Source organism: Akebia trifoliata, chromosome 10, assembly GCF_017979445.1.
Source record: "Akebia trifoliata isolate Shusen 1 chromosome 10, ASM1797944v1, whole genome shotgun sequence".
NCBI lineage: Eukaryota > Viridiplantae > Streptophyta > Magnoliopsida > Ranunculales > Lardizabalaceae > Akebia > Akebia trifoliata.
Genome location: NC_141384.1, coordinates 10,261,271 through 10,333,359, shown reverse-complemented (window position 1 = coordinate 10,333,359; position 72,089 = coordinate 10,261,271). Strand labels below are relative to the sequence as shown.

Genomic DNA, 72,089 nt, shown 5'->3' with positions numbered 1-72,089 from the left:
ACCCCTCCATTTGGGGGTCCAAAGAATTAAAGAAATAATGGAAGGGGGTTCTCCAAAAATTAAAAGTAAATCAAGCAAGACTGAAGTCAAGGTAGTAAAGTCAATTAAGTGAGACTGAAGTCAAAATTAAAGTCAATTAAGCAAGACTGAAGTCAAGATATTAAAGTCAATCAATTAAGACTAAAGTCAAAACATTAAAAGTCAATCAAATAAGACCAAAAGTCATAATAGAATTCTAATTAAATAATAACTCTATCTAATAGAGTTCTAACTTAAAAACAATTCTACCTAAAACAATTCTAATTAAAACACAATTCTACCTAAAACAATTTTAACTAAAACACAACTCTAATTAAAAGATCTCTAATTAAACACAACTCTATCCAAATCAACCTTAAACACTAATTCTATCCAATCAACCTAAAAAATTCTATAAATAGAGGTGCTCACACCCTATTTTCGTATCAAATCATAAACCCTAGAAGAAGTAGGTCTAGAAGCTGCCCTAGCCCCCTATAAACCCTAGTTTTGGAGCCCCAACTCCTTACCTAACATCCCTCCTTCAATTTTAGTCTAGAAAACACCTAAAATCTCTCCAAAAACACCCCCAAATCTGTAACAAACTTGAAGAGTTCAGATTCAAAAACAAGGAGATACCTTGATCTAGGAGATCCGAAGTCAAATCCGGAGACAGAACGAAACAAGGGAGTACAATACAAGGAGTTCTTTTTGTCAGATCTGAGGGATCAAAATCCTTGCTATCGGAAAGTATCAGTTTTTTTTTTTATTATTTTTATTTCTATCTAGGTTTTTTAGCAATGTGATTTACTTGGAAAGTTAGTAGAGACCGGCTTTGGCCGGGTGGGGTTGGTGCCTAATACCTTCCAACCCGTAACGTGATCCCCGGACTCTTTTTCTCTTTCGTAGATTAGTTTTGCCTTTTTTAGAGTCAGTTTGGTTCCTAGACCTTAACAACTAGGTGGCGACTCCCAAACCTCAAGGGTCAAAGCGGATCCGCGCACCCCGCGGATCGAGGGCGCTTTCAGTGGCGACACTGGGGACTATTGAGGATCAAACTTGAAAAACCCCAAGTATGGGAGCATTGCCAAGATGACCTATTTTTTTTTTTTATTTAGTTGGATTTATTTTATTTATTTTTTCTCTTTATTTATTTTTTTATCTTGATTGTAGATGATTTTTTGGTATTGCATTTTTTTTTCCAATTAATGATCACTTTTTGATGACTCCTAAATAATGAAAGATTCAAATTAACCTATGAAAATGGATGGAATGATGGAGGTTGGACAGAAATATTAAAACGTTTTTAGAGAATATTCTAGCGAGAATTAAGTCTAGGAGCCTCTTAATAAAATATAGATCTCGTTAAGTAGATTAATTTAGAATCTGAGTTCACTCAATTTCGTTATCGGAAGCCTTAGATATCATCGATGCAAGTTCAATGTGTAAATCTGAAATTATTTCTGAATGAAAGTTGGGACAGCAACGTTAAAACTTTTTTTACAGAATATTCTAGTGAGAACTAAGTCTGGGAACCTCTTAATAAAACGTAGATCTCGTCGAGTAGATTAATTTAGAATCTGAGTTCACTCAATTTCGTTATCGGAAGCCTTAGATATCATCGATGCAAGTTCAATCTGCAAATCTGGAATTATTTCTGAATGAAAGTTGGGACAGCAACGTTAAAACTTTTTTACAGAATATTCTAGTGAGAATTAAGTCTGGGAACCTTTAATAAAATGTAGATCTCGTCGAGTAGATTTATTTAGAATCTGACTTCACTCAATTTCGTTATCAGAAGCCTTAGATATCATCGATGCAAGTTCAATCTGTAAATCTGGAATTATTTCTGAATGAAAGTTGGGACAGCAACGTTAAAACTTTTTTACAGAACATTCTGGTGAGAATTAAGTCTAGGCACCTATTAATAAAATGTAGATCTCATCGAGTAGATTAATTTAGAACTTGAGTTCACTCGATTTCATTATCGGGAGCCTTAGATATCATCGATGCAAGTTCAGATTGTATTTTCCTAATTTACAGAAAATCTGAATTTATCTAATGTTGGCACAATTAATGTTCTTGAGAGTGAGCTCATCTCAACCATTGTCATTCTATCATCAATGTAACACCTATTGGAATCTCGATTTATTTTGGATCACCCAAAAGTGATCATTGATTGGACCTTAAAAGTTATAAAAATTATGCCTATTGCAATGTTTGTTTGATCATTATCATATGCCATATTTATTGATTAATTTACCATGATCTTGTTGAAATACATGATTGATGTTGATCGTAATGTTAATGTGCTTATGTGATGGGAATAATGTGATCTTAATTGAATATTCATATGATTTGAATGATTTTGGTTTTGATTAAATGTATGATTGGTTTGATTGGATCCATGGGCCCATTTGTTTGAAAAAGGTCCCGGGCACACCCCCCCTGTTTTGCACACACCACATGCACGTTTACTGTTTTACTCACTTACACGTCCCATTTAGCCAACGTGGCACTAGTGCGTGGCCGGTCTCTTCGGAGATGCGACGTCATTCATGAAATCTACAACTCCAGTCACGTACCTTAGGGTATATCAAACTGGGGGCATCAAAACCATCTGATCAGGTGATTCTGAGAAGTATGTTGATGCACCCAGGCTGGAGCGACCTGAGCCTTTGACCTATTGTAAGCCACACAGTCACATGTCCCGATTGCCAACGTAGTACTAGTACGTGGTCGGTCCCCTCGTGGGATGCCAAACCATTTATGAAAGCTACAACTCTTGACTCGTACCCGTAGGTATAAAAGATAGTCTAAGTATATCAATTGTACTTCTTGATTAAAACCGGTGCCTAAGCAAGATCTTGCCCCGCTGTACCCTACTGTACGAGGGGGATAGACTACGTCTATTCTAGACGAGAGGTATTTAAGTGGGCCCTTGCTCAGCATTGTGCGCCACCTCTCAACTAGAGATCGAACTGGCTGTTTTTGGCTTCAGAGAAGTGAATTGATGTTTAGATTATCACCTATACGGTGGCTTCAGAGAAGTGAATTGATGTTTAGATTATCACCTATACGGTATATCAAACCAAGTCACCACGTATCGAAAGGTATATAGGTATGCTTGGGCAAGGGTGGCTAGATAAAAATGCATTGCACGTAGTAAACCTAGAGTCTAGAAGCCTTCCTATAGGTCACGATCCGAATTGACTATGGGTGTTCCTGGGTTGCTTTATTCAATCCAACCAACAGGTAGGTGGGCAGAGACCGATCCAGAATAATCAAACAAAACCCGCAATATCGGTCCTACCCAATCGGTAATAATGTACTGATTAATTTGAACCACTTAAACCAGTTGACCCAATGGACAAATGGATCAAACTGATCAATACCAAATCAGTTGGACTAATTGGTTTCACTTTTAAAGATCCAGACCATTTTAACTAGAAAGATTCGATCTTAAGATCAAATTAATTTATCTGATCAAAGGTTCAATCCCAATCAGGGGTAGACCCACATCTAACCTTTCTCACTTTCTTGGTTACTATAAACTTATGGTGCATTTGGATTTGATATTTTCCACCGGACTTGGGCTATTCTATATCGAAACTTTAATCATGTGAATAATAGTCAAACCTTCAGAATCGATGGTTAATCTTAGGTGTCCCTAAACGTTCTAAACCCTCATCTGTGTCATTTTGGGTCATTCAAAAGAATCGTCTAGTCTAAGTACCAATGTCAAGTCTAAGTAGTCCATCCACCCAGAAGGACCTTCTCTCTTTGTAGATAATTGTCCCTGAGTTTTCTTTGAGTTTCAATCCAGTTTTTGTCAGTCTTTAGATCCAATTAGTTATCTCAGTTACGTTAGCCTTTCTTCAACTTTCAAATTTTAGTCGAGTTTGTCAGTCTATGTTTTTTCAATTCCAATAAAATATAGAAGCTTATGATTATCATGCGTGTAATAATGATTTGAACATACAATCTAACATGAGAAATGACTTAAAGCTCACTAATCAAATTTGATAAATATTGGAATTAAAGAGTACACTCAAGAAGTGCAAATTGTTGATACATTATCCTCAGGAGAACATGAGAGAGTAATAAACTTACTTGAGAAATTCAACAATGTTTCTTGCATGATCTCATAAGGATATATGGATGGATTGTATAAAAATATAGATCAAGACATAAAGTCGAGTGATTTCAAAGTCAAAGATTATTGGTCAAAAATGATATAGTTGAAAGCATCGACAAAGACACTAAGACTTACAAGTGGATCTACCAGGTTTCTCACTCAAAAGAGGAGAATTTTCATTCATAAGAGAATAAAAGATTTTCTCGAAGTTTTAGAGTTAGAAAACTCAATCATACTCGATTTCACAAAAGAAGACTGAAGAATATTCATTCTCAAAAGAAGACCTTGCTCGACAGAGCAATTCAGATATCGAATTCCTGAAACTTTGACCAAGTCAAGCAGCATTCACCAAGGAGGCCTTCTCTGGTCGAACCATTTTCCTGTCTTACCAAGAAAAAGAAAACCTTCTTTAGCCCCTTGCAGCCTCTAAAAAAATCAAATAGCCTGTTTTCTTTCTAAACCACACCAACCAACCTTGGGAGGGAATCTTATTATGAACTACGTTTTGACCTGATCCCAAAAGGAAAAAAGAAATATTTGGGGTACGTAGGCAACCTGAGAAGTTACTTCAGGCCCGGTCATTAAAAGAAAAATGTATTCTCTTAAGGAAAGTGTCATCCAAAAGAAAAATCTACTATTGAAATGTTCAAAAGAAAAGAATGCCAAACTAAGGGCATTAGAAAAAAGAATCAAAAGAATTGATAAAAAGAAAAGAATGCCAAACTAGGGGCATTTAGAAAAAAAAATCAAAATAATTGATAGGAAAGAGAGAATATCAAACTAGGGGCATTTTGGGAAGTTGAGCCTTATATCTTTTCTTTCTAAACCATATCCTAAGCCCACCTATTAAGTCCTCCTGAAGGCTAATTGACTTGGTTAAGGTGCAGGGAACTGAGAAATTGTCGAATTGGTTATACAAGATCATCAAGAAATAAAAAGAGAAGCCCGCTAAGTCGAAAACCTGAAAAGGCGGCTTAGGCAAAATTTAGGGCATAACCATAAAAAAGAAAGCCTGCTAGGTTGAAAACCTGAAAAGGCGACCTAGGAAAAAATCAAGGCATCATCAGAAAAAGAAAAACAAAGCCCGCTAGATTGAAAACCTAAAGAGGCGATCTAGGCAAAAATTAGGGCATCATCAAATGGGAGGAAAGGTCCCGTCAAGAAGAAAAATTCAGAAGGAAGCTTGTGCAGAAACTGCAGAACCATTCAAGTCACGATATTTGTCTTTTAGCCAAGCTCACATCCGACAAAGACAATATTGAAGTCGAAAAAATCAGAAGTCATCTTGAACATTGTAGGATCTTCAAAAGTATGTTTACTTGTTCAAGTGTTCGCTAATGGAAGATGTAGAATCATCAACCACTTTGAAGAGGAAGATTCTTTTATTCTAATATTTATCAAGATTTTTTAAGTCCAGCTCAAGCATTTTTCAAAAGAAATTCGAAAGAAAATGATCAATTCTTTATTGCACATATAATAATCTTAAGAGTCTTAAATTTAAGAGAATGTCAGTTCTTCTATCTATCATACATCAGAGTCCATATTTTTCAAGCGTAATCCATTCCATCAGTCTCGTAGTCAAGTCCCAGTTAAAGTCAACCTTGAAACTAGGGGCATTTTTGAAGGTCATTTAATTCCAAAGTTTTTGTTCTTAATCACATGATAAAAAAAAATCATACAAAAGCTTAAAAGTTCGGCGAAACCCAATGATAATTACGAATCCAGATGCATGATAAGCCAATAAAGGCCTGATCTTTCAAACTTTGAGCTCGATTTTGAATCATATAATCAATTAATAGGATTGTTTAAGTTCCTATAAATCTAAGCTCGAGAAACGTGGCTTAGTAAATTCGAGTCTGAGAAGCGAGATTCCAACTTTTTGAATCATAGAATGAATAGGCTTTTTGAAGTGCCTACAAATCTAAGTTCGAGTCCGAGAAACGAGACTCCAACTTGTTGAATCATAGAATGAATAGGCTTTTTGAAGTGCCTACAAACCTAATTCGAGTCCGAGAAACGAGACTCCAATTTTTTGAATCATAGAATGAATAGGCTTTTTGAAGTGCCTACAAACCTAAGTTCGAGTCCGAGAAACGAGACTCCAATTTTTGAATCATAGAATGAATAGGCTTTTTGAAGTGCCTACAAACCTATGTTCGAGTCCGAGAAACGAGACTCCAACTTTTTGAATAATATATAAGCTTTTAGAAGTGCCTATAAACCTAAGTTCGAGTCCGAGAAACGAGACTCCAACGTTTTGAATCATAGGCTTTTTGAAGTGCCTATTAACCTTAGTTCGAGTCCGAGAAACGAGACTCCAATTTTAATAGGATTGTTTAAGTTCCTGTAAACCTTAGCCAGAGTCCGAGAAACGAGACTCCAGCTTTGTTTGAAATCATATTGAATTAATAGGATTGTTTAAGTTCCTTAGCCTGAGAAGCTTGGCTACAATAGGTTCCAGTCCGATAAATGAGACTCAAACTTTTTCAAACTCTAAAAAGAATTTCAAATAGGATTTAACGAAGTTCCTACAATTACTTTTGTTAAACCTTACTATGATTGTTTTCATTGCATAAGTGCATCTCAATTTTGAATCATTATTGTCACTGAGAGAAGATCTCTAGGACCTGGCACATTTTTACTCAGTTTCACACAGCATCACACCATTGCACACACGTGCACTTTTGCATTAGTCATGGAGAATTTTCTAAAATTCGAGGATCTGACATCGTCAGTGAGAGTTCAAGCTCGAGGACCTGACAACCTTTTAGTTCGAGGAGAGTTTTACCCTCAAGGATCCGAACGTCCCGACGAATTGCTAAATCAGGCTGCAAAATGAACTGTCACTAGCTTTGGCATTCGGATATCGCACTATCTACCAAAATAGATTTGCTATCTAGTTTGCTTCAACCCTCTACCAAAGAGGGGCATCTGTAGACACCCCATTTTTGCATCCGCCTGATTAATCAACTCGTCAACCCGATCGCAATGATTCCCAATGATGGATGTGTATTCCATTGCTTTACTTTGTTACCAGATATGTTTCAGAAATTCGGATGAGGTATCTCGAATTGACAAAACCTTAGAAACCACGCTACGCCAGGAAAATACGACCCTAGAAACATAGAAATCATCATCTTGCAAACCAAAAAGAAGCTTCACGATAAAAATCACTAAAAATTGACCAAATTACCAAAATACCCCTAACCTCAAAACAACGTTAGAGTCTACGCTATGCTTAGGAAAACCCATTCGAACATATAAAATGACAAATCGAAACCAAATAAATCATTTCACCAATTTTAACAGAATTTGACAAAATACGAAAATGCCCCTCATAAAGTTCACAATCATTTCACATAAAAATTTTCATAAATGACACAAACCAACATTCTCATTGAATTCCTTACGAAAAGCCGATTCTAAAACATCCTAGAACATTAAAAACCGACTTGAAACGTGAAAAGTCCTCTCCGGGGGCAAAACGATAATTTCACAATTTTCATAATTAAAAAATTCGAAATTAATAAATAAAATATTAAATAATTAAAGTGAAATATTAATGAAATTAATTTAAAATTTTGAACCTAAAAAATCGATTAATCGGACTCTCAGGCAAAATTGTTGAGGGTTCGTGAGATATTTCTTTAAGGACCCCTCCATTTGGGGGTCCAAAGAATTAAAGAAATAATGGAAGGGGGTTCTCCAAAAATTAAAAGTAAATCAAGCAAGACTGAAGTCAAGGTAGTAAAGTCAATTAAGTGAGACTGAAGTCAAAATTAAAGTCAATTAAGCAAGACTGAAGTCAAGATATTAAAAGTCAATCAATTAAGACTAAAGTCAAAACATTAAAAGTCAATCAAATAAGACCAAAAGTCATAATAGAATTCTAATTAAATAATAACTCTATCTAATAGAGTTCTAACTTAAAAACAATTCTACCTAAAACAATTCTAATTAAACACAATTCTACCTAAAACAATTTTAACTAAAACACAACTCTAATTAAAAGATCTCTAATTAAACACAAACTCTATCCAAATCAACCTTAAACACTAATTCTATCCAAATCAACCTTAAAAAATTCTATAAATAGAGGTGCTCACACCCTATTTTCGTATCAAATCATAAACCCTTGGAGAAGTAGGTCTAGAAGCTGCCCTAGCCCCCTATAAACCCTAGTTTTGGAGCCCCAACTCCTTACCTAACATCCCTCCTTCAATTTTAGTCTAGAAAACACCTAAAATCTCTCCAAAAACACCCCCAAATCCGCAACAAACTTGAAGAGTTCAGATTCAAAAATAAGGAGATACCTTGATCTAGGAGATCCGAAGTCAAATCCGGAGACAGAACGAAGCAAGGGAGTACAATACAAGGAGTTCTTTTTGTTAGATCTGAGGGAGCAAAATCCTTGCTATCGGAAAGGTATCAGTTTTTTTTTTATTATTTATTTATATCTAGGTTTTTAGCAATGTGATTTACTTGGAAAGTTAGTAGAGACCGGCTTTGGCCGGGCGGGGTTGGTGCCTAATACCTTCCAACCCCGTAACGTGATCCCCGGACTCTTTTTCTCTTTCGTAGATTAGTTTGCCTTTTTTAGAGTCAGTTTGGTTCCTAAACCTTAACAACTAGGTGGCGACTCCCAAACCTCAAGGGTCAAAAGCGGATCCGCGCACCCCACGGATCGAGGGCGCTTTCAGTCATGCATATGAACAGATCCTGGAGTGACTGGAGTATGGACGGGTACTAGAGTGGACACGGATTCTGGATCGGGTACTGACACAGATTCAAGAACTGAGATAGACTCAATGGAGATTGGGCCATGCTATTTTTGAGTAGATTGAAATGGTACTGAGGGTAAATCAAGACACCCAAAGAACCGAGATCACCACTAGAGTTTTTATTTTCCATAAGTAAAATCTCTCCTTGAAGATAGGACCGTGTGAAGTACGGTTTATTTTCAGCAAATGTGACATCTGCAGATATGTAAAATTTTCTAGAAGGAGGATGATAGTATTTATACCCTTTTGTGCAGATGAATAGCCAAGAAACACACATTTGATTGCTCTGGGGTCTAACTTTCCTCTATTAAGGCTATGAATATGGACAAAAAAGGTATAACCAAAGACTCTGGGTATGAAACCCTTCGAAGATTTGACATGAGGATAAAATTTTGTAAGACTTTTGTTGTCCAATTTACACATGCAAGTATACGTATCGAAACAAGTAATAAAGTGATGAGAAAGTATTATTCCCACGGAGACTAAATACCAATCTATTGCTAATTACCAATTTATCTCACTCTAATTTTATCCAAACAAAAGTAAAAATATGAATTAAAAAATAAACAAGAAAATTAACATAGATAATAAATTTGAAGATTAAATTTAATGAGTAATGAAACCTAGGTTTATAATTTCCCCCAAAAAATCCACTTGATTAAAAGAAATGACAAGATATGAAGTAAATGGTATAGTGTTAGAAGAGTAGTGTGTTACCTAGTAGGGGCCATGAGCGAACCTCTCAAAGGCCAAATCAGAATTATCCCGGTCTACAATATCTTAATCCTTGGGAAGAATGGAGTGGGAGACCTGAAAAGCAGCAATGATAGGATCCTTCACCCTACTACTCTTATTGTAGACAATGCCAATCCTAATAGAAAAGGCGAGTCAAAAGTTGTTGTTCACATGTCCATCCTGGATGAGTATCCCACAGCTCCTCTATGGTCATTGAGGCCCTCCTGTTCTTACTCCTCTGGGGGTGAAGGGCTCCTCCTTCTGAGCTTGTGCCTTTTGCGTTATTGGAGCTGAGTAGCAAGGCTGACCTCTTTGTTGGTGTTAGACCTCTACACTGCTTGGGCAGAGGTCCTTTCATAAAGCTCAACAGAAGTAGAAATATGAACAACCTGGTCAGTATGAACCAATACTAACTACTTAGTCCCAACAAACTAAGTAGGACCACGAGGGGCCAGATTATTCTTTTTACCCTATTCAGAGGGAGAAATAGCCCTGACAGGACAAGAGAGAAAGAAAGAGGAAGAGGAAAAACTCTGAGAGGTCAATATTCATGACGTTGGAGGAGGTATAGGGAAGTCGAGAAGTGGAAGAGGCAAGTAGTGGGATAGGGGGATAGGACGTGCTCCTTAAGACCTACTCCTCCTGATCAATAAGAGCCCATCTTGCAAGTGGCCGAGGTAGAGAAGAAAGGGAAATACAAGTCTACTTTCCTTCGTCACCCCGTCGGTTACCCTCGTTTAAAGACCTACTGTCACTACTCTCTTATCTTTAACGATTCGACGCTACTCTTTCCTAGCCTCTGTAGTAAAAAGAGAAGAAGAATCTACAAAAATAACCAAGATCTGATCAGACTAACTGTTCGAGCTGTAGATGATGATAAAATAATGAACAAAAGAAAATTTTGGCAAGCAAGGGTCGAACCACAGAGACAATGTTAATCCAAAGTAATTTTTTACGTCCAATCCAATACAATTTTAACAAGTAATTTAAAAATAGTTTGTAAAAGATGATTTATCTAAAATAAACTATTAAAATAAAAGAAACGTAAGAATATGTGAGAGAAGTGTAGATCAATTAGATCTACCCTCACAAACTTTATCAGTGAATTCTGATTCTCTACTTATCTCGATCTATTAAACAAAACTAATGTTTGTGGATCAGAAAATCAAACAATTATAATATAAATAAAATCAACAATATGAAATAGTTTAGGTCGAGATTATTAGGTAAACATTAATTATTCTCTATAGAGCATGGCTCTTCTTTAATTTATCAAAGAAAGAGACCATCAAAACTTTGAAAATAATTAATATTCAACCTAATAATAAATACCTATGTTATCACAATAAAACTATTAAATCATTATGAAAATCGTAAAACACTAACAAATCTTGCTTAGACTTCCTCAACCGATCTACAGGAGATTTAGTCAATAGTCATCGCAAGAACAATAAAGCAAAAATAAAATAAAGGAACCATGAAGAGAAAAGAGAGATGAAAGAAAGAAGTTATCTTTATTGCTTGACTTCAAACTGGCAGAGCCTCCTTACAACTTTCGTAAGACTAAAAAATAAAAATAAAATAAAAACCTAAACTTAAAGAATAGAAGTTGATCTCCAGGGAGATGAGGTATCTATCCAAAGATCTCCCCCCCCCCCCAAAAAAAAAAAGATGAGAAACTCTTTGGTCTAGTCTTCTATTTATAAAGAGACCAAATTAGGGTTTATTGGATAATTAGGATTTCGGAGACACTCCGTGATTACAAAAATACCAAAGTCCTACTTCAATACAAATGTCTTTTAGTCGCCAAGTTATAGTACAAATCCGAGGTTTGACTTTCTTAGTTGACCGTACCGCCACCGTTGACTTTGGCGCCGTTGTAAACTTTTGGTCAATTAACTTGACCTTTGATCCACGGTCTTCTTTTGGATCCTGCATCACAGTGGTAACTTCGATTTTTCCTGATTCGTCTTGAAACTTTGCGAATAATTCCTATTACACGTAAATAACTGTAATTAGTTCAGAATTATATAATTAAATGGAAAACACAAATTATTATAGACTAACAACGAACTATATGCAATTAGAAGGTTTAGCGTATAATTTACTGATAAAGTCTATGTAATTAGGATTCTAAAAATGACTTTCTAGACCCTGATCACTAACTTGCACAAACCAGAGTGTAGAAGGGATACAAATACTATCAAAAGCTTAAAGTAGGACTTACCCTGGAAAGTCAGAGGGACCCTGAATCCCTCACGAGAGACACCAGGGCTCAACTTCCAATTCTCAAAGATGATTAGGGGGTCTTTGTACCACCATTTGTCAATACTGCGAAGAGATGGTACCAAAGCGACAGCTACACTTTTGGAGGACAAAGAGTATTACCCAGGGCACTGAGGGATGGCCTTCAGATTATATATGGAAAGGAAGTCGTCGGGGGTTATCCCCATTTCCTCCACCTTCTCCACCAAGAAATAAAAGTTGCCTAACATCTAGCCAAGAGTCTGGTTAATTTTTCTCAATACCTCCCTAGTAAAGGGAGAGAGCGAGGGAAGCTTAAGGTAACCTTGATTTGGCCAACGCAAACCAAGATTTTCCCTTGACAACATTCGTCAGGGTTGTTAAGGTTTTGGCAAACCCTAATAGACACAAAGGTGGGAATAAAAAGTTCCCTATAAAGTTGTGCAATATTGATAGCCATTGAGAAATTGAAAATTACAAAGTATTAAAAGGTAAGAAGAGTTATTACCTCAGTTTGAGAGAGGTAAAAATGGCTAAAAGACTGAAAAACTTTAAAGGCACAAAGAGATGAAGTTGCATAAACAAAAGCACAGTAGAAAGGAAAATTGATGGGAGTCCCCTATTATAGAAGGGCAAAAAGGATGATGTACACCTAAAAAGGATAACCCCTTCAAGCCTAACCGTTGTAGCTTTTGGGTTTAGTGGGACATGTGGATGACTACAGATGAGAAACAATTCATCTCAGTAGTCCAAAAAGATTTGAAGCGACGCCGCATTCAATGTGTTGATACGCTCATGACAGAGGTAATAATATAAGATCATGACAGCCAACCAGAAAAAAGACACGTGTCTCAAGAAGACGGCGAGACTTCATGTCTCCTCGAGAGGGGGTAATTGTAAAGGATAATAACGATGCATTATCCAAACCGTACACGTGTCCAAAATGGTTAAGTAATACATTGTGTATGCCAGTACATCTGACCCTGCCCAGCAACAAGACAGGACAACATTAGTGGAGACTTGGCCTACTTGGCAGGACAGGCCTGGTCTGAATATCTGCGTAATCCTGGTTCATACATATTAAGTCTAGAGATCTCGAAGGAGATCTCCCATGAATCATGAACTCAATCTCAAAGATCACAATTTCATTTAAGATCCTTGTAATTAGGGGATTCTTCGTGACCACATCCCGATGGAAGGGAAAATCCTGATTTGAAGAAAAGATCTATAAATTAAGGAATTAGCAGAGGTTAAGGGATCTTTTTGGCCGATTGAGAAAAGAAGGAGTTCTTATTATTATTCTTTTGTAACTCTAACTTGAGCGTCAGAGAATTACTAGTAAGTACCACATCGGTGCTAACAAGAGGGACAATGGAGCAACTTCAGATCAATAGGGTAGAGTTTGTCAAGGCATCACCAAAATCTTCCTCTACAATCATCATAAAGTAAAAAAATTCTTTGATATCTATGTAGAAAGATATGAGGTGTAAGATTAGGATTTTAACGGGTGCATTTTGGAGACTTCCAAAGTATTCCTATTAGTCCATATGTATTGAAGGCATATTAACATGGGTATTTTTTCAAATTTAAGATGTCCTTCAATGCATGTAGACCTAAAGGAATATGGGATCTTTAAAATGCTGGTCTCCAAAAACACACTAGATTTTAACCTTCCTCCTTGGGTGTAGATGATTTTGACTCTTATTTTTTCAAACCAAAACAGATGTATAATTTTATTGAATTCCTAACTTACAAAAAAAATAAAAAAGAGTCGTGATAATTTGACTTACCCATGTGGCATACTCATTCGATACCCTTGACGTGACATGTTCGGGAAGTAGATCTTTAATCATCGGGATACGGAACTTAACTTTTTATTGGGGAGTGTAATTATGTATCCTGGGAAGAGCAAATCTTTGATTCCTGAGTATGTCAAGTCACTGGTGTGATTGAGTATGCCACGTGGGTAAGTCAGATTATCACAGTTCAAATAAAATGGGGGTTAGACCATCTCTCTCAGTCTGACACATGGCACAACAATTCTAAGGTCGTGGGTTCAAGTCCAGCTTACCAAAATAAAAAAATAAATGTTAATCCATAAAACACAAAAAATTAACCCATTGAGAAAGATAACAATGTAGTTGGTAGGTAAGATGTATGTTGTTAGTATTTAAAATTTAAAAGTACTCTCATAGTAAGATGAGGGTTTGCACGGTCCTTGGAATGTGCATCTCTTCATCAAAAAAGTCTTCCATTTTGGAACCATCAAGATCGCTGATTCGACTGAGCACGCGGCTTTCCATGCAATCCAAGAAAGCCTAAAAATGTTTTACATTAGTTAACAAGCCATAGACTGCATAACCATCGTCTTATTTTGCTTCTCTTTACCATAGATTAGCAATATATTAGAATTTTGAAGGCATAAGTTTCTTATGTCTTTTTTTACCAGAAAAAACTAAATTTGGAGAAAATTCTAATTCCAAAGATCCTAAAATTTGGGAAAATCAAATCCCAATTTTGTAGATGGTATATTGATTTTTTAGGAAAAAAGAATTTGTGCTGCTGATTTTTTACTTTTTTTTACCTGCACTAGCTCTCTCATTTTCTTGAACCCTTTCGACAACCAAATCCTTTCCAACCACTAACGATAAGACCACCACTTGCAACATAGTAACCAAGTTCATAGTTGGCAATTATTCAGCGGGGTTCAGTTTGATTAATTTTAATAAATCTGGGAAATTTTCCAAAATTGAACCAAGACCTTTGAAAGTTTTGTTTAACCTGATTCGACTGTTTAGTGATCCAATCCCATTTTTAAAACATTGATAGTAATGGTACAACGGTATCCTTCATAAGTTATACAATTGTCTTAAATTTTGTCGAGGATATTTCTCACTAGAAATCGAGGGGTGACACGTGGCACCTAGGGATTCAAGTTTGGTATGGATATACGAGGGTAAGCTCGGCAGAGAGTACAAAATATTTACGAGATATATTCCAAAATCCCCTTCTAAGTTGGAGAAGGGTAAAATCGATAGTGGGATCCAATTAAGTCCTAAGGTCTCATCTCTATATATATAAATGGACAAATGAGCTAAAAGATATGATTTTCTCCCCCCTCCAAACTTCACTTATTTTTTGTATTGAATCTCTGACTTGGGCGTCGAAGTGGTGTTGTTGCAGACACACCCAAGAGAACGAGGAGAGGGGGTCGCAAGGTTGCATCATAGATCTCAAGGTAGAGCGAAAATCTGCATCTACAATTTAGCGCGTCCGTGGGAATTCGAATATGAACCACAAATTCACCAAATGGGGGTAATGGATGAGGGAAGATTTCGAAAAGAATGGCTACTGTGTTTGGGAGAAACATAAAAAGAGAGTCATTTTTTATGATTTGTGCCTTCATCCACCTTTTAAATCAAAGCTTTTGAACATTGAACAGCAGAGATCCTTTGAAAAGAGATTTCTCAACGAGCTATTTATTGGTCTCATGAGAGGAGAGAGATGAACAAAGACAATCTGATTATATTAAGTTTCAGAGCATCATCAAGAATTAATGGCAGCTAGAGATCTCGAATCCGATCTTGCCTTAGCTTTTGAATTACAAATGCAAAAGCCATGTCTACATCTCTCGCTTTTCAACTTTCATCTTCCAACTCTGCACCAGCTCTATTAATGGAGCTCAAGATCAAGCTCAAATCACGGCATAGTTGGGGTCTAAATCGATGGTGTTGGTTTAGATAAACGGTTGAAACTACCTTTTCACTACATTCATCTTCCATGATAACAGTAGTAGAAGAGATAAATAAGGTTATGTTTTGATACATGAGCATGCACATCATTGTTGATGTATGGAGTTTATGTGATGTTGACAGTTGCATTGCTTGTTAAAGGGAAAAACATCACATCGGCATAATGATACTGCAGGTTTAATGTGGTGGCTATGGAAATAAAGAAGGTGATAGTAGGTGAAGGCATTAAATGGTTATTTTGGGAGCATTTACACATGGACAGGATACACAAAAGTGGGACCCGATTGAGTTGAGTTGGTGACTCAGGGACACTACGACTCCGATTATCATAGGACCGGGTTTGTGGTTTGGTGATTGGAGTTGAGACAAGATGGAGTTGACCCATAAAGTTGTGACCCAATGGGAAGCGGGGGATGCTATTGTGTAAGGCTAACCAACCTTCAACAAAGCTCACAACAAGTTGCGAAAGCTTGACTTGACCCAGTAGGGTGCATCAAGACTCATTTGAAATTGAGTATGGAGAAATATAATAGTTTGGGTGGCGTTGACCCACTATTTGACAAACAAAAAGGAACAGTATCACATAAGTTGTGATAAACAAGGTATTTTTCATCTTTTATTTATTTTTCCTTTGAAATAAAATAAGTAAACAGAGGTGAGAAGAGAAGTAAAGGTGATTTGGATTCCATTCTCTCTTCCAATCCAATTCCAAGTCAAGTCATGAGAATTGGGGTTGTAGAGTTCTAATTATCCAGGGTATTTGATTTAATGTCACAAACAAATCTCCACCTTGCTTTGTAAAGCTTTGGAGGCTTGTGTTGGGAAATGGTTGATCCACCTGGCTTATGTCATTAAAACGGACTCAACGGTTAAAAATCTTAATTATAGGGTGCATCGCATACACATAAAAAATTGTTGTGCAATAATTCCCTCTGATGGTAAAACTAACTAGGAAACATCAAACGTAAATGAGAAGTGGGTTTAACTAAGTGCTTTAGGCATACATCAACTTTTGATGTAAATGGGCTTAATGATTTGCATACACCAATTTTTATATTTATTTAAACATATCATTGACTGAGGGAACATGAAAATTAAAAAGGTAAAATTGGAGAGCACCCAATCTAATTACTAAGATTGGTAGGTGCCCAATTCGAATGGTGGGGTTTCAATCCTCTGAGTCAAGGGACTCTGCTAACTCAAATTAGTTAATTGAGAACTCGTTCGAGTCAAGTTGCTCAATGGATTATGGGAAAATGTGTGTGAGTCCAAGTTAACCCCGACTCACTGAGTCGTATGGGAATTCGACCCCAACTTGCTGACCTCAACTCAACAATCCGAGTAGGTTTGACTCAAGAGATTGATTTATAAATTAGATTTGATCAAACGACGTTGTTCTAAGCAATGACACAGATCGACAACACTAGATTAAGAACTAATTACCTTATTATTTTATGCAATTATTATTGTTTTGTGTTCATCTTACTTTAAAGATGTAGGACACAAAGAAACTTGACACACACCCGACTCATATGGGGAGTTCGATCTATATCCTAAGTCGGTCATGCGGGACCACTTAGCGCCACACTCGACTCGTATGGAGAGTCCGATCTATATCCCAAGTCGGTTATGCGGGACCACTAAGCGCCACACCCGACTTATATGGGGAGTTTAGTCTATATCCTAAGTCAGTCATGCGGGACCACTTAGCGTCACACCCGACTCATATGGAGAGTCCAGTCCATATCCTAAGTCGGTTATGCGGGACCAGTTAGTGCCACACCCGACTCATATGGAGAGTCCGGTCCATATCCTAAGTCGGTCATGCGGGACTACTTAGCGCCACACCCGACTCATATGGAGAGTTCGGTCCATATCCTAAGTCGGTCATGCGGGACCACTTAGTGCCACACCCGACTCATATGGGGAGTCCAGTCCACATCCTAAGTCGGTCATGCTAGACCACTTAGTGCAAAGTCCTACCGTTGGGGGTCAGCCTATAAAAAAAGCCTTGGCCCTTCATTGGTTATGAACCCAACCGAAGGGTTGGTATAGCGGAAAGCCTTGGCCCTTCATAGGTGCCGATCCCAACTGAGGGGTTGGTATAACAGAAATCCTTGGTCCTTCACTAGTGTCGAGCCCAACCAAGGAGTTGGTATAACGGAAAGCCTTGGACCTTCACTGATGTCGAGCCCAACCGAAGGGTTGGTATAGCGGAAAGTCTTGGCCCATGGGAGCAGAGCCCAATCTGAGACTTCGATCGGTTATTCTATCATGTATCAAAGCCTTGGCTCATCATGAGAGCTGAGCCCGATCTGGGACTTCGATCGGTTATTCTATCATTTATCAAAGTCTTGGCCCATCATGGGAGCTGAGCCCGATCTGGGACTTCGATCGATTATTTTATCATTTATTAAAGTCTTGGATCATTCTGGGATCCAAATCCGATCTGGGATTTCGATCGATTTATCTATTATTTATCAAAGTCTTAGCCCGTCATGGGAGCCAAGCTCGATCTAGGATTTCAATCGGTTATTCTACTATTTATCAAAGTCTTGGATCGTTGTGGGATTCGAGTCCGATCTAGGATTTCGATCAGTTTTTCTATTATATATCTAAGTCTTGAATCATTTCGGGATCCAAACCCGATCTGGGATTTCGATCGGTTCTTCTATTATTTAACGAAAATCCTGGCTCGTGTGAGGAGCAAATCTCAACTGTAAAGGGGTCGGCACACAGCAAAAATCTTGGTGAGTGAAGGGAACCAAGCCCGATCAATGAGAGTCGGGTTAACTCGTCTTTGTTTTTTTATAACGACTGGTTCATAAGGGAAGCAAGTCCATCCATTGGGGGGGGTGGGTTTAATTGATTTATGTTTCAAACCCGACCGTAGGGGGTTATATCTATTGACTTTGGAGATTGGGTTTATGGTGGCACCAAGCCTAGTCGATAATCAAAAAATGACAATGTATGGGGTGCGTGATTACGTGTCATATAGCACCATTCATTTATTCTCGGGCGCTCAGACTAAAAGTTCAAACCCCCGAGAGGGGGTATTGTGGAGGATATTTCTCACTAGAAACCGAGGGGTGACATGTGGCACCTAGGGATTCAAGTTTGGTATGGATATACGAGGGTAAGCTCGGCAGAGAGTACAAAATATTTACGAGATATGTCCCACAATCTCCTTCTAAGTTGGAGAAGGGTAAAATCGATAGTGGGATCCAATTAAGTCCTAAGGTCTCATCTCTATATATATAGATGGACAAATGAGCTAAAAAGGTATGATTTTCTCCCCCTCCAAACTTCACTTAATTTTTGTACTAAATCTCTGACTTGGGTGTCGGAGTGGTGTCGTTGCAGGCACACCCAAGAGAACGAGGAGAGGGGGTCGCAAGGTTGCATCACAGATCTCAAGGTAGAACGAAAATCCGCATCTACAAATTTCAATCATACTAAGTTAACAACAAAAAATAATAAAATTTAAGGAGTTCCCTTAATATAAGATACATGATTGTTAATATAGTTTATAAAAGGAAATCATTCCCACACTTTTTCGTGAGAGTAACTTAAATCAGATGGCATTTTTGCATAGAGGTGTAAAAAATTTTCAAAAATTTCATTAATTGGATACAATTTTAAAATGCTTACCCAATCATAATAAATTTATCCTCTTTCATCTAAACCTTTAAACAGATCAATCCATAAATTTACCTTTACACCACTACATAAAAATAAATTGAGTTTTGAGAAAAAAAACTTAATGTTTTTAAATGAAAGTACCAAAATATTTTTTTTGAAAAATTCGTGATTGAGAGTGGTGTCCCAAACCTATAACAACATACAATGTCTACATGGTGCATTTTGGTTTGAGATTAAATTCATCGTGTTGCATGCAATGTAAAAAAACAACTGAGATAGGAGCCTGGTATGTTTTGAACTCCTACTAAAATGTGCCCTGTATATTATGGTATAGGAGCAGAACGGGATACCTTACTATCTATCTATATATATATATATAGATTGATTGATTGATAGATATGGTATTTTTGTAATTTAAATGAAAATAGAGGTCATTCTATATGGTAAAATTAAAGGTAAAGAGGTAAATTCACAGGCTAATTCGTACGAAAGTTTAGATCAAGAGTTGTGCTATTGGTGCTTATCATATACGCTCTCAGCATCCACTTAATTGAAATCTTTTGAAAAAAATACACTTATACTCTTATCGTATTATTTTGCATACCCATTATGTTCTCCATCTAGTCTACCAAATGAAACTCTACCATCTCAACATCTTCTCTATCCATTCTCTCATTTTTCTCTATCATCCATCTCTCTCTCTCCATCAGATTCTAACCTAAAATCAATTGGTATCAAGTGGAGTGGCCTAACAAATATTTAACTCACAAAAATCCTGAGTCTTTAACCGATATGAAACTTAACACCCACCCACATGTCCAGGCTCAACTGAAACAGAACAAAGGCCTAGTGTAACGCCCCATGACGATATTGTTCTCAGTTAGACGTCACGTGGGCCTGGGATTTTGTTCCTGGGCTTTTATCCAAAAAGCCTCGTCATGGTATATCCAGCAGCCCCCACTTAAGAGGCTAACTGATCCATTCTACCTGGGTGATGTGGGACTAAACTCCTCACCCCGAGACTGTGCTCCCAGGCTTGGGTCACACCCCCTTTGGCTACACAAGTCCTCGTGTGAATCAGACGTTCCCCCCCACCACGCAGGGGTTAGGCTCTGATACCACTGTAACACCCCATGACGATATTGTTCCCAGTTAGACGCCACGTGGGCCTGGGATTTTGTTCCTGGACTTTCACCCAAAAGGCCTCGTCTGTGACCCAAGCCTCGGAGCATAGTCTCGGGGTGAGGGGTTTAGTCCCACATCTCCCAGGTAGAATGGATCAGTTAGCCTTTTAAGTGGGGGCTGCTGGATATACCATGACGAGGCCTCTTGGACAAGTGTGGGTGCTTGGGCCAAGAACAAAACCTTGAGGGGAAATGGGCGAGGCCCAAGTCCGGCCCAAAGAGGACAATATCGCCACTGCGTACTCTGATACCGGGACGAGACCTTTTGGGTGAAAGCCTAGAAACAAAATCCCAAGCCCACGTGGCGTCTAACTGGGAACATATCGTCATGGGGCGTTACACCTAGCACGTGGACATATGGACCTACAAACAATAGACTGTCCATAGGCTCTAATACCATGTCATATTCAAACCAAAACCAACTAGTATCATGTGGAGTGATCCAACAGATATTTATCCTATAGAATCCTGAGTCCTTAACCAATGTGGGACTTAACACCCACCCACATGTCCAAGTCGAATTGAAATAGAACAAAAGCCTGGCACATGGATAGACGGGCTTACAAACAACAGACAGCCGATGGACTCTGATACCATGTATTATTCCAACCTAAAACCAATTGGTATCAAATAGAGTGGTCGAACATATATTTAACCCACAGAAACCCTGAGTCCTTAACCGATGTAGGACTTAACATCTCTCACACACATTCTTCTTCTTCTTCTTTCTTGTATTTAGAAAAATTGAGAGAGGGTTTTAATTTTCAATGAGGGTTTCAACTTTCAATGATGGTCTTCTCTTTCTTTAATCTTACCTTTTTTTTAATCTTAATACCTCAAAAAGCAATCGAATTGAAATCATTCATATGAGAAAATTTGTGTGTGAAATTTCTAGTTTGGTTTGCCAATACCTAATTATTATTGTAAGGATCAGTAGGTACCTACCGCTCCTATACACAATGATTCATCACTCGCATATCAAACTAGAGATTTACATGAGAAAGTTTTGTTTGGTAGGTACTTATCAAATCCGTTCAGTAGATACCGATCAAACTGAACTTTCTCATGGAAATCCTTGTGTTTGGTGGTATGCCAGTACACATTGTGCAGGAGAACATGTATGGGGAGCGCGACTACCACAACTCTTAGATCAAAGAGTGATAAATTTATCCCTAAATATTTTAAAATCGTATCCAATTACATAAATTCACCTAAAATCTTATCCATCTCAGTATTTTCACCAATGGAGAAAATATGTATGGATTCAAATCTCTTGATTCACTCCCTCAAACAGAGCATAGAAATGGGTTCTAATGATTAAATCTTCAAAGCATATATAACCAAAAACTTGAGAATCATCTGTCACTCCATCTCCCGCAGCACCAAATGATTCAACATTAAATACAGAATGGCCATTCCAATAGACTTTCTGTGGCAATAGAGACCCTCTTGTAGCATCAATACCTGTTGCAACAACACATTCATCCAAATAGAATATGATGCATTGATTAAAAAATAAAAAAATAAAAAAGAAGAAGCAAATGCATGTATTGAAGTATAATATTATTACAGGGCGTGCTATTTACACTCACTTTTTTTTTCTTGCCACACCCATTTAAACGTTAAATGCCAATAATGTGTAACTATGTAAATATCCTTTTGGAATTTATTATGTTTTACTACATACAGTACCTAACACTCACCGAACAAACGTAACTTGTCCCTCCTGATTCGAAGCAAATCAAATCCACAGAAACATCCATATCAAAGTTCACTCAAATGCACATAATCAACCAATTTTTCTTCAGAGATTCATAAAACGAATGTGTTTTGATCCATTTGTGAGAACATTATTCATTAAAAGTCGATTTTTTTACTATTGTTGGGTATAATTAAGCATTTTGATAGATGAAAATGAGTTTGTATCATTTATTTTCATCATCTTTTGTTTTTTGAATTGTTTTTAATCATTATGCAAATAAACCATGTTAAAAATCGATTTTATCTTTATCATTTACAATAATTTTTTATTTTTTATTTCAAAATTTCTAGTACGTTCGATAAGTCAGGACCTAACTCATCAGCACTATTTCAATAGGTACATACCAAATGCATTTTTTCACATGTGATCCTCATGTAAAGAACTATTCGGTATGTACCTACCGTATGATAGCAAATACGTTTCTACTGAATGTATTGTTCTTAGATCGATAATTACATACCGAACAATCCTTGCAAGATATCTCATGTGAAAGTGTTTGGTATGTTATCACCGAACTTTTTTGAAAATGTTCGGAATGTATTTACCAAAATTATTGGAAGGTTCGGTAGGTTAATATTTGTTTTAAAATAAATCAGTGGGTGAAACTAGCAAACAATTTTTTTTATTGCATACACCCACAAGTACAGCGGGTGAACACAATAAGTGTGTAGCAAGCAAAAAAGAGGGTGTCAATGGTCCGTGCCTATTATTACAGACCTCTAAAGCATAATACAAAGGGTTGCAACTTGGGCAGGCCAAACCCGGTCCCCAAAGGTTCAACCCGGTCTTGGGTCAAGTTTGGGTATTGTCAACTGGGGTTTGGGCGGAAAAAACAAATTGACAGAAGCAAATCAGGTTAGGTTCTGCCATAGCATCGGGTTGCCTGAACCCAAATTGAATATTATAAAAAAATTTAAAAAATACTTTTAAATATTTGTAGACACTCTACTTTTGTGCCCCTCTTTTGGTAGAGGATACGAGTAACTAAAACAAGACCCAATCTTGATGGCAGATGCAAGGATCTGAGTGCCAAAGTATATCTTTGTTTCTTTCTCATTTTACAATTCACATTTCAAACTTTAGTCAATCATCATCAGTTTTTTCTTTACACTTTTGCTTATAATTTCATATATATGAACTTTGAAATATATTATTAGGACAAATAATAATAAATTTTATATTTTTCACATAACACTTATCTTTTATATAAGCCATTATCATTACTAAGTATCTAGTATTAATGTGGAATGATCCAAGTTCAAAATTTCATGCCCAAGGTCAAGTTGAGCACTGGCCCATGGTCCACCAATCACATGAGTCTGCCACGTGTATCGAATGGCATCCCCTATTTATGGAATTACCCTCATTAGGCTTGACGTGGCACGCTAGAGTATGTGAGACTGACAAGTAATTCTGTGAGCAAAAAATCACTCACCATACGTCTGCAAACCCTGATTTCTCAGGGAAAATAATTTCTAGCTGACCTTCCCACACAACCATTAAGAGCCCAATCTCATTCAAAAGCACAATTGTACAATATATACATAGAACACAGTTAGTTCACAATCCAACTACAAGCACTTGCTACTACATTTTTGCTCAACATTTCACATACATCTTCACTCATTTCTTATTTGTCAATTCTCAAATACATGACATTCTCCCTATTGTAGGTTTCTCTTTTACTTTAAAGAGGACCTTTGCTCTTTGTGACGTACAAATTCAGAATCTCTACTCCTCTCTCATTTGGGTCCAAGCTGAAAAACCCTATTGTACCAAATCGAGTGAAGGGTCATGTAAAATAAATCATACTTCACAGGCTTACTATGCCAAACAAAATGCTTTTGCACCTTCTTCACCCTCATCTGCATAGCAAGATACTTCTCATCCGGTATAGAAACAAGTATGTCCTTCAATTTTGGAATGTCTTTCTCTGGGACAAACACTGCAAATGCTTCCCAATCCAAAACCTCGAAGAAAGGAGGCACGAAATTATCGGATATAATCACCGGGACACACTCATAGAAGATTGCCTCTACCACTCTTGGGCTGTTGACCTCATAACCCTTCGCACATATACAATACTTGCTGCTTTTCATGTGATGGATATAATTCATTTTGCTTGCAACGCCAGGGGGCATTGGGCCAAAAATTTTCATGTCAGGGTCTTTGTTCTCCCAGTGAGATAGCAAGATAGGGCGAAGATATCCATGAACATTCCCTGCAAAGAAGGCAAGAATTCGTCTCTCGGAAGGTGGTTTACCTCCAATGTCTCTTTGAGGGTTCTTTGCCGAGCGCACATATGTTTCCGGAAGAGATACGTCTTTACCTATCTTGTAGCCGGCTGTAACATCAGCATTGCATAGTGATTTGATGCATCGCTCCATATGGTGTCTCGTTTCATACGGGGCCTGAAAAGGTAGGAAAAATTATACCAGATTAAAAAGGATGGAATTCACAACTAAGGCCCTGCTTGGTATAGCTCAAATCATTTGCAAATGCAAATGATTTTCTAAAATCATTTTATTGATGCTTGGTTAAACAATGCAAATGATTTGCATGGCAAAAAATTTACATGGATCACCTAAATTCTTAATAAATTTCAGCAAATGATTTGCAGCACAAAAAGTAATTTGCAAAATTATTTGACTCCAACCTATGCATATCAAAATTACTAAAATACCCCTTATCAAGAAAATTAATCACATTATTAAAATACCCCCAGTACATGGTACAACAATACACTCATAAATTTATGAAAATACCCTCCTCGAAGATATATTAAATTGTATTTTGAAATTATAAAAATACCCCTCATCAAAGAAAGTTTTAATTTTTAAAAATAGCCCTCAAAACTTACTACAATAACATGCATATGAATCACAAAAATACATCTATCATAACATTTACTTTCAAATAAAATTACAAAAATACCCCTTATCAGTTTTATTACATAAATAGCCCTCATTATAGAGGTATTTTTGTAATTTCATATGCACGTTATTGTAATAGGTACTAAAGGTATTTTTGTAATTTGAATAGTTTCTTTGATGATAGGTATTTTTTGTAATTCCAATATGGGGTTACTATACCTTTTGATAGGGATATTTTTGTAAATTCATATATATATATATGTGTGTGTGTGTGTGTGTGTGTGTGTGTGTGTGTGTGTGTGTTAATGTAGCATGTAGTGAGGGCATACTTGTAATTTGAATAATTTCTTTGATGAGGTTGAATAAGTTAAAATAGTGTGCAAGTTTTATTTTAACAAGAAATCACAATAAAAAGTTTTATTACAAATATCAACCAATCAAAAAAAAAAAAAAGTTGGAAGAAATTCCCCAATGGCTACCAAGCAACAGTAAATCTTTCATTGCCAATCATTTGCGAGTGAATATGATTTGTAGTGTACCAATCAGGGCCTAAAATGCATGATAGTATACAATTTTGGGAATGTTTTGGGAATATTTTCCTCCTGACTGAGACATTGTCTCGAGATGAAATTTCAAACTTTGCATGGAATCATACCCAGTCATGGCAAGCGACAAAAAAGTGATCTGCTCCACCGGTTCTGTTCCAGAAAGTATATTTTGCTGCAATCATATTCGTGTAGCTCTTCAAGTACAAAGCCAGGTTCGTCCGATTGTGTGAATTAGGTACATACAAGGCATATTCTAGCATTCGTGTACTAAAAGGCATGTAAAACATGTGAGCTTTCCTTGGGTCCTTCACTACGAATTTTTTGTTTCCCACTATCAATTTCATAAACCATCCCTCAGAGGCATAAATTCCCTTAAGTATTGGCTGATGGAAGATGGGTTTTTCTCCTTCCTTGTAGATGTATACTTTGAGTATTCGTTCCATTAGTTCATAGCTCCTACATATATGATAATATAAGTTTCAAAAAGAAAAATTCTTTACATGAGCAAATAATAATAACAAGCTTAAATTCTTTACTTTACTTAGGTCGTTCATGCTTAGAATTAGATACTCCACCCCAACTAACTGTGTCTATGCAACACAACACGGGTACTGAAGCATGTGCATAATACACTAAACAATTTTTTCGATAAGTATAAATTCTAATTTCATTAAAAGAAAGAACAGAGGTCAAGAAAACCTACCTAATAACAATAATTAGGTCACTATCTACCCAGATCTAAGCATATAAGATCCCATTTAAATTGAAAATCCTTTAAGAACATCCCCTTAAACTCATCAAAAAGCTTACACCCAAGAAGCCTGAAACCTAAAATACTGATAATCACTTCTTTCCACATCCCATCACAAATAGACTTAGTGACCGGTGAAGTCTGACGAAAGAGTTCAACCAATCTGGAAAGGGAGTGAGCTAGTGGTTAGGATGGATATGACATACTCTTTTAAAAGGTTGGGCAATTGAGGTCCTTCGGTGACGTCTGTCAACCGTTTGTTTCACACTTCACTTCAATCCAAAAATGCCCTTCACTCTATCTTTGAACCAACATATAACTCAGTCCATTAAAAATGCATCATCATTTTCCTCTTATGAGTGTAAAAATTGTGAAAATAGAAGTGTAAGGGGAGAGAGGGAGACGTCGTTCTATTTCGTACAATGGATTCCTCTTTGTTGATGCAATTAAATCATCAAGTATAACAGAGAGGTAATGTTGCAATTTTGAAGGATATGGCCATGATCAGCAAAACAGAAGTGATCAAGGGAACTCGTGTGCATAACATTTGGAAAGTTACAACTGCAGTGTCCCATTTAATAATCAGGGCACTTAATGGTCTGTACATTCACAACATGGACTTTTAAGTAACCATTCCACTGTGCTCATGCATAATGCACATTATAAACAACAGTGAAGCATATTTATACTCCTACCAAGATCTTGGTCACATTCCAAGTGGAAAATAAGCATTTCATATACTTTAAACAAAAAAGAACATATCTTCTAATTGAAACTTGAACAAAGACGTGGCTCAAGACAGAGTGGAATGGAGAAACAAGATTCATTTAGCGGATCCCAAATTTTTAAAGGCTTTGAGGATGTTGATTGAAGCTTGAAAAACAAAAGCTCATGAGAAGTATTCTTCATGATCTGGAAGCCCTATTGTATTGAAACAATAATCAGCAAAGATCTGGAAGCCTCACTAGATTGATAAATATATTTTTTTTCTTTGTTTTACTAAGTAAGCAAGAAGTACATTAAAAATGAAAGAATGGAGGGCTTAGTGATGCATGACCAACTATGAAAATTGGTTAATCTGATTTATGAAGAAATAAAATCAGCCAACAACAAGTGTCTCGTCAATGGTAGAAGAAAGGAAAATAGAGAGAAATGCCCTAGAATCACTCTAGGGTTCCTAGAAATTACTTCTAGGGTTTGGAAATCACTCACCAAGGTTGCTTAAGCAGTCAAAAATCAGATTTTATTCATTAGCCTCCAAAAAGATAACAAAAGAGATTATTTACAAGGACTTATAGTTAGGGCATCCATACTTAAGGGGCAAAGTTACAGATTTGCTCTTGAAGCCTAAAATGACCAAAAACGACAAAAAAATACCCATAACTCCCTAACGACTTGATCAAATGCTTTGAAACTTTAAAGGAAGATAAAATAAAACTCAAAAACATAAAATAATTGTTGGACCCTCAACTAAAATATAAAAAGACTAAAATACCCTTGAATGCTATGAATAATAAGAAGAAAAACTCAATAAACATCACAATACCCAACTTCATGCCACATCAATGCTTGCTTATTAGTCTCCTTCCTCCTATAATAGATCTACTAAGGTTCTTTAGGCTTCCCATTATCTTTTGCAGGCTTAACAGAACTCAATCCTGTCGAGTTAAAGGCATGATATTCTTCACACATATCTAGGTTAAGTTGCTGAAATTCTTTAGTTGTAATTCAAGTACTTTCTGATAATAAATGACATTTCCACTTCACAAGGAACTTCTGATAACCACCATTTACAGAAGAAATCATCTTCTCATCTAAAACATCTTCTAAACCATCAGAAGTTGTAGGATTAGGAGGCAAATTAGGAGCGGACATCGAAATATTATCATGGTGACCATGGTAACCAGTGAGATCCTCCATATTAAAGATAAGGTTGACACCCATGTCACTTGAAAGCTCTAGAATATAAGTATTAAAGCTAATCTTCTTAAGAATTTTGAAATGTTTGAAAGGCCAACGCTCGTAGAATGGAGTTTTTTATATGTTCCCTTAGGAAATCTTTCAGGCATAATATGCACCATTACCATGTCACCTTCCAGAAAATCAACCAAACGGGGATGCAAATCTGCCTTAGTCTTGTAGGCATCGTTGCTAAGGGCGATCCTCCTATGAACATCATCATGTATATCGTGTATGTGCCTAGCAAACCCCTCTACCTCAATGTTGACTCGTGCATTTGATGGTAAAGGAATGAGGTCAATAGGTCGTCTAGGTTGTGTGCTTGTAACCACTTCAAATGGACTTCTACTTGTAGATATATTGATTGAATTGTTATAAGAAAATTCAGTAATAGGTAAGATTAAATCCCACTTAGAAACATGATTACTAACAAAGCATCTTAGTAGATCACCCAAGTTCCTGTAAAGCACCTCAGGTTGGTCGTCTGTCTAAGGATGGAATGAAGAAGAGTATTTCAACTTGATATTTAACAACTTCCATAAGATCTTTCAAAAGTAGCACATGAACTTCACATCTCTATCAGACACTATAGTCAATATAAGTCCATGTAATCATGCTATCACTCTGAAGAAAAGAATAGTCACATGTGAAGCATCAGAAGTCTTGTTGCATGGAATGAAGTGCGTCATCTTAGAAAATCGATCCACTATTACATAAATAGAATTATGGCCTCTGACAATCTTTGGAAAACCAAGTACAAAGTCCATAGAGAGATCTTGCCAAGATTCATGTGGGATAGGTGGTGGAGTATAGAGTCTTGCATTCTGCTTCCGCCCCTTCGCAAGCTAGCATATACGGCATTGCTTAATGATCTTGGTGGCATCTACCTTAAGACTAGGCCAATAAAATCTATCTTCCACCATAGCAATAGTTTTGTCACGTCGAAAATGACCTTCTACATCACCTACATGTAACTCCCAAACTACATGATCTCTCAGAGAAGTATTTGGAAGACAAAGGCATGTATCCTTGAAAAGATAGCCCTTGTGTAATGAAAATGAAGGATAATCAGCTTACTGCCCTACCACTAAAACATCCTAGATAAGGCCAAAATCCTTGAAAGAACGATAATCTTGCTTCAACTTATTGAACTCAATTACTTATATAACCATAGAGTGCAAAATATAAACAACTCGACTAAGTGCATTTGCTACCTTGTCCTCAACACCATCCTTGTGCTTGAGAATATGATGTAGGATATCTGCCTAATTAGGACATCTACAATTTTAGTTAGAGAGTTAAGTAATTTCTTAACCCTAGTAGGATTTGTTTCTATTTTATAGTCCTAGTAGGATTTCTATTTTCTAATTCTTGTAGGAAGTTTATAGTTTGTTTTCAAGATATTATTTTTGTTTAAATGCGATTTTATTTTCTACTATGTAAAGTAGTATCAGAGCTTTTGCTACAATCCACATTCATGGATGGTGAAAGAGAATTCATTACTAAAATTGAATTGAAAGCCCAATTCAAGGCATTTGAAGAAGGTAAACATTTCACTTGTATTATCCACAACTTATTGTCAGTACAACATGTTGATCCTTCAAATCAACAAAGCCTTTTCTAGACTACATGAAAGGTACAAGACAAATTGTGCCAATTAATTATAGATAGTGAAAGTTCAAAAAAATAATTTCAAGCCACATGGTCAATGCACTCAAGTTACCCACTACACAACACCCTAGACCTTATTCTATGGGTTCAGTGGATGATGAATGCAAGAAAAATGTGACAAGTCAATACTCCAATTCTTTTAACATTAGGCAATATAAATAAGGTTATTTGTGATATAGTCCCAATGAGAACATGTCACACATCCTCTTGGGAAGGCCTTGACTTCATGATAATGATGTCACCTACCGAAGAAAAGCCAACACCTATTCTTTCATGCATAATAGCGTCAAAGTGATCCTACTCCCTTCTTATGCCAAGCCCAAGATTGCCCAACCAACCAAGGAGAAAGGAACATGTCTTATTTCTACCAACGTCAATGAGGACTTAAAGGAAACAAGTTAAGTGTTCGCGGAAATAATATAACCTTTCAATTGAGACCCTCCTACTAAAATTCTTCATCAAGTGCAACCCATCCTTGAAGAATTTTCTTGTATTCTTCCTTCAGACTTGTTGGATTCATTGCCTCCCATAAAGAATGTACATCACATTGATTTGGTGTTCGGTGCAAGTCTCTTAAATTTACACATCAAAGGATGTGTATGAAAGAGCATGACATGTTAAAGGAACAAGTGAAAAAGAACCTTGAAGCTTCTATTGACAAGTTGACAAGTACAAAGATGATGTTAAGCATAGAAGATCTAAGAAATATGAAAAAGAAGATTTAGTCATGGTTTATCTTAGTAAAGACCGTTTCCCCACAGGAACTTACAATAAGACCAAGTTGAAGAAAATTAGACCTCTTCGTATTTTGAAGAAGATAAACAATAATATGCTAATGTGATGGATTTGCCTGATGATATGCTACGGTCAATTATATTCGTTAAATGAAATCTGACAAATAGATATCTCTAGAAATGGATTAGAGCGAGGAATGAATGGAAAACAAGAAAAAAAATTCCTTAAAGAACAACACGAATACGAGTTTTTTCAAAGGAAGAAGGTCTTGTGATCAGGGTCTAGAAAGTGATTTCTACTTTCTAGACCCCTAATTACATAGACTTTATCAGTAAATTACACACTAAACCCTCTAATTAGATATAGTTCATTGTTAGTCCATAATAATTCTTGTTTTCAATTAATTATTTTTTCGGAACTAATTATTGTTATTTACGTGTAACAGGAAATATTCGCAAAGTTTCAAAGTGAATCAAAAAAATTAGAAGTTACCACTGAGATCCAGAATCCGAAACAAGACCAAAGACCAAAATTCAAGTCATTTGGGCCCACTTTGTAATGTTCAAAAAAAAAAAAAATGACCAAGTCAACTAAGGTTGACCGAGTCAACCATTGTTGACTCAAGTCAAGTCAATTATTGTTGACTCAAGTCAAGTCAATTATTGTTGACTAGTCAAACAACTTTGACTAAGATCTTTTTAAGAAATTCTAAAAGAATTAGAATTTTTGTAATATCTAGATATTTTTTTTTGAAAATATCAAATATGATATTAGCTTATTTTTGTTTGTTGTTTCATTTTTTTTCACAGAGAAAGAAGAGAAAAGTAAGAAGAAAAAAAGAAGAGAAAAGAAAGAAGGAAGAGAAAGAAAAGAAGGAAAGGAAAAGAAAGAGAAAAAAAAAAAGTAGGCCCTTGCAACTCTTCATAATAGTTTTAGTAATTAAAAATATATACATATATATAGGGTCCTGTTCCCCACCCTAAGGTTTAACCTACACTTTAATAAACGTGTTTTGTCCTACATGGGTTAGAAGTTTTGGAATGGGCTGATTTTTGGTGAGGATGATCTCTATGGTAAGGAGATCATCCTCACCAAAAATCAGCCCCTTCCAAAACTTCTAACCCCATCAAAAATGGTTTACAAAAAATGGACGGTCCACGATTTTTTAACTTGTAAACATGGGGCTAAAAATTTTGGAATGGACTGATTTTTTGTGAGGATGATCTTCTAATCATAGAGATCATCCTCACCAAAAATCAACCCATTCCAAAACTTCTAACCCATGTAGGACAAAACACGTTTGTTAAAGTGTAGGGTAAAGCTTAGGGTGTTGAACATTTCCCATATATATATATTGCTGATTTTATAGTTGTAAAAAATAGAATTTATTTTGTTTTTAAAACAATTCTGATTTAGTAATTTTAAAGCTAAAGCTGTTTTGTAAATTTTTTAACATGCATATACTTTATACATGTTTATATTATTATTTTTTTTATGAGTTTAAAGCATGCTAGTAGTTATTGTTTTGTTTAAAAAGAATTATTATATGTTTGTGGTTGATTTATACATGTTTTATACGTAATTATATATGCTAAAAACAAAATACAGCAATCATGAAAGTTGTTGTTTTTGTATAAAATTGACAACATGTAAGCTAGATAGGATAAAAAAAAAGTGGTTGCTTTATACGTACGTTATACGTGTTTTATACGTACGTTATACGTATTTATACGTTTTAAATATACAATACAGCAACTATGAAAGTTGTTGTTTTTATATAATATTTTACTATGTACACTTTAATTGAATGCTCAAAAAATTTGTTACTTTATACGTATTTTGTACTTGTCAAAAAGAAAATACAGCAACAATATAAATTGCTGTTTTTACACACAATACATATATTTTGTTCACATTTTTTTATAAACATACATGATTTTTGAATAAGTTAAACTAGTGGACAGTTTACTTTAATCATTTTAGTTATGGATTTCTAATAAATGTTTTTAATTAAAAAGTTGGGTAGAAAAGTAATTTATTAAAATAAATATAAGAACGAGTTCTCAATTGAATGTCGTGCTTTTAAAATACCCAGTTAGTGAGATACTTCGGCGTATGCCGTATAAGACACGAAAATGAGAAAAAAGATGAAGTGATGCTTCAGTCATAGACTGTGTAAGACACGAAGAAAGAAAAAGAAAAGAGAGATGAGACTGTACATTTAAGAGTGGACTGGGTATTTAAAACACGTGTATGTTTTACTTTCATTACGTTTTGAAAAGAAAATAAATACTTATATGTAGTATTTTAGTGATTTATTAAAAAGATTGTGAAAACCTATAAAGAATAACATGTTGTGACATTTCCGAAATGATGTGTTATTCTAGGATAACAGTTGCGTTGTTTGAGTTCTTATGTATTATGGGATGCATAAGAACACAACATCACAACAGAAATCCAGGAATTTCTTTTCTATCTTTAATAGAGAACAAGATATAGATAGTTGTATGATTGATAGAGAATATCGAGGATCACAAGCACGCTAGATTGACATAGATGAAGATGGCTAGTTAATGATCATTAATAGTCTAGAATAGTCAAGAAAGAATGACCTACTTGATTTGGCCCGTTTCTTAAGGCCTTGGTCAACGGCCAACTTGAGTCGGAAAACAGTTATCCAAATTATGGCAGAGGCTGACCATAGAATCAGGAACTAACGGTGGGGTTCCACACTGGTGAAGTATTGGAATAATCGTATTTTGACTGAGATGTTTACATCAATTGTGACCTTCAACTCTCTATTATAGTACTCTATTATTTGATGTTATATTATGAACAATTGTTTTTTTAGATTTTTAAGTGTTTCAATTTCCTACTAAATTTTATGACATCGGTGTTCAATTATTTTCAATTGTGTTGAATATTAAATATGCATGATTTATGAATTTTTAGAATGTTTAAACTGCATATAGGATGCTGTTATTTAGAATTGTAAGATTCCCCTATTGGGTAACTCCCCTGTTACTCACCCCTACGACATCACAAATTTCAGGCACACCTGGTTTAGGTGATCCTTCCGAGGAGGCTCAGTACCATGGCCTTATAGATGATCAGTCCAAACTTCCAAGAGTGGAGCATGGGTACTACTAGTAATGAGTCTTAAACTAGAGTTAGGTTTAAGTCTTTAGCTGTCGTTTTTGTTATGTAATTATGAACACCATATTATGTCATTACTGTTTAATGTATATATGTCAAGTGTTATGATGTTTGAGGATACGTATCTGTTCTGTTGAGCAATGATCAGGTATGACATATAGTTATATTATTTGTCGTTTACGTTTATGTATTGATTATCATGATATGGGTTTTATATCATGCCTCGGGATTCAACTTGGAAATCATAGGGATTTGGGTTGAGTTTTTGGAGCGTGACACTTGGACTGTGGTGCCTTGGTCAACGTGGGCGCTGCAGTAATGTCGGTGAGTCGAACCTCGAGATTTGTGCAGAAGCTTGGTGATTGAAGATTTTTCGCATTGAATTAGGGTTTTGGTAATTTTGTAATTAGGGAAGGTCTTCGAACCCTAGAAACCCTAATCTAGTCTTTATAAATAAGAGACTAGACTAAAGGGCATCTCATCTCATCTCCTTTAAATTCAATTTCTCTTCTTCTATTTTTTTAGTTTTAGGTTTATATATTTCATATTTTTTCTTTCTTAGTTTGAAGTTTATAAGGAGACTGTTGATTTCAAAATCAAGCAATAAAGAATTCATTTTCTCTCATCTTTACTCTCTCTTTCATATTCTCTTTGTTTTATTTTTATCATCATCTACAGCTCGAACAAATATAGCGAGAAATGAATGAAAAACAAGAAAAAAAATACCTTCAAGAACAACATGAAGACGAGTTTTTTCATAGAAAAGGGGGTCTGAAATAGGACGTTTACCTGATTAGGACATCTACAATTTTAGTTAGTCTTAAGTAATATCTTAATCTTAGTAGTGGATTAGAGCAAGAAATGAATGGAAAACAAGAAAAAAAATGCCCTCAAGAACAACATGAAGACGAGTTTTTTCAAAGGAAGAGGTCTTGTGATTAGGGTCTCGAAAGTGATTTCTATTTTCTAGACCCCTAATTACATAAACTTTATCAGTAAATTATACATTAAACCCTCTAATTAGATATAGTTCATTATTAGTCCATAATAATTCTTGTTTTCAATTAATTATGTATTTCGGAACTAATTATTGTTATTTACATGTAACAAGAAATATTCGCAAAATTTCAAAGCGAATCAAAAAAATCTGAAGTTACCACTGAGATCCAGAATCCGAAACAAGACCAAGGACCAAAAGTCAAGTCATTTGGACCCACTTGGACTGTGGTGCCTTGGTCAATGTGGGCACCACAGTAATGTCGGTGAGTCAAACCTCGAGATTTGTGCAGAAGCTTGGCGATTGAAGATTGTTCGCATTGAACTAGGGTTTTGGTAATTTTGTAATTACGGAAGGTCTTCAAACCCTAGAAATCCTAATCTAGTCTTTATAAATAAGAGACCAGACTAAAGGGCATCCCATCTCATCTCCCTTAAATTCAACTTCTCTTCTTCTATTTTTTTAGTTTTAGGTTTATATATTTCATATTTTTTCTTTCTTAGTTTGAAGTTTGTAAGGAAACTCTGTCGGTTTCAGAATCAAGAAGCAATAAAGAATTCATTTTCTCTCATCTTTACTCTCTCTTTCATGTTCTCTTTGTTCTATTTTTATCATCATCTACAACTCGAACAAATAGAACGAGAAATGAATGGAAAACAAGAAAAAAAATGCCTTCAAGAACAACATGAAGACGAGTTTTTTCAAAGAAAGGGGGTCTAAAGTAGGACGTCTACCTGATTAGGACATCTACAATTTTAGTTAGTCTTAAGTAATTTCTTAATCTTAATAGGACTTGTTTTTATTTTCTAATTCTAGTAGGATTTCTATTTTCTAATTCTAGTAGGAAGCTTCTAATTTGTTTTCAAGTTTCTACTTCTGTTTAAATTTATTTTTATTCTTTAGGGTATAATTATTAGTTTTAAGTGTCCAAATTGAGTTATAAATAGATTTAGAAAGTTGGTATTATATTATAGATAGATTAGAATGCTACTTTTTAGTATTTTATAAGGTTTCTAAGTTGTTATGATGAAGTTGTCTATATTAAGAGCTTCAAAAACGAAATTCAAAACATCAATTCAATTCTCTTTTTCATTATCTTAATTAATTTCTAGCTCTTTGCTTTATTTTCTTCCAAGCTAATGCTTGTTTATCAATTGAATCTATTGATTCACAAGCTTCTGCTACAACAGAACAAAAGTACATTCTTAAAAGAATTTTACCCACTTCTCATGATGATGGCTTAGCTTCTTCTGTGAATTCAGATATCCAAGTGTTTGATGATCTGAATATAAAACAAACTCTTTAGACACCAAATAGTGTTTCCAATGTCGAAGAACTTGAACAACTACATAGAGTTCTTTATCATAAGTGAAAAACTTTTGTTTTGCCTCATTTAACTTTTCACTATGGTAAGCATTAGGATGACCATCTTGCAAAAGTACACCTCTAATCCTGACATTAGAAGCATCACAAACCACTTCAAAAATCTTGGAGAAGTCTGGTAACTACAAAATTGGTGTTTCAGTCATCTTCCTTTTAATAAGCTCAAAAGCTCTAGTTGCTACCCTTGACCAATTAAACTGTTTTTTCCTCATTAAATTAGTGATAGGAGTCATGATACTGTTGAAATTTCTAATGAACCTCCCGTAAAAAGTAGCTGGCCATGGAAACTGAGTATTTCATGGAAGTTAGTAGGAATTGACCATTCTTGAATAGCTTTTACCTTTTCAGGATCAACTTCTACGCCCATGGTTGATATAACAACTCCAATAAATCTAACACTAGGCATCATAAAAGCACATCTCTTCAAGTTGATGAAGAGTTTTTCATGACGTAGAACTCTCATAAATTGGCGAAGGTGATGTGCTCATCAAGGGATTGGCAATATAGAAGTATATCAACAAAATAAACAACAATGAATTTCCCAATAACAAGTCGAAGTATTTGATTCATAACTCGCACGAAAGTACTAGGGGCATTAGTGAGGCCAAAATGCATGACAAGCCTCTCATATAGACCATCCTTCGTCTTGAAAGTTGTCTTCCATTCATCTTTTGGTCTCACACAAACCTGATGGAAACCGCTTATGATATCAATTTTGGAGAAAATAGAAGAACTCACCATCATATCCAGCATGTCATCCAATCTTGGAATTAGAAAACGATACTTGATTGTGATCTTGTTGATGGTCCTACTGTCAACACACATTCTCCAGCTTCCATCCTTCTCTGAGGTTAGTAGAGTAGGCACTATGCAAGGCCTCATGCTTTCCCCGATGAATCCTTTTTAAGTCAACTTGACGTTTCAACTCGGCATGCTCTGTTGGGTTTATGTGATAAGCCAGTAAGTTCGACAATTGGAAACCCAAAATAAGATCAATATCATGTTGAACATCCCACATAGAAGGAAACTCATTTGGTAACTCCTCTGGGGCAACATCAGAGAAGTAAGACAAAAATTGGGTGACCTCTAGAGGTATATCTAGAAGTGGGGCAGTAGTTGGTTCTTTCACATCTTTGGATACTATAGCATATACAACTCTAGATTCCTTACTTTCAGCCTCAAATTGCTTCTTATTAAGCAAATGGAGAGCTTTCGTCTTCAATTCAATTGGCTTCTTAGGACTCTTGCTATGAATTTTAAGCTCTTAAGTTGACATGGGCTTCATAACAACTCGTTTCCCATTAAACAGAAAGTAATAAGTATTTTCCTTACCACAATGATACACATCTCTATCATAAAGCAATGGGCGACCAAAAAGAATATGTGTAACATTCATGGGTACAATGTCACACCAAATAGAGTCAACATAAGCACTGTAAGAAATAATAACTAGTGCTCTTTGATTTATCGGTATCGACGACTTATCCATTCACGCAATCCTGTAAGACTAGGTGGAGCTGGACTATGCGTTGAAGTCTTTCAACTGTAAATTGTGAAACCATGTTCATCATGCTCCCTCCGTCAATAATAAACATGCAATACTTCTCACCAGTCTCAACTAGAGTGTGAAAAATAGTCATACGAAGCCAATCTTCCTTTATCTATTCTTTCAAGGTTGCAAGGATGCGTCGAATGACACAAGCATAGGAGTTGTCCCCCTCATCATCTTCTTCCAACTTAGTATATTTAGTTGTCAAAAGGATTAGTCCCTCTGTATCTACAACTGGTTCTTCTTTCTCTTCCTCAACTCCCATGTGTAGATTCTTGGAAGGACATTGGGATGCATAATGACCTTTGCCTCCACACCTAAAACAACCAGCTTCAGTGTTACCCTTATTTTTTGCATATGTAGCTACACCTCTTCCTTTTTCATCAGTCCCTGCATAAGGTCAAGACCCACCAGGTTTGGATGTGTTAGCATTAGGCAATGTTGGCCTAGATGTTTTTCTCCCATCAAAGTCTAACAAGTTAATGGTTTTACAGTTTGGTTTCCAAACCACCTTGTCATAGACTGCCTTAGGTTCTTCTCAACCCACAACTTCATTTAGAATGCATCCTCCAAATCATAAACCCTTAAAGTAGCCATACCTTTTCTAGTTTCATCTCTCAATCTGTTTTTAAAATGAGAAAATTTTTGCAGTTCATCTTCAGTAGTCTCGCAACGAATAGCTAACTCATCAAAGCACCGCATGATAAGTTGCCTTGGCGGAGTGATATCATTTTTCTCATAAAGATCATCTTGAAAATCAACAAATAAATATTTTTCCTTAAGATAAGTCTTGATCTCTTCCCAATTAGTGATAGGAAAATCTTCGATATTATGATGCCTCTTCCCAAAATTTCTCCACCACACTTTAGCATGACCCACCAACTTCATCCTCACAAATCGAACTCTCATATCATCTTCCATAAAAATACCAATCAAAATATTCTTCTAGGGCTACAAGTCAATCTAAGAAGGCTTGAGGATCAATGCCACCTCTGAAATTGGATATTTCAACTTTAACTTTCTTAGTTATGTCATCTTGTTGATAATAATGTCCAAATTTGGACTGATCAAGCATATCTTGCAACACATCATCTAAAGTACCTTGTGGCGTAACATTCCTTGCACGGCTGGCCCTCATAGGTGCCCTAGTTGTCGTACTAACCCACTGTCCAACAACATTATTGACTGATATGTCAATCTCTAGCCCCTTATGTGAGCCTCCAACACCATTTTCTCCACCACTAGTGCCTTTATAAGGGCTGGGACCAATAAGATGACTTCACATCTCTCTAACTTGAAACTCAAGTTCATCTACCCTCTCAACCAACTTGAAGAGAAGCTCATCTTGTTGAGCATTAGTCAATCTCCCTCTAAAAGTCCTCGCATTACGTGTTGCCATACTACCAGTCTTCTCTCTAATACCAATTGATGCAGAACCGATTATGCAAATTTGGTTAATCTAATTTATGGCAACAAAATCAACCAACAGCAAGTGTCTCACCAATGGTAGATGAAGGGAAAATAGAGAAAAAAATCCCTAGAATCACTCTAGGGTTTCTAGAAATCACTTCTAAGGTTTGGAATCACTCACCAAGGTTGCTTAGGCAACCACAAATCAGATTTTATTCATTAGCTTCTAAAAAAAGAACAAAAGAGATTATTTATAAGGCGTCCATACTTAAGGGAAAAAATTACAGATTTGCCCTTGACCCCTAAAATGATAAAAAACAATATAAAAAAGACTCATAACTCCCTAACTACTAGACCAAACGCCTTAAAACTTTGAAGAAACATAAAATAAGACTCAAAAACATAAAATGATTGTTAGACCCTCACAAATAAAATGTAGAAAAACCAAAATATCTTTGGTTGTTATAAATATGAAAAAAACTAACAAAACTCAATAAACATCACAAGACCCAACTTCATGCCCCTCAATGCTTGCTTATTAGTCTTCTTCCTCCTATCATAAGTCTTCTAAGGTTCTTTAGGATTCTCATCACTTAGCCCTTAAGTTACAATCCTGCCTATGGGCAAGAAGTATAAATATAATGTGTTATTTCTGAATACTGATTTCTTTTATGGCAAAGTGAGAAGAAGTTAGAACAAACCTTATATTTCGAAATTGAATGTAAAAGAAAATATTACCTAAAAAGAAATGGTTGAGGCGTGCACAAAGCACTGTCCTAAAACGAAATTCGCCCCTGCTACGGTACCACAGTCTGTAGGCGTTCGTTCTGCAGGATTCAACAACCCACGTATCTAAAAGGGTACTCTAAATTGGAACGTAACTTCGAACTCGACGATGTTGTGTGCTCTCACAACGAAATAATAATTTACTGATAATTCGAAAATACATAATAACAGAGAAAATCAAGTTGTTTAAATCGACTAAACAATTGATATAAATAAAAGAGAAATTGACTGTTTAGAACAGTCACAAACTGGTTCCGAACAGGCACACTGGTTCAATTTAAATTTAAAAAACGTCTAGAATTTTTAAATAAAAACGGACCTTGAAAATTAAAGCAAAAACGGGCCTATGCACGCACCCACGTGAGGTGTAAATCCGAGAATTTGCACCCCCCCCTGCGCGCACGCATTAAGGTTTTCGGACCGATGGATCCAAATTCCAATTAGAACCATGGGTTTTCCTCTTGGACCCCCGTGTGCGTGCGTGAGCCCGCCCACTACTTCTATCCACTTTAAAGCTATTAGAAGCGCAACTACTTAAGAATTGCAAATCAATTCTTCTCCTAGTCGATGTGGGACTAATATTTCTCAAGGCAAAATCAAAACATTCAACTAAACATAAAGCAATAAAGTAAAAAGCATAAAGCATAAAGTAAAAAGCAAAAAGCAAACATGGGATTTAAATACCCTATGGTTAATTGATTTACCATATGGTTGCAATTACATGAATATTAAAGGGTTTTCTAATTCAACCCTCTAAATTCCAACAATCCCCCACACGAATGCAGAAAACTCAATAAAATATATAAAATATATAAAGAGAGAGCACTTTGAACAACCATGTTTCAGTATAGGTGTCTTTTGGACTTGAACCTTACCTAGTATAAGTCTATCGGATTTACAAGTCGATCAGTGGACTTTAAGCCTTGAACTGTCAACCTTTAGTGTAAACCTAAACAATAGACTATACACACAGGTTACTCAATCAACTATCAAGTTCTATCGATGGTGTTCATTTTGGCCCTGAACATATCCTGGTATCATGAGTGCTTTAGAGAGCTTAGCCTTAACTCTCATAGAATCGGCCCAATTCTACACTCATTTAGGTGTGCCTATGAGAAGAACCCTGATATACTCCACTTTTACAAGTATAGGCAACATTAAGAATTATAATTCAACCTTTCTGTTTTACAGGCAACACTAAACACTTCATAGGAATGGACTTGGAACATTCTGTTCCATTAGTGTTTTCTTTTTAAATTACTTCAACTGGTTTTCCCATTGAACCTAATTTTTGGGATCTCCAATCAATTAGGTTGGGTTTCCATTGAAATAATTTTTAATTAGTAGGCTTTAGGCCCATTCCCCTCGAAGTCGATGCAACTAACTCTCTAGATAATCCTTTTGTTAGAGGATCCGCCAAATTTTCCTTAGACTTTACAAAGTCAATGGAAATAATTCCATTAGAGAGTAGTTGTTTTACAGAGTTGTGTCTCCGTTTAATATGCCTTGACTTGCCATTATATACATTATTTTTTGCTCTAGCAATGGCAGCTTGGTTGTCACAATGAATAGATATTGCAAATACTGGTTTAGGCCAAATAGGAATGTTAACAAGAAAATTCCTTAGCCACTCAGCTTCTTCACCAGTCTTGTCCATGGCAATAAACTCAGATTCCATGGTGGAACGAGCTATGCACGTTTGCTTGGTGGATTTCCATGAGATTGCTGCACCTCCAAGTGTAAAAATATAGCCACTAGTGGATTTCGACTCTTCCGAGTCTGATATCCAATTGGCATCACTGTATCCTTCTAATACAGCAGGATATTTATTATAGTGCAGCCTATAACTCATGGTATACTTTAAGTATCTCATGATCCTCACCAAAGCTTCCCAGTGATCATGTCCTGGGTTGCTAGTGTATCTGCTTAATCTATTTACTGAATATGCAATATCAGGCCTAGTACAGTTCATAATATACATTAAACAACCAATAACTTGAGAATATTCTAATTGAGAAACACCTTTACCAATATTTTTCATTAACTTACAATTTGAATCAAAAGGTGTTTTTGCAGGAATACAATCAAACTGATTAAAAGTTTTAGAACATTTTCAATATAGTGAGATTGTGATAAACCAAATCCATTATTATTTCTAAAAAATTTTATTCCAAGAATTACATCAGCAGGACCTAAGTCTTTCATGTCAAAATTTCTAGACAATAATTTCTTAGTTTGATTTATAACAGTTATATTAGATCCAAAAATTAGCATGTCATCTACATATAGACAAATAATCACATAAGAATCAAAGATAGTTTTTATAATAAACACACTTATCAGCTTCATTGATTCTAAATCCATTTGATATCATTATAGTAATCAAATTTTCATGCCACTGTTTTGGAGCTTGTTTTAAACCATATAAGGATTTAATTAATCTACAAACTTTATTTTCATGTCCTTTAATTACAAATCCTTCCGGTTGATCCATATATATTTCTTCATCAAGTTCTCCATTTAAAAATGCAGTTTTTACATTCATTTGATGAATTTCTAATTTATAAATGGAAGTTATAGCAATAAGAATTCTAATAGAAGTGATCCTAGTAACAGGAGAATAAGTGTCAAAAAAGTCAATGCCTTATTTTTTGCTTGTACCCTTTAGCCACTAATCTGGCTTTATACTTATCTATAGTTCCATCAGATTTTAATTTTCTTTTAAAAATCCATTTACACCAATTGTTTTATTACCAGGAGGTAGATTAACTAATTCCCAAGTGTTATTACTCATAATTGAATCCATTTCACTATTTATAGCTTCTTTCCAAAATGGAGCCTCAGGTGTTGAAATTGCATCTTTAAAAGTCTGAGGATCTCCTTCTAAGAGAAAACTAATAAAATCAGGTCCATAGGAAGTTGCTGTTCTAGATCTCTTGCTTCTCCTAGGTTCTATATCAGACTCTTGTTCTCTAGGTTCATTATTTGATAATTCAATGTGAGATCTTTTTAATGGTTTTTCAATTTTATCCTTACAAGGATACACATCCTCAAAAAATTCAGCATCTCTGGATTCAATTATAGTGTTAGGATTAATATCATTTATATCAGATTTATAAATAAGAAATCTGTATGCACTACTATTAATGGCATATCCAATAAAAATACAATCTATAGTTTTAGGACCTAATTTTGTTCTTTTAGGTAAAGGAACAGCCACTTTGGCTAAACACCCCCATACTTTCATGTATTTAAAAGTAGGTGTTCTACCTTTCCAAAGTTCATAGGGTGATTTATCAGAATTCTTTAATGGAATTTTATTTAAAATGTAACAAGATGTTAAAAGGGCTTCTGCCCATAAATTTAAAGGTACACCTGAACTAACAAGTAAAGAGTTTACCATGTCTTTTAAAGTTCTATTTTTTCTCTCTGCTATACCATTTTGTTGGGGAGAATAAGGAGCAGTAGTTTGGTGTATTATTCCATTATCTTGACAAAATATAGTTAGAGAATTAGATTCATATTCTCCTCCTCGGTCAGATCTTAAAATTTTAATTTTATTTTCAAGTTGATTTTCAACTTCTAATTTATAAATTTTAAACATTTCCAATGCTTCATCTTTACTACTTAAAAGATATATCATACAAAATCTAGTGCAATCGTCAATAAAGTTATGAAATATTTGTTTTACCGCCTCTAGATTGAATGTATTTGAGATCACATAAATCAGAATGTATTAATTCTAAAGGTTTTGTACATCTTTCAATATTTTTAAAAGGTTTTTTAGCAAATTTTGATTCAACACAAATTTCACATTTTTTAGATAAATCAATATGCATTTTAGGAATCATACCACTATTCATTAATTTGATAACTGATTTATTATTAACATGGCCTAATCTAGCATGCCAAATATTAGAATACTCAGAAACATAAGCAAAAGAATTAATATTATTAATAGAATCAGAAATTACATTGAGTTTAAATAATCCATCACATAGATAGCCCTTGCCCACAAACATTCCATTCTTTGTAATTATACATTTATCAGACTCAAACACCATTTTGAAGCCTCTCTTACTTAAAGAGATCCTGAAACCAGATTTCTTCGAATTTCTGGAACATGTAGCACGTCATTCAGAGTCAGAACTTTGCCAGATGTGAAATTCACATTCACTTTTCCTTTTCCGATCACAGCGGATGTGGAAGAATTTCCCATGAATAACTTTTCATCTCCAACGTTGTTGTAAGAGGAAAACATGCCTCTCTCAGAGCATATGTGCTTGGTGGCTCCCGTATCCAACCACCAATCATTGGTATTTCCTACCAGATTCACTTCTGAAACAACCGCTGATAGGTTCTGTGTTTCAGTCACATTGGCTTGTTCATGTTTCTGATGGTGTTGCTGATTTTTCCTTTTGCGACAATCCTTAGCCCGATGTCCAGGTTTATTGCAAAAATAGCAATTTCCCTTGATCTTCTGGATATTGGCTTTTGGACCATGAAAATTTTTCTTTACATATTTTTTCTGGAATCCGGGTTTGAACTTTCTAGTGAATTTGGAAGGTTCTTCTTCCACTACATTCGCTTTAGAAATCATAGAGTTTGTTTCACTCTTCTTCTCATTCTTTCGGTTATCCTCTTCAATTCTAAGTCTTATCACTAGATCCTCGAGTCCCATTTCCTTTCTCTTATGCTTCAAATTATTTTTGAAGTCTTTCCAAGATGGTGGTAATTTTTCAATTATCGATCCAACTTGGAATCCTTCACTTATACTCATGCCTTCAGCATGGATCTCATGAATAAGGATTTGGAGCTTTTCGGATTGTGATACAACTGACTTAGAGTCTACCATCTTAAAATCTAGAAAATGCCCAACAACAAATTTCTTTGTGCCGGCATCTTCTAAAGTATATTTCTTTTCAAGAATTTCCCACAAAGTTTTGGCAGACTCAATAGAGGAATACACCTTATAAAGAACAGTACTTAATCCATTTAGGATATAATTTCGGCACATGAAATTGGAATGTTCCCATTTCCGATATTCGGTTCTTTTGATTTGGTCCTCCTCATCATCATCTAAAGAAACTGGTTCTTGAGTGATGATATGAGCCAAATGTAATGTTGTTAAATAAAACAACATTTTTTGTTGCCAGAATTTAAAATTCTTTCCATCGAATTTATCGGGTTTTTCACTGTGCACGGAATTAGAAACTGTCTCCATAGAAATCAGTAATAAAGGAAATTCGTTTTAGATTGTTATTTTTGAATACTGATTTCTTTTATGGCAAAGTGAGAAGAAGTTAGAACAAACCTTATATTTCGAAATTGAATGTAAAAGAAAATATTACCTAAAAATAAATGGTTGAGGCGTGCACAAAGCACTGTCCTAAAACGAAGTTCGCCCCTGCTACGGTACCACAGTCTGTAGGCGTTCGTTCTGCAGGATTCAACAACCCACGTATCCAAAAGGGTACTCTAAATTGGAACGTAACTTCGAACTCGACGATGTTGTGTGCTCTCACAACGAAATAATAATTTACTGATAATTCGAAAATACATAATAACAGAGAAAATCAAGTTGTTTAAATCGACTAAACAATTGATATAAATAAAAGAGAAAGTGACTGTTTAGAACAGTCACAAACTGGTTACGGGCCTATGCACGCACCCACGTGAGGTGTAAATCCGATAATTTGCACCCCCCCCTGCGCGCACGTCGGACGTGCGCACACGCATTAAGGTTTTCGGACCGGTGGATCCAAATTCCAATTAGAACCATGGGTTTTCCTCTTGAACCCCCGTGTGCGTGCGTGAGCCCGCCCACTACTTCTATCCACTTTAAAGCTATTAGAAGCGCAACTACTTAAGAATTGCAAATCAATTCTTCTCCTAGTCGATGTGGGACTAATATTTCTCAAGGCAAAATCAAAACATTCAACTAAACATAAAGCAATAAAGTAAAAAGCATAAAGCATAAAGTAAAAAAGTAAAAAAGCAAACATGGGATTTAAATACCCTATGGTTAATTGATTTACCATATGGTTGCAATTACATGAATATTAAAGGGTTTTCTAATTCAACCCTCTAAATTCCAACATAATGTAGACTAATAAATCAAGTGAAGTGACGTTTCAATGGTTATTTTGTAGGTTTTCCTGGCCCCTTTTAGATATAGCCAGGGATTTTATAAGGATAGGAAAGAGGATTTGTAGTCCTTCCTATTTTTCCTCTCCTTTCAAAATCTGCATTAGCACCAATTTAAGAAATTTTTTGCATTGTGTTCACTTTACCAATTAGCTAGTTACATGGTGCTAAACATTTATGAGTTAGGTGACTCTCCCGTTGACATATCGACTTAAGGACTTTACCATGTAAGGGGAAGGGGAAAATGGAGGTTCGGAAGACCCAAGAAGAACCTATTGACGTGAGTCACTATCAATCAACATCACTACGTCCTCAACTTGGACCCCAGCTACGAACGGTCTCATAGGCGACCAAGAAAAAGAGTCTGTATGTCTACTTGGGTTGTTGACATCTAGGAAGGTGAGGTTGCATAGTCTGTCCACTTGGGTTATCATCAGTTGAACTAATGACCGGATTTGTGGGGGTCGAGCAACAACTGATCTATTGACTGACCTGATCACGACTTGACATAGAGCAGACACCATTACTTTATTCTTTTTGTTCAATGGCACATTAGTTGCCATTTAAAAAGATTTAGCCACTCAAGGAAGCCTTTTCAAGTGAGGAAGTGGTCCAACTCTACCTACTTTGCCTACAAGCATGGTTGCCGTCTTTATGAAGTAGTGCCACATATTGTCAAAGGTTATCCAAAAAAAACTTTGGGGCTCATCAGGGCGGACGTATAACATCAACTGCATAAGCACAAAACGCACTAGAACTGTCCCAGTTTTAGGTATATTTCACTAGATGGTGAGGAAGCCTTGACCAAGACTGCTTTGACAAGTTCACCAATCTGGTTAGAATGGACACTTCATTCTGTGTCTACCTGACTTGTCAACTTCTCCCCCCGAGGCTGCTTTTTCCAGTTGACTTGATGACAGGATCTGTAAGGGTTGAATAGCGTTCGATCTGCCTATGTGAGAGCTGGAATCACCATTTTATAAGACAATCAGACCACTTGAGCAAAGACCTTATCCACCCCATATTCCCCTATTACAGTACTTCATCTTAAATTTTCAAAAAATATAACTTGCAATCCAAAAGCCAGTTTGCAACCTTCAATCATTGATTAACACTATCATTCAAACCAATCGTTTATGCCGACTGTTTATAAGTAGATTCTAAGTCAAAAAAGGTAGGAATTAAAATGAACAATGTGGTAAAAATAAATGCGAGTATATTGAACAAGAAATTGATCCACTAGAGAGCTCTCACCAAAACTATTTCTACCTTAGTTAATTAGGAATTAAAATGGGCCGGACTTGACCCAAAATCCGAGGATTCTGAAAAGTGAATATAGGGGGTTTGGATCCTTGAATTAGATCCAAATAAAAAATGGTTAAATATGGTATAATGTTCCTTGACCTGACTTGGATCCGGGTCGGATTTGGATCCATTCCTAGATCTGCTTGGTTTTTAGTATATATTTTTTAAGTTTTTCAAGTATATTTTTACTACTTTTATACGACATGGATTCTTGTAAAATAAAAGAGTATAATGGTAAAATAGAATACTATTATAAGCTTGCAAAGCACTAAATAAGTTTTTAAATATAGGCAAATGTTCCAGAATTATCTGACCTGATCCAATTCAGATATAGATATTGTATTAACTAGTAGGATTCAAGTCGGATCAGGATCTGGTTACAAATCAATATAAAAATCCAGATATGGAAATCAATATACTCAAATCCGACCCAGATCCTGACCCATTTTATGCCTTACCCATGATATTAAGGAAAAATTCCTATAATATCCTAAATAACTTGATTTTATCATCAAAATCAAACTATGGTATAAGGAGGAAATATGGTTAGTTTGTCACCCATTAGTATTCAATTTTTTAACGCCCATTTAGCATTTCTTCATCTTGAGAGTTATTCCTAAAACTCATAAAAAACCTTAAAGCAATGGCATTGCTTGAGCAACATGTACCACTACCTATTTCAAATATGCCCCCAATATGCTAAATCCTCTAGCAGTTTTAGTAATTTACTTCACTGTATTTACTAGGGGGGAACTCCATAGAGAAGACTCCAGGGTCGTATTTGGAATATAAGACTAGAGAAAATTTGTTTTGATCATTTATTACCTTTTTTCTTGTCCCTTAGTTTTCTTGCCTTGTAGTTTGAAATAAACTTATTTTACACCATACACTGGGAGGGGAGGGGAGGGGGGATTCTGCATGCATTCACCGATGTTTAATATGGTATGAGAAATTGAACTAAAACATGGAGATATAATTAACAAACAATTTACAAAAACCTTAGGCATTTTAATTTGCTTACCTTCTAAACATGGAAACATTCCGAAAAAGGGAACCATAAAGTTGAGGATCATTACTTGTGATAGGAGCATTCTTGATCTGTACTTTTGCAGATAATAGTTCCTGATCTCGTATTGATGACCACTTTGGTCTCTACAACCAGAAAAAAAAAAAAAAAAGCATTAAGATAAACAAACTTGTGTAAAGAGAAGTCAAGCCAATCTTCTTCAGTCAAAATAAATATTCAGAAACTACAAATTCATACCGCTGATCGGGCAGAAGCTCGTCTCACGAGTAACAAATGATTCATCTCGGCTATTGTCATTATTGACTTTGGTGGCATATTACATCTCATCTTCTTTATTACAGGATTACTATTGATTATGGAATTGTTTGAAGTAGTAGAACCACTCTGCAGTAGGACACGACTATCATCCTTGGAAAGCATTTCAGTTGCGTTCTTGTTCACCAAAGAAAAGCCTTGATCAGGTTCTCTATCCTTACTTATTGTAGAACCATTGCCTAGAAGTTTAACATTTTCCTTTAAGGAATTATTATCTGTCTCAACAACTATCTCAGTTGAAGATTCAGCATCCAGGTTTCTATCTTTCTCTAATTCCAAAACATTATCCGACCTTCCATTCTTCTCTAATGCATAATCATTCTCCATCTCTCTCTCATTTCTATTTGTTTCACTATCATCCTCAGTTTCTTCTCCCATATTTAAAGCCTCTGTACCTTTCACGGCCTCCAAAACCACCAATGAATTGATCAATTTTGAAGCATTTGAAAAGGGGGCATCCACAACCATAGCAGATTTGGGGGAAGAATCTCTAGCGTGGAAACGGATTTTTTCATGGAACACAACATTATCTTCAGGCAATGATGATGTAAAATCATTTCCATACGGAAGCGTCAAGGTCTGAAGCACTAAAATGTTAGCAGCTATAAACCCTATAATAAAAAGTAATCTTCTGGTTTCCACTTGACATAGATTTTGAAATTGACGTGCATACCCCATACCATAAAAGTATCACTAATTACTTGAACGGCGTAGAAAACACTTAATCCCAGCTTTGGAGCTCAAATACCTTCAAACCTCATCAACCCTGAAAAATTACCCATGGCCCAAAAATTTGTCGGAACAAAATGAAAATAAACAATTAGCAGAATCACTTCAGTCCATTATGAAACGTGCTTTACCAAAACCAAACTACATCTTTTTTGAATTTTTTCGGGAAATTTGAACAAGTAAAAGATCTAGATAGAAACTGAAACATCCTAAGCTGATCATACATAGAAAAAAAAAAGTAACCAAAAGTATAAATAAAAAATGTAACACATCAGTAATCTAGACTGCCCACACAAGCGAACACAACCTGAACCCAAGGATCTAAGATTTTACGAAGTTTAACAATTTTGTATTGAGTTTGGGCAATTCCAATATTTCCCACATTTCTAATAATTTCATCAAATTCAAACACAATATTGCTGGATTTGGACAAAATTCTTGCATATGTTATTGTCAAAACTGAAATTTAAAGCCTTTGTCTGACTAGAGAAACCAAGATCATCTCCAATGCTCTATAAAACCCATCACTTGATTCATCGTGTACGGAAACAAACGAAAATCTTCCAAGGAAAAAAAAATGTATCTTTTCTTTTCTTTTTTCTTTTTTCTTTTGTGTAAACGATGACATTGGGAATTCTGAAACTGACTCAAATCCACCTCAAAAACAGAACTAAGGAACGAGATTCACACTCCATGACTTAGTCAAACCCATAGTGAGGCATTAGCAGCAGAAATTTTCAGTAGCAAAGAACACAAAATAACAATTTATGCAACGAATTTCAGTTCTTTAGCATGCAATTAAAACCCTATAATAGTTCAATCTTCTACACATAGAATTACAAACAAAAAGAGATGCTAAACTTCAAACTAATTTTACTAAAATAAAATTAAAAACATGTAAGAAAGACTAAAGATCTACACATTTTCAAAAGAAAAAAAAAATGAAACACTGATACGGACCAATTCTTGCAGGAAATTCATGGAGCTTTTAAAGTAAATTCGAGGAACCCTGATACCTTCAGCTTCTAACGGATAAGTTGGATTTACTATTTAGAGTAGACATATGACTCTAGTATTACAGAGAAAATGTTATTTTAAATTTAGAAAAATAGACTTCTGATTAAAATACAAAGAGAGCAATTAAATACAAATTTTTGTAATTGAATATGACTTCTGTCAGTCTGACATCTCTGTATCTGATCTCCATTATTGAATAAATAAAATACTTAAAAAAAAACAAAAGCTCTCTTTAATAGTCCGTTTTCTTGGTTTTAAAACTCGTTAAGCCGTCTCGTGTCGATTCTGGGATACCGAGTTGGCTCTCCGGAGTTATGTCTGTCTTGTGGGACCTAAACCATTTAATTCCATTTATAATAATTCATTAATATTTTAGGAAAGTCTACTTAATAAACTTTATGGGAGGAGTTTTTTTCCTAACTTTTGGGCCTTGACTTGATGGTATGGCCCCAACCTCACCTATGGTATAATGTTTTACAAATATTCAAATTATTCTTTTTTCTCATCTTCTTCATATACTTAAGTTTTTCAACTGCAATTATAATATTTTCGAAGATTTTTTTATCGTGAATGACGAATAGAGAATGATATACTCCTAATTTTGAACATCTAGATGTATTTTTTGACTTATTTTAATAATTTATAATTAAAAAAATAAAGACCGAAATTGAGATTCTAAAATTTTTGAAGATTCCATCATAACTTTTGATTCACGTGTCTATTTCGTAATTATAATATATACATTTTAGGTATTTCAAGAAGATTTATCTAATATTGAAGTTGAAAAGATGAAAAAAAAATCTAGATCACATTTACAATGTCGAGTTCACCACTTTTTATCGTGAATGACGAATAGAGAATGATATACTCATAATTTTGAACATTTAAATGTATTTTTCAACTTATTTCAATGATTTATAACAAAAAAATGAAGAACGGAATTGAGATTCTAAAATTTTTGAAGATTTCATTATAACTTTTTATTCACGTGTCTATTTCGCAATTATAATATATACATTTTAGGTATTTCAAGAAAATTTATCTAATATTGAAAGTCAAAAAGATGGAAAAAAAAATCTAGATCACATTTATAATGTCGAGTTCACCACTTGTTATTGTTGAGTTCAACATTTTAATCATTGAGCTCACTACAATTTTTTTGGTCAAGTTCGACAGGTTTTTTTGTTGTCAAGTTCAACACTTTGTAAAAAAGTTCAAATTCAACATTATAGAAAGGGATATATATGTTGTTATAGTGGATATATCCACCCCTACAGATTTTATTGTCAAGTTCATCAATTTTCAAAAATGTGGAGTGCGAAAATTTTCAAGAGTTATTGCAACAGATATCATGGTTTTAAATCTCGTCCAAAATTGAGATGACTCGCCCGAGTCGTCTTGGTCTTATTCAGCAATGATACAGATTTACATTATATCTCAACATTCACATCATCTCGCAAGATAAACGAGATGTCTTGGACCATATTTTGAAAATCTCAGCGGAATCAACAGGGATTTTGTAGATTTTGGTTACATTTTTTAGAATTTAAATATTTATTATATAAATAAAACAAGATTTATCAATAAATATTTTCTAATCTATCTTATTTTATTAAAAAATTATAATTATTTTAATTTAAATATACATAAATTGATAAATGTAAATCAAGTTAAATGGATTATCTCATTCAAGACAAGTTGAATTGTCTGAGACAACTCGGTCTCGCCCATGGACGAGACGTCAAACTAAATTTTGAAACCATGGCAAATATAGTGTTGAATTCGACAAATTTTAAAAATTGTAGAACTCGACAATAAAAAGTGGTGAACTTGACACTATAAATGTAATCCAAATTTATTATTATTATTTTTTTCATTTTTTTTACTTCGATACTCGATAGATCATTTCAAAATACCTAAAATCCATATCTTATAATTGTGAAACAGACACTCAAATCAAAAGTTAAGACAAAATCTTTAAAAAAAATGAATCTCAACTTCGTTCTTCATTTTTTATTATACATTGTCGAAATAAATTGAAAAATACATCTAAATATTCAAATTAGGAGTATAGGTTTTCATTTTCTTCTCTAAGAACAAATCTTTTAAAAAAATCATAAACTCCTATATTCATCCTTGGTTTTCATTTACTTGGAGGTTCTCTTAAGCTTTGGTATAGAAAAGAAAATCGGCCGGCTTATCACAAGTTTTGAGGAGAACTAAAGAAGTAGAGTCTTTGATCATTTCGAGAGTGAAACATTCTACTCAACTCAATTTCTTGCGTTCTTCATGGATTTTATATCTTGGATCTAAGGTATAGAACTTTTAGATCTTCCTAATAGTCATAGTTTTTTATGTATTGTAGTTTTTGATTCAAAAATCTTATATTTTTATTATAAATTAGGGGAAAACTATACATTTTTATTAAATTCATTTTAAAATTAGTTGTTTAGTATTTTTTTTTTATCTTATTTTAAAATAGAGAGGTGGGTGAATTTGGGGAAAAATCGTAGAGGAAGATAACAAAACCTTTCCAATCGGTTGACCTACCCTTCGTCTTGCAAAATGTTCTCCTCTCGGATTTGATCTAACCAACAAGCTCAGTCAACCCACCACTCACCTCAGTTGATCAACCATTTAGCCCATGAAGAATTGGAAAGTGATGCAACTTTTGGGCTCGGTTGACATATCCAAAGCCTTATGAACAAAAGTGAAAATTCAGCATTTCTTAGGTTCGGTCATTGGAACTTGTTTCGGTCACTCGACCCTATGTGAATTGTCTTAGAAGCCTATTTTGGATAATTTTTCTCAAATATTTTTAGAAAAAATGAATTTTAATATTTAAAATTGATTGTAGCCTTTATTTCAAAGGTACATACATGATTGATTGAATTTGAAAAGAAATTGATTTGAATGTTAAAATTTCAAATAATCACGTTGTAAGTAAGACGAATTAGAATTTATAACGGAGAGTGTAGACTCTATTTGGATGCATGTGTTGGCGAATGAATATCTATGGTTAATATTTACTTTATGTTATCACAAGATGATCTTGCATATTTATTTACTTTTTTGTACGAGTAATGATAATGTGATTATTATTAATATTTGTTGTATTAAGCGAGTACATGATAAGAAACTAGATATCCATTCTACACACTAATAATGTTAATTTATATATATATTTTTTAAAAAAATATGTATATATAACTATTTTGGGATTTGTTAAAGAGACTGTGAATGCCTGAAGGGATACTTTGTCATGTCATTCCTATAGTGACATATTATCCTAAGATGTACGTTTGGGATGGTAAACTTCTATGTAGTATGAGATGCATAAGAGAGTAACACCACAACTGAAATTCGGGAGATTTCGTTCTATCTATAATAGTAAACTATAATGTAAATGTAGTTTGTAAACCAATAGAGATATCTTACAAGAATCTTATATTTCGTTTCATAGACTTAGATGAAGATGACTAGTCAATGATCATTAATAGTTTAAAATAATCGAACATGTTAACACTTTGTGAAAAAACATGTACCTTATGGTCACAGTTAATGACCAATCTAAATCAAATAAATGTCACCCAAATATGATAAGTGCAACAATCGATCATAAAATCAGAAGCTAATGGTGGGATTCCACACCGGTGAAATTTGGTACAATCAGATCTTGATTGAGAGATATTCAATTGGAATTCTCTCAACACTCTTATCAACTACACTACCATTGTTTGTATTTAGTTATGTTACAAATGTCATGTGAATCATAATTGATTTGTTTACAAATTGTGGATTTACTTATATTTGCAATAGTACTTCATATAATTTTACTCATGTTTACACTGAAGAACCTATGTTCATTGCATAAATATGTCTTTAAAAAGAATAATAACAAATATAAAATTAAAAACCTACATTAGATTGACAAGTAGAGTCATTTCACTAAAGATTGGGGAAGTAATATTCCAGATTTTAGAAAATCAAATGAAAAATTGCGTGATTTTGGAAAAAAAACTAAATTTTATAAAAAAATAATTAAAATTAAGAAAAAATTTTAATTTAAAAAAAAAGGGGGATAATAAATCCACAAAAATAATCTAATTAAATGGAATCTTAATTTCAAGTTCTTGTCGGATAACTCAAATAAAAAATTCAACTACGGATCTTGACTCGGAATATTTTTCATTAAAAATTCTTATGAAATATATATAATTAATTGACTAAAATTTCTTCCCTTAAAATATTTTATTGCTCAATAATCCTTCATCACGACAAGCATCCTATATAATAGATTTTCTTTTATAGTAACGAATCACGCAAAACATAACGGATAAGGAGAAATAATTGAAAAATACTTGAGATCCACGGTTGTTGAAAAGAAATTTACTAAAAACTTTTAAAACTACAAGCAAGAATAAAATACCAGAATTAAACCTAACTAGTTTAACATCGATTCATCAATCTCCGTAAAATGAAAAATTAATCAAGCATGATCATAAAGACATAATAACAAAAATAAACAAAATACTTAATTTTATTATTAATGAACTCCTTGAAATCTTTGAACAAAATCTTCCTTGTTTTTCAAAATTACTATAAAAATAAAACTAAAAGATGAATAAAGAGATTAGGAAATGAGAAGAGAGAGAGATTGAAAATAGAGAGACAAAAATTAGAGAGTTAAGGTCTTTTTATAGAGAAAACCTAGTGTTGTTTTGACCACATATTTTTGTTCCCAAAATATCTTAATTGACTCTCTTTTGTGAAATAAAAATATTTTTTTCCTCTTAATTAGAGTTCTAAACTTACTAACCTTATCATGTTTTAGTAACTAAATCAAAAGTTATGTCCAAAATGGTAAGACATGATAAATGTGGAGTGTCTGACTTGTCACATATTTTTTACAAATGAAAAGTCCAAATTAATCTTTTTTCGTGAAATAAGAATTTGTTCTCCTTTGAATTAATTATTTAACCCCACTAAATACATCTTAATTTGATAAGTGAATAAAGAATTATTGACAAAATGGTGTGGTATGACAAATTCTGAAGGAATACTTGATTTTATCAATTTGAGATCATTAGATCTTTTGGATCGTGCTTTGACTTGACTTTTGTAGTTTTCCTAATATTTGATTATTTAATTTCTATCTATTTTGCTTAAAAAAATGAATATATAATTAAACCATCGAAATCCATGAAAATACATGTAATTTAGTAAGTAAAATGTAACTTATGATAAATTAACTATTGTGCATGATTTCATGAAAAAATCCTAACTCTAGTTAGAAAATACAATTAAGTACTCTATAAATTAATGGGAAAATATAAATTTTTAGGCACTTAACACACCTTCAAACCTAGATTTTGTTAGTTCCTAGCAAAATAAAAAATTAAAATAATAAAACAATAAAAACAAATACTATTTTCACAAGCTTATCGACTATATTTAATGAATACAGCAAATCCTTAAACTCCTAGTGGACTAGTTTGAGTCGTGAAGGTTTATAGAGAATATTCATACAAAAGTCATCATAGGGTATATAATTTTTACTCAGACCTTACTCGAATTTTTTAATCAGTTTTTGCTCAAACCTTACTCAGATTTTGCTTATATTTTACTCAGATTTTGTTCAAATCTCATTCAGATTTGTGCTCAGTTATCTCACTCAGTATTTAGTTCATTGTTCTCCCATCACGAATGTACAAAATGGGGACACCTCATTACAAGATCATCATTTCATCATACTATTATATCATTGCATATGTATGCACCCTCATGGTATTTGTAATAGTTAGGGGGAGTTTGTGGCGCCACGCCAAATGCTAACACAAATGCCTATGTCAGATCTCAAGGCACAAGTTGGTGTCTCAAAATTTCGGCATGGTCTCCTTTGTTTATGTTAGCATTTCAAGGCGTTCAACCTGCACTTGATAGACGACATACATTATCCTGTATATACATACAAAATATAATAACCAGCGAAAGCTTATATACATCTAATAACGTACGATAGATCAGAGTGCGGAAGAAGAAATTAATATATAAGATTATATAAAACTCCTCACTCTAACAAAAGTCCCAACGCTCAGGACAAAATCCATAAGACTACCTGGATGAACTAACACCACTAGGGGAGTATAGCCTCAATACTCACCAGGTAACGGACTCTGATCATCTATCTGACTTACCAAATAGTCCTCACTCGTGTTTTATACCTACTTCGCCAAGTTCCAAATCTGAAATTAAAAAAATAACGAAGGAAAGGGTGAGTAACAATAGTTACCCAATAGGAAAGCAAATAATTTATGCCAATAACCTCTCCTAACATGAATGAATAAACATACTGAATTATTTTAAAATATGCAAAATTTTATATAAAAAAAACTACGATTAACTGGTACATATAACCAGGGATGAACAACTAAACATTTCAAAACTCACATTACATCGATCGACAGTACTCAATATAATATTCTCTTTTTATATAAATCTAATTGATAATATGAAAACATTAAACATGCACTTCATTTTATATATCAAAATAAGGGAACAAATACATAATACACAATAGTGGAGTAGTGGAATTAAAGAGTTGGGATTCACGATTGGATCGCTCTCAGTCGGGACATGATGTTTCATAATAAAGTAGTAGTTCCTGATTTTGTGGTTGGTCATTGTTTACCACACTTATGGGACCATTTATCCAGCTCAGGCTAACCGTTAGACGTGACCGTAAGTAATGGGTCTCTTTTTGATGTGTCAGAATGTTCGACTACTATAGATTGTTAGTGATCACTGACTAATCATCTTCGTCTATGCCTATCAAGCGTGTATGTGATTCCTAAATATAATAATCATTCGTATACGACCACCTTTACATTACAAGTTCATTGGTAAAGATAAAGAGGAATAAACTCGGATTCTAGTTGTGACTCCACTCTCATACGTGTCTCATACCACATATGAGTTTGGTTGTCTCTACCGTACATCCCAAGATAGTATACCACTTTGGATGTGAAATCGCCTTGACTCGTTTTCTACCAAATGGTAAATAGGGGTCCGATGGGTAAATTGAGGATTTTTAAAGAATAGAGAGTCACCACCTAGTTTAAGTTTAGGAACCATACATAACTCCAAAATGGATCGATTTGGTTCACGAGTAAGAGAAATGGGTAAGGGGTTAGATTACGAATTTCGGAAGGTGTTAGACACCGAACCCGCCCGATCGAGATGATTGATCTCTACTACGATCCAAACTATCTTATGATCAACGGGCATAGACTAAAATCAAGCTAGGATCCCATCATCATCAAATTATATCGAATGTGCTAAACGAATCTTACAGCCAATATTTTTCAAATATCACATAATTTCTCGAATTTCGCACAAAAATAGAAATATTTGAAAAAGCCTTAATTTCATCTCTCGTTTTTAAATTCACTTAGCAACATTGCTTAATTAAAATCCCGCAAGTATTTTTGCAATTAATCAAAATAGGAAATTATGAAAGTTTTTTAAGTTGAAAAATCATGAATATGAAATTTCTAATTTAGTAATTGATGGAGTTTCTGATTAGAAAATTTGAAATTTCCTAAATTAGAAGTTTATAGATACATGATGAGCTCCCAAATTGGAAACTTGAAAAAATAAACTTCCTAAAATGAAAATTTTCAAATAAAATGAGTCACAAATTATAAATTTATAAAAAAAAAAAATATTTTTCAAAAATAAAAGTCGGCAAATATAACGAGTTCTCAAATTAAAAATTTTCAAATACAAATTCCTCGAAATAGACATGTAAAATCTTCGAATTAAAAAGCCATAAGTACATGATAATACAATAATTCAACAAAACCCAATATCGGTTGAAACCACCAAATTCGGGATTTATATGTAAAATCCTAAAATCAAACATTAGGGACACGTGACAAAATTTCAATGTATGCTCGAGTTTACTTATCACACCCAAAGATTAATAAGTCAAATTAATCGAGTTTTACCTTGAAAAACTATTTTTCCTTGATTTGATTGGTTCAATAATTCGAAGAGAGATTTAATTCAACCCACGGGATTTAAAAGAAATGTCTTGCCCTCTGTTTCTCACAAAAGTCAGTGAGTTGATTGGATGTGCCAAAAAAACAATCAAATCCCCCACAAATGGATAAAATTAGTGAGTCGACTCATTGGCCATTTGAAAAGTAAAAGTAAAATTTCATCCCTCTATTTCCACGAAATCAGTGAGCTAACTCACGTGTGACATTGAACATCCTAAATAATCCATGAGTCAACTCGTGAAAGCGCCTTTGATCCACGGGGTGCGCGAATCCGCTTTTGACCCTTGAGGTTTGGGAGTTGCCACTTAGTTATTAAGGTCTAGGAACCAAATTGACTCTAAAAAAGGCAAACTAATCTACGAAAGAAAAAAAAAAAGATTCAGGGATCAAGTTACGAGGTTGGAAGGTGTTAGGCACCAACCCCGTCCGGCCAAAGCCGGTCTCTACTAACTTCCCAAATAAATTACATTGCTAACAAAACCTAGATAATAAAAAAAAAATTTATACCTTTCCAATAGCAAAGACCTTGTTCTTTCAGATCCGACAAAAACTGCTCCTTGTACCGTACTCCTTGCTTCGTTTTGTCTCCGGATTTGATTTCTGATCTCCGAGGTAAGATATCTCTCTTTTTTAATCTGGAATCTTCAAGTTTGTTATGGATCTTGGGGTGTTTTTGAAGGGATTTTAGGTGTTTTTTAGGCTAAAATCGAAGAAGGAATGTTAGGTAAGGAGTTGGGGCTCCAAAACTAGGATTTACGGGAGGCTAGAGGGGCTTTTAGACCTCTTTCTCTTAGGATTTATGATTTGATCCGAAAATAGGGTGTGAAGACCTCTATTTATAGATTTTTTTAAGGGATGATTTGGATAGAGTTAGTGTTTAATTAGAGTTCTTTTAGTTAGAGTTGTGTTTTAGTTAGAATTGTTTTAGGTAGAGTGGTGTTTTAATTAGAATTGTTTTAGGTAGAATTGTGTTTTAATTAGAACTCTATTAGATAGAGTTATTATTTAATTAGAACTCTATTATGATTTTGACTTTTGGTCTTATTTGATTGACTTTTAATATTTTGACTTTAGTCTTAATTGATTGACTTTTAATATCTTGACTTTAGTCTTGCTTAATTGACTTTAATTTTGACCTTAGTCTTACTCGATTGACTTTAAATATCTTGACTTTGGTCTTGCTTGATTGACTTTAATTTTTTTGGAGAACCCCCCTCTATTATATCTTTAATTCTTTGGACCCCCAAATGGAGGGGTCCTTAAAGAAATATCTCACGAACCCTCAACAATTTTTCATAAGAGTCCGATTGATCGATTTTTTTAATTCAAAATTTTAAATTAATTTCATTAATGTTTCACTTTAATTATTTAATATTTTATTTATTAATTTCGAAAATTTTAATTATGAAAATTGTGAAATTATCGTTTTGCCCCTTGAGATGACTTTTTACGTTTTAAGTCAGTTTTTAATGTTCTAGGATGTTTTAGAATCGATTTTTCGTAAGGAATTCAATGTGAATGTTGGTTTGTGTCATTTATGAAATTTTTTATGTGAAAAGGTCATGAACTTTATGAGGGACATTTTCGTAATTTTATCAAATTCTGTGAAAATTGGCGAAATGATTTATTTGATTTCAATTTGTTATTTTATGTGTTTGAATGGGTTTTCCTAATCGTAATGTAGGCTCTAGGACTGTTTTAAGGTTAGGGGTATTTTGGTAATTTGATCATTTTTAGTGATTTTTATCGTGAAACTTCTTTTTGTCTGCAAAATGACAATTTCTATATTTCTGGAGTTATATCTTCCTAGTATAGCGTGATTTCTACAATTTTGTCAATTCAAGATACCTCATCCGGATTTCTTAAACATATTCGGTAGCAAAATAAAGCAATGGAATACACATCCATCATTGGGAATCATTGCGATCGGGTTGACGAGTTGATTAATCAGGCGAGTACAAAAATGAGGTGTCTACAGATGCCCCTCTTTGGCAGAGGGTTGAAGCAAACTAGATAGCAAATCTATTTTGGTAGATAGTGCGATATCCGAATGCCAAAGCTAGTGACAGTTCATTTTGCAGCCTGATTTAGCAATTCGTCGAGGTGTTCGGATCCTTGAGGGTAAAGCTCTCCCCGAACTAAAAAATGTCAGGTCCTTGAGCAGAGCTCTCACTGGCAGTGTCAGATCCTTGAATTTTAGAAAATTCTCCTTGACTGATGTAACAACCGTGCAAGTGTGTGGACTTAAAATCTGAGATAAATTTGAATAAAATCTGAGCACAAAGTGAATATAAATTAGGCATAAACTGAGCATAGACTGAGCATAACTGAGCATAATTCCGAGAAAACCCTCGGCAGTAACTGAGCAAAATCCAAGATGACCCTTAACGGCAACTGAGCAAAATCCAAGATAGCCCTTGGTGGCATCTGAGCAAAATCCAAGATAACCCTTGGCGACAACTGAGCAAAATCCAAGATAGCCATTGGCGGCATCTGAGCAAAATCCAAGATAACCCTTGGCGGCAACTGGCTGAGCATAATCCGAGTAAACCCTCGGTGGCATCCGGCTGAGCATAATCCAAGCAAACCCTCGGCGACAACTGGCTGAGCATAATCCGAGCAAACCCTCGGCGGCAACTGGCTGAGCAAAATCCGAGTAAACCCTCGGTGGCATCCGGCTGAGCATAATCCAAGCAACCCTTGGCGGCAACTGAGCAAAATCCAAGATAACCCTTGGCGGCAACTGAGCAAAATCCGAGATAACCCTCGACGGCAACTGGCTGAACATAATCCGAGCAAACCCTCGGCGGCAACTGGATGAGTAAAGTCCAAGATAACCCTTGGCGGCAACTGGCTGAACAAAATCCAAGATAACCCTTGACGGAAACTGAGTAAAATCCGAGATAACCTTCGACGGCAACTGGCTGAGCATAATCCGAGCAAACTCTCGGCCACAGCTGGCTGAGTATAATCCAAGCAAACCCTCGGCGGCATCTGGCTGAGCATAATCTGAGCAAACCCTCGGTGGTAACTGGCTGAGCATAATCCGAGCAAACCCTCGGTGGCAACTGGCTGAGCAAAATCCAAGATAACCCTTGGCGGCAACTTGAAATCGTCTTGACCCGTTTTCCACCAAATTGTGGATAGGGGTCTGATTGGTAAATTGGGGACTTTTAGGGAATAAGGAGTCGCCACCTAGTTTAGGTCTAGGAACCGCAAATAACTCCAAAACGGATCGGGTCGGTCCACGGATCAGATAAATGGGTAAGAGGTCAGATTACGGGTTTCGGAAGGTGTTAGGCACCGAACCCGCCCGATCGAGATGATCGGTCTCTACTACGATCCAAACTATCCTACGGTCAACGGGTAGAGACTAAAGTCAAGATTATGGTCCAATCATCATCACCATCATCATCAAATCATATCAAATGTGCTAAACGAATCTCAAGGCAAATATTGTCACAAATCTCATGCGATTTCTCGAATTACGCACACCAATAAAAATATTTGAAAAAGTCTTAATATCCTTATGCTCCAAAGTCCACGTGGCACCATTTCAATTGCAAATCCAAATATGTGAAGATTTTCCAAATCAACCAAACTAGGAATTTGTGAAAACTTTCTAAAGTGGAAAACCAAGAATATGAAACTTCTAATTTGGGAATTCGCGAAACTTCTAAATTAGAAATTAGAGATTTCCCAAATTAAGAGATCAAAATTAGAAATTTGAAAAAGGGGTTTTCCAAATTAGCAATTTACAAATATCAATTTTCCAAAAATAGAAAATCATGATTTTAGGAAAATCACCAAATCAATGAAAAACCCATAAATCTTCAAAAAAATTAGCAAGTTGTGAATTTCCAAGAATCTATTTTTGCCACATGAATTTTTCGTATTTGCATAGCCATGGTCCACAAGATCAATGAGTCAACTCGAATCCTTTTGTATAAACAAAATTCGGCTTTAAACACCCAATGTACACAAAAAATCAGTAAATTGGCTCGATGCCCATTTCATCAAAAATCTGATTTTGAAAATCCCATGTACACAAAAAATCAGTAAATTGGCTCGATGCCCATTTCATCAAAAATCTGATTTTGAAAATCCCATGTACCCCAAAAATCAGTAAATTGGCTCACGTGTCAATTTTATCAAAAAATCGATTTTAGTTTCCTATGCACATATACAAATCAGCAAGTGAGTTCAATGTCTATTTTATTGAAAAATTTGATTCTAAACTCCCAACGTGCGTCGAAATCAATGAGCTGGCCACATTACGAGTTAGTGAACCAACTATTCACATATGTATAAAAATCATGATCACGTGGTAAATCATTGAATCAGCCATCCACACATGAATGCAACCTTTTTTATCCGAAAAATGTAGGACACGCGGCAAACGTTAGAAACATGTTAATGAAGGTCGAACGATCATTCACGACATAAAAATTTGAGAAAAGAAAGATAAATAACAATAAGGAGAAACAAAAAAATAAAAAATAAAAGTAAAAATTTCACTTACCTATGAATGAACAGTGGCTGCGATGGTTCCTTCAAACATACTCGATTACCTCTGCGAAACGAATGAAGGCATTGGGCTGCATGTTATGACGTGTCAAAGAGAGGATGAGGGGGGTAATGGCTGCTGTTAGGAAGTTAGAGAGAAAGGAGTGATGGTCGCTACTGTCAAAGGGAGTTGAAAGAGAATGGTTGAGGCCGTTGTAGGGGCTGCTAACTAAAGGTAAATGGAGTGCATGAAGGGGACAGCAAAGGGCTGCTGTTTAGGGCTGTTAATGGTAAAGAAGGGTTGTAGTTTGAGGTTGCCAATAGTCTAGGAAAGGGAGGTCATGAATGGGATAGCAAGGGGGTGTTGTTTGGGGTCGTTAATGGTGAAGAAGGGCTGTGGTTTGGGGCTGTTAATGGTGCAGGAAGAGGAGGACGTGAATGGGACAGTAATGGGGTGCTGCTTGGGACTGTTAATGGTGAAGAAGGACTATGGTTTGGGGCTGCCAATCGTCCAAGAGAGGGAGGACATGAAAGAGACAACAAGGGGGCTGTAATGGTTGAAGAAGATGAACCAGGTACACTCCTTCTTCCTTTCCTTTTCCTTTGTCTCCTCTTTCCTTCTTTTTTCTTCTTTTTGATTGCTGTCCAAGAGGACGTGAGTGAGAGAAATGGCGATGTGCAGTGGACGTTTGGGAGAGGATTAATGGAGGCTGCCAATGGACTGGTCTTAAGGGCTGAGAGTGCTGTTAATGGAGGTTGTTAATGGGCTGGTTCTAGTGGCTAAGAAGGGGCTGCTGTAAGAGAGGTGTTGTAGTGGAGAGATGAGAACAAGAAGGGTGGTTAATGGTGGTGGTATTGAAGAGAGAATGAAGGAGACCAGAGAGAGAGGTCATGGAGGAAGAGACATTGAAGAAGAAGAGCAGCCCACAGCCCACGTGAGAGAGAGAGAGATCTCTTTCTTTTTCCAACGTTTTCTCCTTAAATAGAAGCAATGTTTCTATTTTGAAAATATTCTTATTTTCCTTTCTTTTTCACACGTTTCTTAACTTCCTTTTTTTTCTTTTCTTTCTTTTTGATGTTTGCCTTCAATTTCTTTTCTTTTTTTTATTTTATTTACTTCTTCTTTGACCGAACCAATAGAGAGAATATCTCTCTTTTAAAGTTTAGAAAGAATGGGACCATGATCCCACGCTTCGCAATACGTGGCACATTGGTGGATCAAATTTCGATTTTCAATTTTGATTGATGGTTTGGGTTAATTTTTAATTTTGGTTTGATTTTGATGGGTTAATTAACTTCTGGATTGAATGTTGATTTAAATTTTAATTGTTTAATTTTAAATATTTAATCTTAATTGTTTAATTTTTAATTTGAGTTTTACTTTTTTAATTGTTCAAATTTGAATTGTTGATTTGGATTTTAATTTCAAGTTGATTAGTTGATTTGAATGTCGATTAGTCAATTTTATCTTTGGTTGGTTGATCGCTTTTAATTTATATGTTGATTGGCCAATTAGAGTTTGATTTAAGTATTATCGATTACTTGGATTTTTATTTAAACGTTAATGGGTTGATTAAATTTCGGTTTAAAGTTTTCAAATTAATTGTTTAAATTGTGAATTAGATTTTAATTGTTTAATTTTGAATTAAATTTTAATTGTTTAATTTTAAATTAAAATTTAAGTTTTAATTGTTTAATTTTAATTTTTATTATATTTTCCTAAGGATCGAGATCTCTAAGTTGGCTTTGGAGGTCGAGGGGCATTTTGGCCATTTTTTTTATTTTTGTCCATTTGGGTGAATTTTATCGTAAAGTTTCTTTCAATCGCAACGTGATTATTTCTAAGTTTCGAGGTCATGTTTTCCTAGCGTAGCGAGGTCTCTAAGTTGTCCAAATGTGTAGCGAGCCTAAGCGTACGTGCTTGCTAAGTTGAGTGTATGGTGTAGCGATCCTAAGCGTGCGTAATTCTATGTCGCGTGGCAAAGAGAAAGAAAGGCATAAAATTAGAAGAAAAAGGGAATTAGAAGGATGCTTCTCTCAAGCTTTCGAGTTCTTTATGCTCATCATTAGGAATCCACAGCAACCGGGTGACGGATCGTCAAATCAGGCGGATGCAAAAATGGGGTGTCTACACAACTGAGCAAAATCCGAGATAACCCTCGGCGGCAACTGGTTGAGCATAATCCGAGCAAACCCTCGGCGGTAACTGGCTGAGCAAAATTCGAGTAAACCCTCGGCGGCATCCGGCTGAGCATAATCCAAGCAACCCTTGGCGGCATCTGAGCAAAATCTAAGATAACCCTTGACGGCATCTGAGCAAAATCCAAGATAGCCCTTGGCGGCATCTGAGCAAAATCCAAGATAACCCTTGGTGGCAACTGAGCAAAATTCAAGATAACCCTTGGCAACAACTGAGCAAAATCCAAGATAATCCTTGGCGGCAACTGAGCAAAACTAGTAGAGGAATGAAAGAATTTTGGAAATGAATGAATGAATTTGGGAATAAATCTAGGAAATAAATTCAGGAAAGAATGAATGAATTTGGAAAAATTCTAAGTAGAATAAAACTTAAAGGTTGAGAAAATCTCTGAATAAAGATCTGAGTTATCAACAAGTTTTGCGATACTTTTATCCCCAAACAAAAAAATTGAATAAACACTAATGGAAAGAAAGAAAAACCTTGAAAACTTCTATTCAAAACATATTAGGCATCTCATTCTCTTTAGGCATATGTTCCAAATCGATCTTTAAATCAAAATTTCTTTTTTTTTGATAAACCTGGTTTGACAATATCTAGATTTATTGAGATGGTTAATTTTTATTAGGTCAAGATTGCTCAACAGACAATTCGAACACATGAAACATAATAAGAACTTCTACGACTAAGATAAAAAAAATGCCTTTATTTAAAGATGACAAAGAATAGACGAACATGCTTGACTCAAGTGACCTCATCCTTTGAAATTCTGAGACTCTTAAGAGCATCATATGTGCAACTTTGAATTGATGAACATTATTTGAAAAACTCAAAATTTGATGAACATTGAAAGTTTGGATTTTTCTTTCGAAGTTTGGAATTAATCTGTCTTTCTCCCTTTCAGATCATTTAATCTAATGAACATTCCTTCGAAAATCAGAGATGATTTCGATGTCTTCTGAGTTTTTGTCTTTCGTCTGATCTTTCTACTATGGCATGAGCCTTGAAGGAAGTTTCGTAGATTCTCCTCTCGGATTCTTCTTTGATGGTGCCTTAACTTTTGTCAGAATTGCCCTTCTGGATTTTCAATCTAGCAGATTAGGAGTTTTATTTTTTATATGCTCTTCTTTTTGCTTAGACCGTCCTTTCGGATTTTCAATCTAACGAGCTTGCTCTCGCTTTTGCCTAGATCGCCTTTTCAAGTTTTCAATCTAGCGAGCTTTTTCTTTTTCTTGGCTCTGATTGTTGTCAAAATGGTCATTTCAGATTTTCAACCTTGCGAGCTTGCCTTAGTTTTTGCCTAAGTCGCCCTTTTCGAGTTTTCAACTTAGCAGGCTTGTACTTTTCTTCATTAAGAGATCCTTATTAGCGATAGCACGAACTTCACTTGACCATTTTACGTAATACCCAGGATGACTTTTTAGGTGGTCTTAGGAGGGTTTAGAAAGAAAGGATATATGGTTCAAAATCCCAAAAAAAAATGCCCCTAGTCTAATGTACTTTCCATTTCTAAGTATATTTTTTCTTTGATTTTTTATTAAAAAAAATGCCCCTAGTTTGGCATTCTTGATTTTCTTTCTTCTATACTTTGGATGAAAGATTTTTCTTTGAAAAATACTCCATTTTTTATTCATTTTTTTCTTTGTGTTTATTCTGGGAGTAGGAAACTCTTTTTTTTTTTTTTTTTTTGGAACTGAGCTTTATATAGGGTCCCGTTCAACAACAAACATTTTGGCAAAACATTTTTCAAAACATGGGTTAGAGGTTTTGGAATGGGCTGATTTTTGGTGAGGATGATCTCTACGGTGAAGAGATCATCACCAAAAATCAGCCCATTCCAAAACTTCTAGCCCCATGTTTACAAGTTGAAAAATCATGGACCGTCCATTTTTTGTAAACCATTTTTGATGGGGTTAGAAGTTTTGGAATGAGCTGATTTTTGGTGATGATGATCTCCTCATCGTAGAGATGATCCTCACCAAAAATCAGCCCCATTCCAAAACTTCTAATCCCTGTTTTGAAAAATGTTTTGCCAAAATGTTTGTTGCTGAACATTTCCCATATATATATATATATATATCACAAAGAGAGAAGAACTTCGCAGCGAAGGCCGTTCGTGCGAGGTAGTTGCAGCGAGGAATAAGGAGAAAGTGCGAGAGAGAATGAGAGACAGAGAGGACTTCAGAGAGAGAGAGAGAGAGAGAGAGTTATGCTCTCTGTTTCGTTTGGGTTTTAAGAGATCAGCGAGGGATAGGAAGAAAGTGCGAGAGAGAATGAGAGAGAGGGTCGAGAGGGAAGGAGCGTGCAACGAGAGCGAGAAAGAGTGTGAGAGACAGAAGGTTTCAGTGGGAGAGACGAGAGAGTTCTAGTCTCTGTTCAGTTTGAGTTTTAAATAGAGATAGGGAGGTAGCACTAATTAGTTGTAAATGGAAGGATGGCAGTGTAATATAAGATTTTCTTTTAACTTAAACGAAGATTTTGCGAGATTCAATCTCGTCCGTTCAATGTCGTTATATCCAACGCTGTAAAAAAGTTTGCCAATCCGTCTGCCAATCCATTAGCCAGTGAACGGGACCTTATATATGTATAGTATTTCTATCACATATGATGACTGTGTAGAGGTCTTCTCTACATGATGTTATTTTAGATTTTAAAAAACAAAAAAAACAAAAAAAATCAAGGGTAGAGATTATTGGCTAATCATCATTTGCAATAATGATCAGTTCCACATTTGGATAAAAGGCGAAACCAAGATTATTGATCTACCATGTTAGCACTTAGTCCCCGCTAACCAAAAATCCTAACTCTGCCCTGGTCAGTAGTAGTAGTAGTAGTAGGGTGGAGAGAAAGAGATTAGGTTGCATGGATCAAAGGACTACCTCTCTATATGGATCGTTGGCATCAAAAGTATGATTAGGTGCCATGTGGATGCATATAGAGCACAAAATTCTAAAAGCTCTACAAAAGTATTAAAAATAAACATTGTTTTCACTATTGATTAACATATTTTAAATTTGGTGAGTTCAATGCATGCCCATTCATTTTTGAAGCCTTTGATCGGGCAAGAACAAGGTTTTTTTTTCCTTTCCTCTTTTTTGAATCATTTTTAATCTATTAAAGGGTTGAGGTGTGAATTAGGCCAACGTGAGAATCAACGTGACCCAAGTTCTGTGATCCGTAGGGTCATGTTGGCCCCCATGAGACCTCAAGAGGTCATTTTAAAAATTAAATAAATAAATAAATAATAATCCTGATTAAAGGCTTTCAAAATGAATAGCCATTAAACCCCCCAACTTAAAATTCAAATATAATATAAAAAAAAAATCTATAAATTATTTATTTATAGAGTTCTTAAAAATTGTGCACTCTTATCATGTGATGCCCCATCTTTTTCCCTTATTTTATTTTAGTTTTTTTTAGTGCAGCATAGATACGTAGTCTATGCAACTCACACCCGCTTTAGCATCCATTTCTTTTCTACATTCCTTATTAAGGTTCAGGCTCTTTCATTGACCGGGTGTAGGTCTAAAGTTTCTAAATGGCAACCCAAATCTTTTATTTTAGAGTCGTGATAATCTGATTACCCCACGTGGCACGCTCAATCGACCCTCTTGAATGTGAATAGTCCAGGAATAGTAGATAAGTATGCCTTGAGATACATGATTTTCTCAGGATACACATTTTTATGGGGAAATGTAATTTTGTATCCCGAGATGTACAGATCTACGATTCTCAAACTTATCACGTCAGAAGAGTCAGTTGAGTGTGCCACACGGAGCAGTCCGTTTACCACGATTCTTTATTTTATATTGAGGGAGGCATGTCAAAAGCGCCTCATTATTCAGGGAGGTATTATCATGACGGGTTAATTAGGTGTGGAAGTCTGTCCAATTAGTCGGCTTAGCGTTAAAGAGTTTTCATAAAAATAAAGAGAGGGGATCCAGAACCGTGTCCCGTTTTTAAACATGCATTAGGTGTCTAGGTGGCGTCTTAGTATTGGGTTTTAAAAGTTATTGGGCTGCTAACCAAGTCGTGAGAAACTCCTCCTTCAATTGTTTTAATTATTAAAAATTTTAAATAAAAAAAAACACCGTGTCTTTCCTACTTCGAGAATAAAATGAAGATAAGTAGTTTGTGACTTAGTTTCGTCTTTGATTAAGTCTTTGTAAGACTTTGACTAAGCAAGCAAAGAAAAGTAAGATAACGATGACTGGAAAGAATCTCCATGCAGGCAATTTCATATGTCTTTCTTGGCTCTCTTGGCCACTTATATCCCCCCTTCCCCTTGAGCAGTTCCATCCCTCTCTGAAACATAAGAAAAAAATTGAAACAAAGAGGGGAAGCAATGTCCACACAACTTCTCCTATTTCATTTCGTCCTGTTATCAGTAATGGTGGCATCCCAAACCTTAATGCCTCATTGCCAACAAAATTGCGGAGACATAAATATTCCTTACCCATTCGGTATCGGTAAAGGATGTTATAGGGATATTGGATATATGGTAACATGCAACAAGAGTTATAGCACTCCAAAAGCCTTCCAAGGTGATGGAAATGTTGAGATTCTAAATATAAAGTTTGATGAAGTGCACTTTAAAAGTCCGGTTGCAATGGAATGTTATGACCGCCAAGGCATAAAGAATGATTCAGTATCAGTATTAGCATCGCTAGATTTGAAGCAAACCCCATTTAGATTCAATACCACCCGAAACAAGTTCACGGCCATAGGGTGTGACACCATTGCGATCATCGGTGACTATTGGGACCAAGATTTCCAGAGTGGGTGTGTGTCGGTATGCAACAACTCGAAGGTGATCAATGATGGGTCTTGTTCGGGTGTCGGGTGTTGCCAGACTCCAATTCCAATTGGACTTAGGAGGTACAGCGTATATCTCGGGAGCACTTACAATCATACCAACTGCTGGAAGTATAACCCGTGCAGCTATGCCTTCTTGGTAGATGAAGAATGGTTCACTTTTAAAAAAACAGATCTCTACGCTAATGGAACAATCAATAGAGATAATATGCCTGTGGTGCTGGACTGGGCCATTGGAAACGAAACGTGCCAAGAAGCTGTAAAGGAAAATTTTGAACCTTACGCTTGTGGCCAGAATAGCTATTGTGTTAATTCCACCAATGGCCCAGGATATCGGTGTCTCTGCAAGGCCGGTTATGACGGGAACCCATATCTCCTAGAAGGATGTCAAGGTGAGTTTTCTCTATTTTTCTTTAAATAGATATCAGCCAAAGGTAGCTTTATTGTTTAAACAAGATTAAAACAACATATATATGGTGCTATATATTTGTTTTTTCTTCAAAGATCAGTAATTAAGATTAAAGTAACATGACCTTATCATTAAAGAAAATAAGGATTACATATGGATTTAACAAAGATAGCACAACTCTTTAATTTCAATTTGTTTAATGTGAGCTATCTTCTTCTCCTGGTGATGATGGGCTTGATTGATCCAGATATCAACGAGTGTGAGAAGCACCCAAATCCCTGCCACGCAAAAGCGGATTGTGAAAATAATAATGGCAGTTATAGGTGTTCTTGTCAAAAAGGCTACCATGGGGACGCTACAGCAACCGGAAGCGGCTGCATCCGTGATACAAAACCAGTTCCAGTGATCCAACTTGTCGCAGGTAAATGCCCCTTTTAACATGATTTTAAATACAAGTTAATGGGATCGCAATTTTGTTCTAGTAATTATCCCTTGTGGACTTCTATTTCAAGAGCTTATCTTGTTTACTCTTTAATTTCAATGTCCTCATGGTTCAAATGTCATTCGAGATCCAGATGACTCGGCATTGTCCATCAACGAGATGGATAGAAAAGGGGTTCAAGCCTGCGGAATCTCATGAGATGACTTGGTCAAGATTTTTAAACTCTTGTCTGAGTCAGTAAAACATAGCCAAGTCAACCGGTATTTTGTATATTTTGGTTAAAATAATTAATTTTTTTTATAGAATTGTAATATATATTATCTAAATAATATATGATTTCATGACTAAACATCATCTAATCAACCTTATATATATATATATATATATATATATATATATATATATATATATATATATATATATATAATTATTTGTATATTAACCGAATTAAATAGAATATCTCACACCTGACGAGTTGATTCGTCTGAGACAATTCGGTAAAGCGATACTTAAAATCATGTTTGTTGTTAAATGGTATTTGTAACTAAACTCTTTTAACCTGTTTACAATGCAGGTACTGGTCTAGGCTTTTTGTTTCTAATTGTTTGTTGTTCCTTATTACATCGGGTATTGAAGCAAAGAAAACTCATCAAACTCAGAGAGAAATTCTTCCAACAAAATGGAGGTATGTTGTTGCAGCAACAAATCTCTTCACGAAAAGGGGTTTCTGAGATTGCCAAGATTTTTACTATGGAAGACCTAAAAAGAGCGACCAACAATTATGATGATAGTCGGATTCTAGGCCAAGGAGGCTACGGTACGGTGTACAAAGGAATTTTACCTGATAAAAGAGTAATAGCCATTAAGAAGTCCAAAATAATGGATCAAAGCCAAATTATACAGTTTATAAATGAAGTTGACATTCTTTCTCAAATCAGTCATCGAAATGTGGTGAAACTCTTGGGTTGTTGTTTAGAAACAGAAGTTCCTATGTTGGTTTACGAATTCATTTCTAATGGTACTCTCTTCCAACACATTCACAA

At 35.2% G+C, this 72,089-nt stretch overlaps 2 protein-coding genes across 2 annotated transcripts in view; one reads left to right on the top strand and one right to left on the bottom strand.

Annotated features, from left to right (window-relative positions):
* Positions 1 to 23,769: 23,769 nt before the first annotated feature.
* On the bottom strand, positions 23,770 to 50,797 carry LOC147393113 (putative glycosyltransferase At3g07620). Its single transcript, XM_086455909.1, has 5 exons — positions 50,558 to 50,797; positions 48,791 to 49,634; positions 48,548 to 48,678; positions 25,785 to 26,133; positions 23,770 to 24,667 (listed from the first exon to the last, which is right to left on the bottom strand). The coding sequence occupies exons 2-5, from the start codon at positions 49,544 to 49,546 to the stop codon at positions 23,999 to 24,001; spliced, it is 1,905 nt and encodes a 634-aa protein (XP_086312035.1). The 5' UTR covers positions 49,547 to 49,634; positions 50,558 to 50,797; the 3' UTR covers positions 23,770 to 23,998.
* An 18,883-nt stretch (positions 50,798 to 69,680) lies between these two features.
* The window catches only part of LOC147393112 (putative wall-associated receptor kinase-like 16), a 3,320-nt gene continuing 911 nt past the window's right edge, over positions 69,681 to 72,089 (top strand). The window contains exons 1-3 of the mRNA XM_086456885.1: positions 69,681 to 70,587; positions 70,852 to 71,025; positions 71,621 to 72,089. The exon at positions 71,621 to 72,089 is cut by the window's right edge and continues 911 nt beyond it. Of these exons, the coding sequence (XP_086313011.1) occupies positions 69,726 to 70,587; positions 70,852 to 71,025; positions 71,621 to 72,089 (1,505 nt within the window). The 5' untranslated portion in view covers positions 69,681 to 69,725. The remainder of the gene's footprint in view (positions 70,588 to 70,851; positions 71,026 to 71,620) is intronic.

Bases quoted from the DNA above. Each gene is read 5' to 3' on its own strand.
- LOC147393113 (XM_086455909.1), bottom strand. From the start codon at position 49,546: ATGGGGTATGCACGTCAATTTCAAAATCTATGTCAAGTGGAAACCAGA. The intron at 48,679-48,790 runs GTATGAATTTGT...TTCTGGTTGTAG, and splicing joins GAGCTTCTGCCCGATCAGCG to AGACCAAAGTGGTCATCAAT. The intron at 26,134-48,547 runs GTAAGCAAATTA...TCATATATGTAG, and splicing joins AATGTTTCCATGTTTAGAAG to GAGCTATGAACTAATGGAAC.